This window comes from Salvia splendens, chromosome 8 (genome assembly GCF_004379255.2).
Source record: "Salvia splendens isolate huo1 chromosome 8, SspV2, whole genome shotgun sequence".
Lineage (NCBI taxonomy): Eukaryota > Viridiplantae > Streptophyta > Magnoliopsida > Lamiales > Lamiaceae > Salvia > Salvia splendens.
The window spans coordinates 18,767,430-18,828,377 of NC_056039.1; the positions used below are offsets into that span (position 1 = coordinate 18,767,430).

General features: G+C 41.0%; 1 protein-coding gene and 1 pseudogene across 1 annotated transcript; one reads left to right on the top strand and one right to left on the bottom strand.

The window, feature by feature from the left end:
- Window positions 1–34,286: 34,286 nt before the first annotated feature.
- Window positions 34,287–54,829, top strand: LOC121745882 (annotated as a pseudogene).
- A 113-nt stretch (window positions 54,830–54,942) lies between these two features.
- LOC121743387 (30S ribosomal protein 3, chloroplastic-like) lies at window positions 54,943–55,597 on the bottom strand. Its single transcript, XM_042136677.1, has one exon. It carries the CDS (start codon window positions 55,528–55,530, stop codon window positions 55,084–55,086), a length of 447 nt encoding a protein of 148 aa, XP_041992611.1. The 5' UTR covers window positions 55,531–55,597; the 3' UTR covers window positions 54,943–55,083.
- Between the last annotated feature and the right edge of the window lie 5,351 nt (window positions 55,598–60,948).

Consider the following 60,948-nt stretch of genomic DNA (forward strand, 5'->3'; position numbering starts at 1 on the left):
ATTATTTAATAAAATGTAAATATATCTACAGTAATAATGATTGTGTAAAGTATGTTCTTTTGTTGCTCCGTGTCATCTTGGATTTGAAAGACCCCGAAATTGTTGCTTGCGAAGAAGAAGAAGCAGCGTTGGTTTCATCTTTGGCTGCAAATTTTATAGTTACAATATAGTAGTAATAATGAAATATTAAAATTTAGGGAAATTCAAATTGATGCAAAATTATTACCTTTATTGTCAACTATTTTACTAAGTCATCCTCAGTTTATGTGTTTACATTAGGAGTATACTCCTAGTAGCTTTAACTCAAGAGGAACACGAGATCATAAGCTAAGCAATCACATAGAGAGATGAAATTAATTAAAGATCAAGTACGCAGCAAAGACATAGTGACGCAAAAGATATTATCAGAAAAGAACCAAGCAGATTTTTCACAGAAAAATGCCTTTGTGGCAACATGTTTCAAACATGATGTGAAATGAATGGTAGTTCGATATATCTAGCTCCAATACCTGCTTTGTGTATAAGTGGGAGAGTTTTTGGCAGTGGGTATACTCGAAAGCATGTTTTGAGTATAAGTGGGAGATTGTTAGGGTTAGTATACTGAAAAGCATGTTTCGAGCGAGAGTTCGCACGAATAGAACGTTGCATGTATACGTAAAAACTCTACAATCCACTTTTGACCCGATTCAGTATTATTCGAGCATTTCGCACGAATAGAATCAGTATATTATTATATTGTGTTTGCTTGTGCGTTTATGAGATGTTTTATAAACATTTAAATGCATAAGAAGTAAACAAAGCCTAAGTCTTTTGCTTAGTAGACTGGTTGTGGACGTCGTCCACTTTAAGGTAACTACAGTCGGTTCTATGAAATGCTTTGCAAAAGAAAAAGAAGAATTTCACAACCTAGATAGGCTTTGGCTACCTATCGTGAAAGGTTGCAATATTAGTCCGATTATTTCTAAGCCTTATTGAAATAAGATGATGTTGGTGTGGTATAGCACTGAATGGATCTAACAGCAAGACGTGTCTTTATGCTATCTACTGAAAGACGAGGTCTTGATAAATATCTATTTCTTAATCAATGTACGTTAGCATTGAGCATACGATATTGAGTATCTACTACTTTGACTTACCAAAGGTGCGGGTTTTTCGTCACCCAACGATCCAGGTATATTGGGTAGTGGTGATCATTATCTAGCGGTGCTAGGATTGCTATTATGTTGAATCGCGCACGAGGTGAGTCTCGTTTGATAATGTCCTCAAGAGGAGCTTGAACAAGGTTTTATTATTCGGAAACTGGCCAGTTGGAGTTTTATTACTCTATGAATAATAAATAAGTGTTTCTTGCTAAGTCCACTCTTGGAATTAATAAGATGTTATATAATTAAGTCCATAGCAGACTTTAATTAATTAATGGACATTTCTATCTTAAGCGCGGGAAATAAATAATAAATAAAGTGGAAACCCGGATTACTTGTAATTTCGGATTTGGATGGGGAGTTCAATATTACGTCTGTAGTGGCTGCTCGTAATATTCCAATATAAGCTTGTATTAAATTGTGGGTTCAATTTAATTAGGAAAAAGCTAATTGTGTGAGCCCATATCCAAAACCTTCTATAGATCCCTGACTGGGCCCAATATGAACTATTATAAATAGGAGAATAAATGAGACAGAAATTGATGATGAATTTCATTTTGTAATTTTCGTCCACCCTCATATTTTGAGTGAGGAATGATTTTCTTGAAGAATTTTCCTCCGTGAGTTCTTCAGCTCCTCCTCCGTGAGAAAGTTATGTCTTCTTTATTCGAGTCCTAGTGTTTCGATAAGATCAGCCCACCCTGATGTCGGAATACAGTTCGGGACACCAGTCAGAAGATCCGTGGTCTAGTATTGAAGATCATCGTGGAGAAGGCGCAAGCAATCGACGATTCTTTGGAGAATCAACGAGGTAAATTGGCTAACTCCGTAGTATGCATGTTTTAGGATTTATTTGTTCTAAAGCATGTATGTAATTCAAGTTATGAGCATGATACATGTGATAATTACGCGAATAGATTTTGTCTAAACAATCTGCTAAATAGATCCGTATTATCTGATCCGTTTGCTTGCACGCTTCCGCTGCCGACCCCTTCAATTGGTATCAGAGCCAGTCTTTGGCTCTGATTATTTGGATTTAAATTTCGCAAAATTCATGTATGCATGCGATAATTGATTGCGAAGCATGTTCTTGGTGTTTTGTTTAATTTTTATGCATGATGAACTCAAGAACTATCGAATCAAGGAACTTGAATTTTTCGATCGTACGAGACGTGCGATCCGTCGGCGTTCGCACCGAGGCGGATCGCGCCACGCGCGATTGAAATAGGGATGTCGAGACAGTGGGAGCAGGGGAGCTACGATCACGGGACGACGCGCAGACGAGTGAGGGCTCGTGCGCGCCGCCGGCCGAGACCGCACGCCCCAGACGAACCCGCGTTGAGATCGACACGGAGGCTGGCACGGTGCGGCGGTTCGACCGAGAACTGGCCGAGACACCGAGGTGCCGAGAGCCCAAACCCTAGGCGGAAGGACCGAGACGAAGCTCCAAGCCACTGGTCGAGACGTGCGCGCCGACTGGCGCGACGTGTGCCGCATGAGTGGGAGCATCGTGGCTCGGGAGAGCCGAGACAGCGACAAGCTGATGGCCGAGAGGAGCTGCGCCACCGCGCAAGCTCCTGGCCCAGAGCACGCGTCGCCCGACGAGCCAGATAGGCCGAGACGGGTAGCGAGGCGCTGGCCGAGAGCCAGCGCCATCCGTCGAGACGCCTGGCTAGATATGTCGGCACCCGATGGTCGAGACGGCCGAGAGTATCTGCGCCTTGTGCGCGACGCTGGCCGCAGACGGAGGCGACGGGCTGGCCGAGGAACCGAGCCACCCGACGCGTCACCTGGCCGAGACGCTGGCGCGCCCCCTGCGCGTTGGTGCCGAGACGCTGGGTGCGTCGTGATCCGACGACGAACTCGTCGGACTTTCGTCGTTCATCGTTCGTGCGAACCTCGTACGATGAGATAACGATGGAGGATTATTTTAATGATTATTTAATTATTTTATTAAAAGATATCATTAAAATATTATTATTTAAGGGAAATAAAATCTTTTTGAAAGATTTGCCTAGATTTTAGGAATATTTATATTATTATCTATATCTATGGAAATAAATAATATTATTTTATTCCTAGATGATATGGATGAGAATAATTTAATAGTTTCCTAATATTCATCTAGATTCAAGATAAATATGGTGATATGATTTGAATATATCTTTTGTGAATTATATATATTATATGAGATTTGATTTAATATCAAATCATTGATTAATTAGATTCTTTCCTTATTTATTGGATTTATATGAATTTTATTCCTGGATAAAATCCTAGTTATATTTGGAAAATAATAATCTAATCATTTATCTATATCCTATGGATTAATATTGATTTATTCCAAGATATTTCCTAGATGGATTTAGATAATGATAATATTATTTTATTCTTATCCTGTGAATTTATATGAATTTACTCATAGATAAATTCTAGTTGGATTTGGATAGTGATAATATAATATTTTATTCTTATCTTATAGATTTGTATGGATTTGTTCCTAGATAAATCTAAGGTAGATATGAATAATTATAATATAATATTATCTAATTCTTTGGATTTATATGGATTAACTCCAAGAATAAATCCTAGATGAATTAGGATTAATATTTATATTAATTTATTTTATCCTATAGATTTGAATAGATTTAATTCTATTAAGACAAATCTTAGATGGATTAAAATAAATATTAATCCAAGTTATCCTTATCTTATGGATTATATCCTAGATAGATTGGGATAAAGATAATATATGAGAAAATCCTTATTTAATTGGATTTTAGATAAACTTATTTATCTAAGAAATCCTATGTAATGTTTGATATATTCTAGACATCTATTCTAAATAGAATTAAAGATTTGTATAAATCTAGGTTGATTAGATTTTATTCATCGTATGGATTATGATGGAATCGTTTCTATCTAGTAATATCCTAGAACGATTTAAATAAAGATAATCCTAGATCAACATTATCTTGAGTTGAAGGATTAGATTTTATCGAAATAAAATCTAGAATAATCCTAAATGGATTTAGATAGTCAACACTATCTTGATAAATCCTAATTGAATCTCCCTTGAATAGATTAAATAATGTCGTTAATTATCCAGTGTGTTTAAATGACATGCATTAAATGGAATTATCTGTTTATTTGGTGTTTATCTATTTTAAGTGGATTATCTGTCTTATCTGCTTATGTGATAATTATGCAAAAACCATATAAAATATCTAAGCGACAATTACAACAAGTGCGTTGTATATGGTCTCCATCAATTGGTCTGCAATTTATGAAGCTTTTTTCTAATATTATCGCCACCTGCTCTGTGGGGACAATAATCCTAAGAAGTAGTGAGTTCATGAGGGCGGACTTCTCAAAAATAAATAGTATGACCTAGAATGTGGTTTCCAATATTATCGCCACCTGCTCTGTGGGGACAATAATCCTAAGAAACTGCGAGATTCAGAAGTTCACACAGAATTTATGAGAGAGCTTGATCTTGTTAGCAGCACATGAGCATTGTTATGGGAGTGTGTTGTAGAAATGAGACTCTGTAATGCTAAATTTGGTGGTCTTGCTTAGGCAACATTAGGCGGCCATGCCACTCTGTGGTCTCTGGACTATTCGTCGGTGTTGTGACCAGTAAAATTGTAAGATTTTAATGCGTATTGACTTCCTCTGGAGGGTACAAAATTTTAATTTTACAGTTGCAAGATACATAATTGTTTTGTGGTTATTTGCGATTATGTATTGAGCATAAGTATGTGATAATAAGTTTATTTGCCAAATCTTCATTATGTCATTCATATTTTGTCTGCGATCTTAATGGAATAAACTCGAATGCCAAAATTATGTGGACTGGAAATGTAAATGGATAAGATTCTCATCGCTAAAACTGGGAGTTTATACTCAATAATTCATGACCTCCATTTCCTCGACATAATTCTACAAAGATTGTTCGAGAATGCTTTTTGCATGTACTTGACAAGTTCTTTGAGGAATAAGGTCAAGCTATTTTCTTTTAAGTAGCATGACAAGTCTTGGTTAGTGACGATGAAAGATGGATATCAATAGAATCTGTCAAGATGATTCGATTGGAATATCCTAAATGGACATAATATTTTGAGGAATCTTTTGATCACTCAAATAGTTTCTGACTCAAGTCATCGCCTTGAGTAATAAGAAATGACTAAAAGAAGGTTTAACCGAAAAGTAGAAAACCTTCAGAATATTAGTCATTATATTACTGTTAGAGGAAAGTAACATGATAGATGACGAATTCGTATAGGCTATATTTTTCCTATGTCCTAGTTCATTTGACCAAAAGACTAGATATGGAAATGGGAGAGCCTGAATTGTCATCAAAGTTTGTTTAAAGCGAGTGAAGATGCTTGGTAAGTTAGATTGACCTCTTTACAAGAAGGACAATGACTTACTTGAAAATGCACTTCTAAGTAAGAGATCTTGATCCATATAGGCTCTTTGTTGCAGTGGGAGCTGTTAATGCTCAATTATTATTTTATGGTTGATGTTTAAGGCTTCATAGTATTGAAACAATATAGATGCAACAAGATTGAGTATTAAATAACACATCAACTTCTTAAACAATGAATGATAAAGTATTTATGGCTCTTAGTCTTAAGGCCAAGAAAATACTTAGTTATTGTTCAAACTGATCTAAGACTATCAAGATTTTAACAATTTGTTAAATAGCTTGAAAGTAGAAAATGTCTGTCTGATGCACTATGAGTTAGGATCATTTGATTCAGGATACTTATAGAAGTGCGACATAGAAAGACAAGCAAGTCTCAATGGTTTACACCAATAAGAAGACGAGCAAAGCTTTATGATCAGTAGTGGGAGTCTAATCTCTATTAACGAATCCAAGCATTCTTTCAAAGAATTGGATAGTTATGTAAGAAGGAATCGAAGTCTTTCTAAGACAAGTTTGATTAAGTGATGAGTTGTACTCATGAAAATCTTATGATCTCGTGTTCCTCTTGTGATCTCGTGTTCCTCTTGAGTTAACCTTTGCTAGAGTAAAAATACTCATAGGTATACTCAAACTTACGATCAAAGCTACTAGGAGTATACTCCTGATGTAAACACATAAACTGAGGATGACTTACTCGATCACTGATTAGTCATAAGACTTAGTTAGTGTAACCCTAAGGACATTACATGAATGACTGGTAAACTAGAATATAGCGATTAGTCTTTCTCAAGTACTATGGTATATTCATTACCTCAATCAAAGTCCTTTGCCATGGTTAATATGATATATATTTGCTATGCAAAAGCACAACTAATATCAAACTTAGTACACATCATAGCATACATGAGACATCTATCTGCAGAACTAGTCTCATAATTCTTGTTCTCACTAAGCGTCAAACGACACTTGTCTAGAGACAAGACAATTCCATCTTGAAAGGTAACAACCTTTGCATGGAAATTCTAATGCTAAAATGTTCTAAGCTATGTGTAGATATAGGATTCGTAAGAGAATCTCAACATTTTTTTTAGCAATCTTAAAGACTTAGATGTTTAGAATGTAATTAGTTTCTCTATAATCCTTTATCTTAAACTGGGTAGACAACCAGTTTCCTACGCTAGATGTCAATCTTAGTTGTTTGCAACTTTTGTAGATTTCATCATCGTAGAGTACCAATAATACCATATTTAATGCACTTTCAACTTCCTTGTGCTTACTACACACTTAAAGAGCACATGTCAAATTCCAAACATTTGGCAATCTCGACAAAACACTTATCTCTGATTTAGATGCTTGCCTAAGACCACAAAGGTCTTCATAAGCTTCTAATCATGTGTTTCTTGCCCTCTATTACATACCTATTAGGATGTTCCATGTAGATGATTTCTTCAAGACTTCTATTAATAGAAAGTTGTCTTAACAATCATGATACATACATTCTAATTATGTAAGTGCTGATAGACAATAGGATCGAACAAATCTTGGCACAACGACAGCGAGAAGATGATATTTCTCTTTGGGCATAGCCCATTGTCATTGTCTAGCCATTTGAGATCCACATTTACACTTGCAAATGTACTAGCTCCCACTGACTGACACAGCCTGTAGGTAGTATTGCAAGTCTTGTAAAACATGTTGTCTATCTAAGATTGTAGTTTGGAATCTATCACCTTTCCAAGGATGAATATCCAAATGAACCAATTATTCATTGTAGTTAAAGGGATTATGTTCAAGTTAATCTAAGACCGAGTCTTTCGACACTCTTAGACCCATGAACTTGTCATGTTCGTGGGAACGCTCCCACTACGACATGGTTCTAACAATCTTAGGTGTTGAAGTTGATTTTATTAGTGCAAAAGTTTCTAATGATATGACTCTTTGGTAATATGGAAAATCCGATATCTCTCTATGTCCTGAGAGTTATCACGATGTTAGGCTTTTAGTTCTATTCATGATCTTCATACAAGAATTATATCTTTGAAGATTACAGAACTTATAATCTTATATCATTTGGGACAACCTTAAAACATACCTCAGTACTCAACTCCAATTACTTGGATACCTTTCCAACATGCGTTGGAACAACATTACACCTTGAGATGTGCTAGACTAGAGTCACTCTAGTCCACAACTCGTGTTTTGTAGAAGGTACTGATGATGGTAGTTTCTTTAAGGTGTATCTCGTTGTATCTAACGTTTATCCATCAATGATAAGATTTTCATGAGTACAACTCATCACTTAATCAAACTTGTCTTAGAAAGACTTCGATTCCTTCTTACATAACTATCCAATTCTTTGAAAGAATGCTTGGATTCGTTAATAGAGATTAGACTCCCACTACTGATCATAAAGCTTTGCTCGTCTTCTTATTGGTGTAAACCATTGAGACTTGCTTGTCTTTCTATGTCGCACTTCTATAAGTATCCTGAATCAAATGATCCTAACTCATAGTGCATCAGACAGACATTTTCTACTTTCAAGCTATTTAACAAATTGTTAAAATCTTGATAGTCTTAGATCAGTTTGAACAATAACTAAGTATTTTCTTGGCCTTAAGACTAAGAGCCATAAATACTTTATCATTCATTGTTTAAGAAGTTGATGTGTTGTTTAATACTCAATCTTGTTGCATCTATATTGTTTCAATACTATGATGCCTTAAACATCAACCATAAAATAATAATTGAGCATTAACAGCTCCCACTGCAACAAAGAGCCTATATGGATCAAGATCTCTTACTTAGAAGTGCATTTTCAAGTAAGTCATTGTCCTTCTTGTAAAGAGGTCAATCTAACTTACCAAGCATCTTCACTCGCTTTAAACAAACTTTGATGACAATAAATGCAGTTTATTTAAGTGCAGTTTATTTAAGTGCACAGAAGCCTCAGTCTCCTCTCACTATCAAAATTCTTTTTCACCACTACCATAATTCCAAAGAAACAGAGAGTGCAAAGAATAGTTAATCAAATGCAGTTCTATATATCACAGATTAGAGAGACTACAAACTTCCGAGTCGAGATGGCAAAGTCTCACTATCCGAGCAGCAGTGACGAATCGGAGCTGGTGCAGAGGAGTAGCGAGAGAGAGAATAGGCGACGGATGAGAGAAAGGGAAAAGAGAGAGGATGTGAGGCGGCGAAAAGGAGAAATTCAAATTCAGAAATCAAACGAACAAGATTTTGGAATTAGCGACCACGGACATGCGGCAACGGCGGAGCGAAGCTGACCGGGATGGCCACGACAATACTCGGCGAATCTCGAACAACATCAACATTGACCAGCAGTGACGACGTCAACAGACCGTGGCAGCAGCAAGGCTGCGATCTGACTGAGGAAAAAAAAAGTAAGGAACGCAGGCTGCCGGCGATGAAGACCGAGCAGCGACGAAGCTGTCGGCATACAGTGACAACAGCGGTGTGAGGAAGGCAGCGAAGGAGATGGAAGCGGCGACGGCGCTGCTATTTGGAGCGTGGGGCAGCGGCAACGGAGAGACCAGGATGGACGGAGGCGGGAGGCGGCACTGTGCAGAAAAGAGGTAAATAGAGCAGCGACGGAGAGGCAGAGGTGCCGCGAATTGAGGGAAGAAGGAGAGTAGAGATTACAATTTTGTGATTCTCCTGATTTTGATACGAGAGAGAGAAAGAGATTGTTGTTCCAGATTTTTGAGAAGGAGAATGATTTGAAGAAGAAGAAGACAATAAAGGGGCTCGTTGTTTCTTTTTCCAAAAGTAGGTAGACTCATTTTGAATTAGGCTGCTCTATCTTTTCTTTGATTGGGCCACTGTACTAGTTTTTATTCGGACCATGAGTAATTATATTTGTGGGCTGCGGCTTAATTATTTGGTGTTGAGGGACGTAAATGGGAACGAAAGAAATGGACCGAAAGGATGGGAATAAAAGCGCGAATGGGAATGGCCGGCCGACGTAGTCGCGACGTCTAAGGGGGCCTCGAAAATAAATGAAATAGAAGAGCAGCGTTGACTCAAATGAGGGGTTTTCTCTGCAGATAAAATTGGAGTCGAAGTAAGGAATTCAAATTCAGAAAATTAAACGAACGAGGTGGGCTTTCTTTTTAAATAAGGACTATGTCCTAAGTATATTTATTTTTTGCAAAATATGTTTGTCATGCCATATTTTTGTGTTGCTATGGGACCTATCTGAAGTGGCTTTTGCCATGTATGGTTAATCGAATTCGGGTCTGACTAGGGAGTGAGTCCCTACTCAGGCTAGTGTACACCCCGTAGATCGTGCGCTATCTCTTTGAGTTGGCCGGTCTAGTGGCTTGGAATGTGGCCACATTCCTTGTCATGTATGTTCAGATATGGTATGGTGATGTTGAGGATGTTGAGGTTGATGGCGATGATGATGTTAGTGAAATGTTTTAGTGACTCGGGCTCTTTCAAAGTTAAAACCCCGAGGTCACTCGTTAATGGCATGATAAATATTTTTATTGAAAATGTTTTCGGCATGAGTCCACTGAGTGCATCAAGTACTCAGCCCTGCTTTTCTTTTTAAAAATGTGCAGGTTGAGCTGTGACGAGCGCGGTGGGTGTTGAACAGAGCTGGTGAAGATTTGTGTTTGCTTTTAAATGTTCCGAATATATTGTGTCTTCATACATAATATTATTCTTCTCTCGAATGCTTCCGCTGAATGTTGTTTCTTTTGAGTTTATGTATTGTTGAGATATAATCCCTTTGAGTTGTCAATTGTTGAGATGATACTCTGATTTTTATTCAAGCTATTCCCATTTGTTTCGAGCTATGGTCGAGTTGTGCTGTTTTCCCCTTTCTTTCCCGCTTCTTTAATCATCCCCTAGTCACGATCAACCGTGTTTTCTATCTTTAGAAAATGCGGGCGTGACATGTGGCTTGTTTCTTTACTATGTGTTTAGTTTGCTTCCCCTTTATGCAATCTATACACAAATCTAGATCACTAAAATCCAATTGAGGAAGAATATCATTCTTTACCAACCTCATCATCCTTTCCTTGGATATGTGACCTAGTCTTTGATGCCACAAGAAAGCCGAATTTTCACTTGACACACTACGTTTTATGCCTCTACTTTCAACATTAAACAATGATTCAGAAAACTTTGCATCAAGATTGAAACTGTAGAGTGAATCAAACAAAGTACCACTTCCATAGAAGTAATCATTTCTGTACAATGTAAATACACTATTTACAAACTTGATTTTAAATTCTAATCTATCCAACCTACTAACAGATACAAGATTTCTAGCACAATCTGGTACATAGAGACATTCCTTAAGATCTATATGACATCCCGTGTCCAAGATCAGTCTATAGGTCCCGACGCCTTTAATTTGTGCCTTCATCCTGTTCCCCATGAACAAGTATTGTTCACTTCCTTTTATAGGTTGGATCGTACTGAATCCCTGTTCAATGTGAGACACATGAGTAGTAGCACCAGAATCTAACCACCAAGTATTATTAGGCACTTCAATAAGATTTGACTCAAAGCAAACGAAACTATTATGTTTACCTTTCTTATCGAACCATGCCTTCCTTTTTGGACAATCCTTCTTGAAGTGTCCCGGTTCTCTACAGAAGAAACACATCCTTTCCTTTTGGATCTTCTTTTCGGGGCCTTTAGGAAAAGAAGACTCTTTACGTTTGTCCTTTTTACTTGCCTTTACCTTACTGGTGCTTGCTCCTCCATGACCCATTAGATTCACAACTTGATCACCCATCTTCTTTAGTCTCCCTTCCTCTTGAACTAACATGGCCTTTAGTTCTTTAAGGTCCCATTTATCTTTTATGGTGTTATAATTCACCTGGAACTGGCCAAATTCAATAGGAAGAGAGTTTATGATGAATTGAACCAAGAACTGTTCATGAACCTCCATTCCCAAGGTCGTGAGCCTTGCTGCCAAGTTTGACATGTGTGTTACATGATCGTGAATCGGCTTAGACCAGTCAAACTTTCTTGTAGTGAGCTCACTCATTAGGCTCCCCACAATTGACTTGTCGGCCAATTCCGATTGTGAACACTCCTTTATCTTTTCAATAAATTCCCTTGCACTCTCTGTCTTAGGCATAGATGGCTTGAAACTTTCTGCCGTCGTCATCCTCATAAGATTGAGACTTAGCCTGTTGGAGCGCTCCCAAGTCTCATAACGAGATTTGTCCGTTTCGGAGCTCTCTTCCGTAATGGCTGTAGGCTCATCTTCCGTAAGTATGGCATGGTCAAGTGACATAACACCCAGCGAAAACCGGATCTGTTCTGACCATTCACCATAGTTCTGCCCATTGAATTTTACGACAGAGTTTGCAGATGCATATATATTAGACGAAGCTGCAACAATTATACATGCTTACAATTAGAGCTTTGAACTTTAAACACCAATTCAGATAACTGTAATAACATGTATTCAAGCAACCTTTGGGCAATACTTAAACACATATACTTTCATGTGATGCTAGAATATACTTTAATGATCAATCACATCATACACATATCAAATAAGCAAGTTGCCTTTGGGTATACATACTACATGTGATACTGTAGACAAGATTAATCCTTTTCGTTTTATTAACATACATACAATGATCCACCTTTGGGTGATCTCCAAGTATATAGCTAATAAAGTTATTGATCAATCAACTTTCATGTCATTTAGCATCCTTTAATCATGATCAATAATATAAACATTTTATTATTATTTTTTTTAATAAATAAATGCAATGTAACAAGACTACTTTGGTGATAAACAAGTTATATATTATTTAAATATTGAAATCTTTAATGGGTAGAATAACCTAATATTGTTTTAATATAAAACAATTACCCAATACACAAGCGGAAGCATATTAACCAAAATCGAAAAATCCAAAACCATTCAATTTCGAATTTTGAAATCACATAAATAGTGAATTAACCAAATGTAGATTGGCTCTAATACCAACTGTTAGCCATATCTCAACTTTAATGATTTCGATAATGAAATCTAATTCTAGATTTGAATTAATTCAACCATAACATTTATACTATAAAGTGGGGATAGAATCACCAACCTCCATCCATGCTTATTAATTTGATGTAGGGTTGGATCCACTATTTGATGTTTCCCCTTAAGCTGCTATTGATGTTTATCCTCTCCTTGACCTCAAACCTTTTATGACTCTTTTAATGGACAAAGAATCAAAACTTTGTATATAATGTGTATATATATATATTGTGACTTTTTTGTGTGTATAACACGAATTTGATTGATTCTTAATGCTGAAACCATCGCACATATTTATACACGTTCAAACGACGTGAATGAAGAATCATATCGTTTCATTTAACCATAGATACGTTGATTGCTATACAGAGAATTGCATTTCCTCTTATATAAGAAATCAACTTCCTTATCATTACGGTTATAAATGCATTACACCCAAATTTATATATATGTACATTGAATATCACAACCGTTGCTAATTAGATAAAATAGAAGTGATAACTTCTTTATCATTAACAACTGACACCTTTTCCATTTCTTTTAATTCTCGGTGCCACATGTATACATATATAAACCATCATTTATGCATACAATCTCCAATATACATATATATATATATTAGGCTTTATATATATATATATATATATATATATATATATATATTCATTTTCCTATATATATATACACAAATATATATCAATAACAAGGTAAGAAAGGAGGGTTATCAATACACCCGATTCTAATTCTTTAATCGAAACCGATCCATCACGGTGTCGTCTTTAATATTAGAATCCCATTGACACATTTGAACTTGATCTTTAATATTAAACCAATCTTTATATAGTTCACATATAAGAATAAATATTCCTACATAAATAATAGTACTACTCTAAATTTGGAAGAAATATTGTGGAAGTATATCACTAAGAGAATTAAAAAAGGGACGAAAGGGAAGGGATTAATAAAATTGCATCATTAATATAATATCATACTAGTTTTTTAGTGTTGCAGAGAATGTTAATGTCATAATATGATACATGCAAAATACTTGCCTATTTTTAATACAATAGCAAAATGACAGTCTATTAAAGTACATTGTTTTGTTTCATAAAACATATATCAAAATAGCATACCTTGGGCAGTTAATTCTTCAAAATATTTCATGTTTTGTCTTATGTCATTGATAAGGCTCGTTTCATGCATAGATTTTATGGTGGACAATATATCGAATTGGGGAAATAACACAAAGAAAAGTGGAGTTTGGTATGCAGGATTGGAAATTGGCTAAGTATTGATGCGACTTGATCAAGTAGGAACAGAAGCAAAAATTGCCCAGATATGGAGCAAACTGATCAAGCTAGAGAAAACGGAGCGACTGAACCTGAACCTGGCAGCCGTGCGAGTTGATCAAGCGAAGCCGATATCAATGAGCTGCGAAGGATGAGTCAGAAGAAAGAGAAAGAAGAGTGTCTTCTTATGCAAGGGTATTAATATCAAATCATGAGGATTTAACCTAGGGATTGGTGCTAAAGCCGTCCTATAAATAGAAGGAAGGACTTGGGAGAATCGGAGAAATCACCACGGGAAATCACAAAGTCAGTTTCCCGAAGGAATACTCTATATCTCCTCGCTTGGAGGGATAGAGCTTAGTTAGAGGAATTACGCACTCTGTTTTTGTCTTTTCTAGCTCCGAGGAGCTGATACAATCTGTCTATTTTCACTTCTCGTTTGTTCTTGAAGATAGTTTGTTATGAATCTCGTTGATCTGAGTTTACTTTATTTTAATTTCTATTTCGCAAAGTCTTTGATCGGTGCAATTGTTAAATCTGAGTGCATTTTCTGTTTTGATTTGGAATTCTGTGAAATGTTTGAAGTAGTGAAGCTTTTAGTTAGATGCAAAGTTAAATCTGGAATTTGCAAGTTGGTTTCGATGTTTTGCATGGTTGATCGTGTTTGGATCTCGTTGATTGCCTAGATCTAGTTTTTTGTGGTTTGATTTATGTTGATCTGGATGTTAGTTCTGAGTTTTGCATGAAATAGGTTAGTTACTGTTATATTTGCTTCGTACGTGATTAAATTGCATGGATCCAGTTTGAATTCGGTGAATCATTCTTTTTACGTGCTCTGTTTTCGATCGGAAATGACGTTCAAGGCCGTGTTTAATTTGGTGTTTTTGGGGATGAAGACGAGTATAGCTAGTTAGGAAGCAGTCAGCATCACCTTTTGCTCTTTTACAGCTTTCTTGTTCGTACGTGGTGGTCTCGCTAGTTTTCTGTTTAACGTTCGCTTAGTTGATCAGTTCAGAATGTCTTTGTTTTACGCATGTTTAGTCTAGTTGATCCGTTAGAGTTTTGTGTCTTGATCAGTTCAGTTTAGTAGAGTAAAACTTAATCCACACAGTTGCATAGCAGCAGCCGTTCCAAAGTGTCCACAACACATGTTCAAACACCTTCATATCTGTGGGATTCGACCCTTACTTCCTTTTACTAATTCATAGTATTGTGGGTTAAGGTCTTGAAGGCACTCGTCTCAGTCTGTGCACCCAATGACAAGTTTAGTAGCTTGCTGGATCCGTCAGCCGACGTTTCTTGATCAATCTGTGTGAACCTTAATAGCTTTTACTTGTGCGTTTAGAATCGAGTATTGCGAGTCACCCTTTCAGTCATTCCCTGCATAGGATATATTACCAGAGTATTTTTTTATTTATCAATCAAAGAAATATTGTTGTATAGATTTGAAATATTAAATTATGAATTAAATTATGATTTACCTCGGCCACTGTAACCTTGAATCTGAGAGTAGCGGTGCTGCTTATTAACTCAAACTGCAATTGCATTCCAACTTTCAATGAATTTTCATGGTAGAAATTAGACCATCCCGCGGAGATTGTAACTCTTTGTTCATCCTTCCTCAACATTGTTTGCTTGGTTTTGTTTTGAAATTGCAAACTGCAACTTCAAGATCTTTGTCCATCACATGTGCCCTCCAAAATTAGATTAGTATATGCTATAATGTTGATTAAATTAATTTATTAATTTCTATTGTTCAATTTAAAAATAAATTAAAACAATCATTATCAAATATATATATATATATAGGAAAATGATCAATACAAAACTTGATCTCAATACAAAATCCAGACCAAATCCTGACCATGAGATTTGACAATCCAATGGTCAATAATTAAACAAAGACACGGAGGGTCATTGTAAAGCAGTTTTAGGTCATATTATAAACTTTGGGTTTGAGGTCATGTTAAGATCATTTCATGTCATCCTTACTATAATGACGTAAAAATAAGCTTACAATGACCTAAAAATGACTTTTGTATGCTTGGTTCTGCATTTTTGTATTAAGAATGGTTTTGCATGGATCAAAACTCTATATATATATATATATATATATATATGAAGTAATAATTTAAATTCTTATAAATCATCTTCGGTTTGATTTTGTCATAGTTGATTTAAAAGATGGTGAAGCAATGGATTGGGAGGATGATGCTCCTTCGGTTCCTTGTCCAACTGCAACAATTTTGTAACTAAAAGATGGAGTATTAAAAGTTTGATTGAGAAAGTTGAATTTATTGTAAGTACTTACTTGGTTGTTGTGGGAATTCTTTAGCACATCCTGTATCATCAAACATTTTCACTAAGAAATAACTGTGGTTAACCAGATGGAAAGTCATGAAGTCTCCTAAGTTTAAGTTGTGATCTTTGTGGAATTTCTCACATTTGTCGTCCAAGCAGAGTCTTCCATTTGAAAGTTCTTTGACTTTTGTTTCCCAAGTCTTGCCATATTTGTCTTCTATTGTGCATGTTTCTCTAATGGTGTCTCTATATAATATTTGAAAGCTTTTTGGAAACTTCTATTTTATCATTTAACATAAAAGTAATTTAAACGAAAAAAATTAAAAGTGCCAAACAAATTGCAATAAAAATGATAACCTATCTCAAAAAGATATTTTTTTATCATATACTCCCTTCGTCCCTGAAATTTTGTCACATTTCATTTTCTGCACTCGTTTTGGAAAAATGATAATAACTAGTTAAAGTGAAGAGATGATAAAGTAAGAAAGAAAATAATGTAGATAAGACTCTCATCTACGTTATTCTCTCTCTTACTTTATAATCTCTCCACTTTAGCTATTTATTATCATTTTTCTAAAACGGGTGCAGAAAATGAAATGTGATAAAATTTCAGGGATGGAACAAATGCATAGCATTTTTTATTGTTCTTCAAGGGGAAATACTGTGAAGAATTCTGGCATATCAGCATCGAAGTATACATCCTTTGTTGATTTAGCCATCTGTTGGCAAAGAGAATTTCGGAAGATTGAATTGGTGTGAGACTTGAGAGAAGATGCTAATTAATTTTGTGTAGTTGTAGTGATTATTGCTTTTATTGATTGGTAGGTGAAAAGGATTTGAATTCTTTGTAGTATTGTCAAGAAATCATTAGTGGTGAGTTTGTGATGGTAATTCAAGTAAAATCCATTTCGAATTGTGTTGTAGTAGAACGTAGTAGTTATTTTGTAATTTTTTGTAGAATTTTAAATAATAATTTTTGCATGTTTTGTATATATATCAATTTTTGTTAATTTTTCGGTTATTTAATTGTAGGTGTTTAGATTTGAATTTTAGTTGAACAGTTAGTTGGAGATTTGAACAATATTGTTGTTATTAATAAAAAGTTTTAGTGTATATTTTTTTTCCCAAATAATTTTATTTGGTTATCTCACGTATCAATCTTTATTCCTGTATTTTTGTATTCTATTGTAGGGGTTGAGAATTCAATTTTGAATAGGTGCAAACAAATGCATGTAATTCTAGATTTAAAAAATGATATTGGTGTTGTTTTTGGAGGCTATTTATTTTCTCATATTCCAAATTATGTTTCTTGCATTTTTGTTGGTTCTGAAGATAATGTTTGTATGTTCATGAGGTTTTTCTAAAAATAGATTTATTATTTTTATTTTCAGTTTCATTATAGATAATTTTTTTATTTATTTTAAAATGATTTTTGTTATCTTTGCTTTATTTACTTGAAGATATTTTTATGCACAGATGTGATCAATTTAATATTATGAATTCTATATCATATAAATGACACAGTAAAAATCATGGATTAAATATGCACGGTCAATGGATTTTGACCAAATAATAAAAGTGACGAGACATTTAATTTTGTGAAATTAAATGATATAGCGTCGATCTACATTTTACGTAGATAAATGTAATATATTCACATTCTCAAATCCGATTTCCGGTGAGTGAGAAATGGTGGATTAAAGTTGGGCATAATTAGCTTTTAATTAAAGCTAGGAGTTGGAGCTAAGGGAATAATTAACTAGTGTTAATTATCCCACATAGGAGAAGTAACACATATTTTAATGTGTTTAAATTAAGTAACTTTATGTTACTTAATAATTACAGTGGACCAAGATGGGTGAAAGAGCCCACACGCGCGCACGCGCGCGCCACCGCCGCCGCCCGCCCGCCCGCCCGAGCCCGTGCACGTGGTCGCGGACGCGGGCCTCGGGCCCTTGGACTTGGATCTTGGCAATTGGTCTTTGGGTGGTCTTTGGGCTTGGTACTTGGGCTTGTCCCTAGCCCAAACTTAATCTTTTTATACCACTGCAGAGTCAGCAATCCAAGTGGCTTGACACGTCGTCAAGCGTGGCACAGTCAGAGCTGCCACGTGAGAAAAGCACACGCTCCGCACGCGAAAGGCACACTCCTGCCACACGCTCGTAACCGTCGGCGGTTACGAATCTGCCATGATGAGCCTTCATGGCTTGGTTGACCCTGCATGGTGGCTTGGCCTATAAATAGGCTAGCCATTCCACTGCATTAGACACACATTACACAAGCATAAGCTCTCTCCCTCTCTCTGCATTGTCTTTCTGTCGAAGCTCTGCCCTCTCCTCCATCCAGTTCGCCGGAGCTCTGTTGATTGCGGTGCTGCATCGCCAGAGACGTAGCCGTTTTACCTTTGGGGACGACACGCCAAACCGAGAGCACTACCGGAGCGTATCTCGTCTTGCGGGAAGAGGCCTCCTCGACTCGGCTAAACTTATTCACGGTTACTGTTTCAATTTCAGTTGTAATTTTTTAGTTCAGTTTCTCCTTTTGTATTCCTTCTTTGGGTTTGTATTACGCCCAGCTTTTATCTCTTGTAATCCCAGAAACCAACAATCGCAAGACGAGATATAACTTGCTTTTAAAGGAATTTGGACACTAAACTGAACCTAAAAACTTTTGAAACATTTAACACCTTTGCTGGGGATGTAGACTGAATCCAACACCGCTGCTACCACCACCACCGCCGCCATTTCCTCCACCATGGCGACCACTGAACCGGTCAACACTTCATCGATCCCCTCGATGATGCCAACCCCTGGCTTCCCAGCCGCCTCTTCAACTGTCCCATGGGTTTGGGACTACCCTTTCGGGGCGTCCACTGGTTCCACCTTTGGTGGTTCGGTTGGCTTCACTTTTAGTGGTTCCTTCGGATCCTTTAATGGATCGAGTGCTGGGGCCTTCGGGTCTCACACGAATGCTGGAGCCTTCGGGTCTCATGCGGGTGCTAGTCCCTTCGGGGCTGGTACGACCATGGCGGGCTCTATGCCCAACATGAATGGTGGGGGCTCTATGCCTAACCATGTTGTTGGCTCCTTCTGGGGCAACGGAATTGGTTCATTCCATGGACCAAGTGCGGCACCTTTGGCACCAAGAATTATGCCACCTACCGAGAAACCACCAAAGTTTGGAGGATCTGACTTCAAGCGGTGGTACCAAAAGATGTTGTTCTACTTGACAACATTGGGCGTCGCCAACTTCCTCACGGAAAACGAGCCGCCTGCGCCAAGCGACCAAGAGACTAGGCTCGAAGTCATGGCGGACTATGAAGCTTGGAGAAAAGGGGATTATCTATGTAAAATTTTTATTTTAAGTGCATTAGATGATAGCCTCTACAATGTATACTCCAATGTAACCACATCCAAACAAATGTGGGAAAACCTAGAAAAGAAGTATAGCATAGATAATGCTGCAGGGACTGAACAAGTTGTAGCTTCCAAATTTATGGACTACAAGATGGTCGATTCTCGACCTGTCATAAAGCAAGTCCAAGAGCTCCAAATGATAATCCATGCACTAGTGGCTGAAGGGGTGACCTTGCCCGATAAATTCCTAAGGTGCACGATCATTGACAAGCTTCCTCCCAGCTGGAAGGACTTTAAGAGCTATCTCAAGCACAAGCGAAAGCAGATGACCCTTGAAGACTTGATCGTGAAGTTGCGCATTGAGGCTGATGTGCGCAAAAGCGACCAAAAGGCTAAGGGCTTCACCCCAAATGAAGCCAAAGCCAATCTGTTGGAGCAGGACGGTCCCTCCAACAATCGCCCTCGCCCAAACCGTCCAAATGACAAAGGGAAGGGAAAGCAGCCTTCAAAGAAGTTTGAAGGGGACTGCTACAAATGTGGCAAACCAGGCCACTTTGCAAAGGACTGCCGCAGCAAGAAAAAGAAGCCGGCTGCCCACGTCGTTGAGAAGGAGTTCAAGTACTGGGACGAGAACAACCTCATTGCTGTGATCACTGAAGAGGTTAACCTTGTTGATAACAAGGGTGGCTGGTACATCGACACCGGCGCTACTGCTCATGTCTGCTCAGATAGGAGCAAGTTTGCCTCCTACACCGCGGTTGAAGGAAGGAAGATCAACATGGGGAATCAAGCATCCTCCGAAGTCCTTGGCATCAGAAATGTGATCCTCATGATGAAGTATGGCGTCACAATAATGTTGAAGGATGTGCTGCATGTCCCGGACATCCGCAAGAACCTAGTGTCAGGATCAATACTAGTTAATAAGGGGTTTAAACTTGTATTTGACTCTGATAGGTTTGCTTTGTATAAGTTTGGAAAATCCCTCGGAAAAGGTTATGTAACCGATGGGCTTTTCAAGCTTAGTGTGGCAACTCGCAGTGTTGCAAAGCCATTGGCTAATAATAATAAAGCATCTACTTCTCTTATTTGACCGAGTCTTCAAATTTATGGCATTGTAGATTGGGACATGTAAATTCAAAAGCCATTAAAAGATTAGTGAATTTAGATTTACTAAAGGCTAATGAAGTGGATACCCAAGATAAATGTGAAATTTGTCTTGAAGCAAAAATGACTAAGTTGCCTTTTCACTCAGTTGAACGAAGCACAAAACCCCTTGAATTAATTCACACGGATGTATGTGATTTAAAGATGGTGCAAACTAGAGGTGGTAAAAAGTACTTTATCACTTTCATAGATGATTGCACAAGGTATTGCTACATTTATCTTTTAAGAAGTAAACATGAAGCAATAGAAGCGTTCAAAAATTATAAGAACGAAGTTGAGAATCATCTTGGTTGTAAAATCAAAACGATTCGAAGCGATAGAGGAGGCGAATATGTAGCCCCGTTTGAGGAGTTATGCAACGCAAGTGGTATAATTCATCAAACAACTGCTCCATATTCACCACAATCTAACGGTGTTGCAGAACACAAAAATCGAACTCTAAAAGAGATGATGAATGCACTGCTTCTGACTTCAGGATTACCACATAACATGTGGGGGGAAGCTGTTTTGACAGCCAACTATATCTTGAATAAAATCCCTCTCAAAGGAAAAGATGTTACTCCTTATGAATTGTGGAAGGGAAGGAAGCCATCCTACAAATACCTCAAAGTGTGGGGTGTTTGGCAAAGGTGATGGTTCCTCCGCCCAAAGAAGTTACAATCGAACCTAAAACGGTTGATTGCATCTTCATTGGATATGCACTTAACAGTAGTGCATATCGATTTGTTGTTCACAAGTATGAAATATCGACTATCATAGTAGGAACAATAATTGAGTCGAGGAATGTTGTATTTCTCGAAAATACATTTCCTTGCAAAGACAAGGAAAAAGTCTCAACCAATTCTGAGACCAGAATTGAATAAGCCACTAGTTCTAAACTAGTGGAAGAAGAAGCCACTAGTTCTAAATCAGCGGATGAGGAACCTGAATCGCGCAAGCATGCAAGGCCCGATCCAAAGGATACAGTACTAAGACGTGGTAATAGAGTCAGAACACCAAAAACATTTGGTCCTGACTACATTGCTTTTATGTTAGATGAAGAACCAACATCTATAAAAGTAGCCTTCGATGCAATTTTGCTAAACCAGACTTGGGTGTTGGTAGATCTACCTGAAGGTGCGAAACCTCTAGGTTGCAAATGGGTGCTTAAAAGTAAGTTTAAGGCCGATGGAACAGTGAATAAGTATAAAGCCCGATTAGTAGTAAAGGGTTTTAAACAAAAGGAAGGACATGACTTCTTCGATACCTATTCACCTGTAACAAGGATTACATCTATCTGAGTGCTTCTCGCTATTGCTGCATTGCACAATCTTGAGATTCATCAAATGGATGTAAAGACCGCGTTTCTAAATGGTGAACTAGAAGATGAAATATATATGGAACAACCCAAAGGGTTTGTAGTACCTGGACAAGAGAAAAAGGTATGCAAGCTCGTAAAGTCTATATATGGATTAAAACAAGCGCCAATGGCACTTGAAGTTTGATAATGTGATGTTATCAAATGGGTTTAAAATCAACGAGTGCGACAAATGTGTCTTCATCAAGAGCACTAATAACGGCCATGTTATAGTGTGTGTATACGTTGACGATATGTTAATCTTGGGGAGCAACACTCAAGTAATTAACGATACAAAGGCCATGTTAAAGAGAAACTTTGACATGAAAGACATGGGTCTAGCCGATGTAATTCTTGGAATGAAGATTCTAAAAACGTCTGATGTAATCATCTTAACACAATCACATTATGTTGAGAAGATATTGAATAAATTCAAAGCCTATGATGGCGCGCCGGTTAAGACTCCAATTGAACTCGACGTTCACTTGAGCAAAAAACAAAGGCGAGCCCGTTGCACAAGAAGAGTATGCACGGGTCATCGGGTGCATTATGTACTTGACTAATTGCACTCGACCTGACATTGCTTGTGTCGTGAACAAGTTGAGTCGTTACACGAGCAATCCAAGCAAAGAGCATTGGAGAGCTCTTGTGAGGGTTTTGAGATATTTAAAACATACTCAAAATCATGGGCTACACTTCTCGAGATACCCCCCGGTACTTGAAGGGTACTGTGATGCGAACTGGATATCCGATAATAGAGACTCACTTTCAACAAGTGGATACGTCTTTACTATTGAGGGAGGTGCTGTATCGTGGAAATCCACAAAACAGACATGTATAGCCCGATCAACAATGGAATCGGAGTTCATTGCCTTAGATAAGGCTGGTGAGGAAGTCGAGTGGCTTAAGAACTTCCTTGAAGATATTCCATGTTGGTCTAAGCCAGTGCCACCAGTGTTGATCCACTGCGATAGCCAAGCGGCTATTGGAAGGGCAAACAATGGTTTCTATAACGGTAAGTCTCGACATATACGTCGACGACATAACACCGTGAGACATTTGATCACAACAGGGGTGATTACAATTGACTATGTGAAGTCAATAGATAATCTAGCGGATCCACTAACCAAACCGTGATCAAATGAATAAGTTGCTAGAGGGAATGGGTTTGAAATCCACAAACTATAGAATTATCATAGTGGTAACCCAACCATGATGACTGGAGATCCCAAGAACTTGGTTCAAAGGGACAACTAAGCTATGAGAGTTCATGAGAAACACTCAACTATATTTATTCCCTAGAGAGCAATAGAGTGTTGGAGAACTTGCCTAGTGGTAAAGGCTAAGTCTATGACTTTTAATGGTTCTTAAGGATCTCAAAGAGATGGAGTTCTCAAAGAGACCAAGTATGGCAAGTTACTAGACTAAGAATCACCTATGTGAGTGCGAAGTGTGGTCGCTTCATAAAACGCACTTATGAATCCAAAGTGATGTCCAAGACCGCAATGGACACAAAACGTGAGAACGGATGAGGTTGAGGTCTTTAAGCGTTAACACCATTGTCTCGGTGCACGTTGTGGAGGATTAGTTCAAAGCATCGCGCTACTAAGCCGCCTGTGTATCCGATGGTGTCGACTATGGAGAGTTCAAAGCCAACAACTACTTATCCTTATGCTTATATACCTCTCGAGGGTTGAGCTTGTGTCTGCATGCATATGCATTCGGCTATTTCCACTCATGTGGGGGATTGTAAAAATCATGGATTAAATATGTCCGGTCAATGGATTTTGACCAAATAATAAAAGTGACGAGACATTTAATTTTGTGAAATTAAATGATATAGCGTCGATCTATATTTTACGTAGATAAATGTAGTATATTCACATTCTCAAATCCGATTTCCGGTGAGTGAGAAATGGTGGATTAAAGTTGGGCATAATTAGCTTTTAATTAAAGCTTGGAGTTGGAGCTTAGGGAATAATTAACTAGTGTTAATTATCCCACATAGGAGAAGTAACACATATTTTAATGTGTTTAAATTAAGTGACTTTATGTTACTTAATAATTACAGTGGACCAAGATTGGTGAAAGAGCCCACACGCGCGCGCCGCCGCTGCCGCCCGCCCGCCCGCCCGCCCGAGCCCGTGCCCGTGCCCGTGCACGTGGTCGTGGTCGTGGTCGCGGATGCGGGCCTCGGGCCCGATCTCGATCCTGATCTCGATCTCGGACTTGGACTTGGATCTTGGCAATTGGTCTTTGGGTGGTCTTTGGGCTTGTCCCTAGCCCAAACTTAATCTTTTTATACCACTGCAGAGTCAGCAATCCAAGTGGCTTGACACGTCGTCAAGCGTGGCACAGTCAGAGCTGCCACGTGAGAAAAACACACGGTCCGCACGCGAAAGGCACACTCCTGCCACACGCTCGTAACCGTCGGCGGTTACGAATCTGCCATGATGAGCCTTCATGGCTTGGTTGACCCTGCATGGTAGTTTGGCCTATAAATAGGCTAGCCATTCCACGGCATTAGACACACATTACACAAGCATAAGCTCTCTCCCTCTCTCTGCATTGTCTTTCTGTCGAAGTTCTGCCCTCTCCTCCATCCAGTTTGCCGGAGCTCTGTTGATTGCGGTGCTGCATCACCAGAGACGTAGCCGTTTTACCTTTGGGGACGACACGCCAAACCGAGAGCATGATAAGGCTAATTTCATGCATCGGTCTAGGGGTTTTATTTCGTGAAATTACTGGGTCTAACGCATGTTTTAAGCCAGGTGTGTGAAAGTTTTCGCTAGATCCAGGAAAAGAAGAGGACGCTTGCATAGTCCTAGGAAACTGGCGAAAAAGTGGACATTATGAAAGACATTGCTTGACGGAGGAAGCCTCGGAGTTGAAGGGTAGAATAGGGATTTCTACGAAGACTCTAGAAGGCTATGTCCGCATCTATAAAAGGAAGAAGCATGCAAGCTGGAGGGACCTTCTCGGTGGAGGCCTCACGAACAGCCTGTTGTTCAGTTCACTTTTCACATACTTGGTTCTAATTCGTGGAGGATCTCGGGTTCGCGATGGGGTTTACTTTTAGCTTTCCGATAGTGTTTGTGGGTTGTAACACCGTCCTTCTCTGGGGCGAAGAAACAATTTATTTCTGCTTTCTTTTCATTTCGGCCGAATTCGCCGAGCTTCGCTGTTCGAAGCTCGGTCCTCTTTTGTTTCTGGATATTTCTCTACTTTTATGCAAGTTTCGTTTTCGCTTACGTAGATCGTGATGACTTTTGATGATTGATTGTGTTTACTTGAATTCTGGAGTTGGATTGTTGGAGTTGCTTGTTTTCGTGGTTATTTTCTGGATTTTTGCAGGTTAATGGTGAGATCTGAAAGAATGGAGTTTGTTTGTGGATGAATCGGGGTTTTGTTTTGCTGATGTTGTGGAGTTGTTTGTGATTGTGGAATCTGGAGTTGATCGGAGCAGATCTGTGAGAATCGGAGTTATGGAGTTGATTTTGTTGGTTGTTGAGTTCGGATGGCTTGGATCCGGAGTGGATTAAGCGTCTGAAGTAATTCTGAGCAGGAGTGTTTAAATTTTATGCCTAGCTTACGTGTTTTCATTTCATTTCGCTTAGTTTACGTAGATCTGATGTATTTCCGATTCATAGCAAGTTTCCGGAGTCCAAATCTTTATATTCTGTTTGAATTTAGGAGTGTACTCTGTTTTCTTCGTCTGCGAGTTTAGTTTAGTTGCAAAGGTGCATGTCGTAGTTAGCTGGAGCATGGGTTGGTTATCTGCAGCTTTTTACCGTACTTGCTATTTTTGGAAATATGGTCCCCACTGTTAGTTGCTTACTGTTTAGCTAGATTAGGTAGTCGTTTACTTAGTCTAGGGGGTAATTGGGTCTGTCGGCATTGATGTTTGACTCCAGTAAGTTTTCTGTGTCTTAGGTCTAGCGTTTACATTTCTTGCCTAGATCTAGTGGTAGTTTAAATCTCAACCCCTTTGTGTGGCAGCAGCCGTTTGTTCCCATAGTCTCGTAGCACTACTTTGGGAATCCATCTCTGTGGGATCGACCCCACTTCCCTATACTAATTCATAGTATTCGGGTTGAGGGATTTATTTTTGAAGAGGAGTCGAGTGTGTCCAACGACAAAAACACTGTAGTTCTCTAGAGTTCCTGGACCCAGTGATCCAGCGGATTTAAGGAGCGTTGTGTCTGGACCAAGCTTTGCATTAATTCTCATATGTGCACACTCGCTTACTCCTGAGTCTAGTCATTCGACATTAGAGTCGAGCGATACGACCCAACACTTCAAATGGTGCCGTTGCCGGGGATGGATGGCGTGCTTAGTGTTAGTGTTCAGAGTCTGTGATGTAAATAGTTTTGATTTGTTTTCTTTTTCTTTTGTTTGCAGTTTATGAGCAGAGGCTCAAGATCTACCTACTGGAGCAACTCATCTGGGTGGAAACACGGCCAGTTTGATTGGCGGGGTAAGGATACAGTCTCTACTGTGACCACCAGATCAGGGTTCACCACGGGAGATCCGTTTCTGAGTGAATCCACTAGCGACGAATCTTGGACGTCATCAGGACGCGAAGATCCAGAATCACCACCCGAATAAAAAACAGAGTCAGAAACAGGGGAAGCGGAGGAAGTAGTCATGGCGCAGGTGGTTGACCCGGATCCAGAAATCGGCTCTCTAACTGCCCATTTAGATGGAGAACCAGCTCAAGCTATAGTGATGAATCCACGCCAGAGGGCTATCGAGATCAAGACAAACGTACTCGGCATCTTGCCGACGTTCTCTGGGCGTAGAAATGAGTGCCCGTATGAGTTCTTAAATGAATTCAGTTAATTATGTGGTATTCAGAAGAGGCCGAATGATGCAACAGAGGAGGATTATCGCCTACGAGCGATTCCGTTCACCTTGAAGGGGGAAGCTAATACGTGGCTATTGAGGTTGCCTCCGGATTCACGTGGAGGGACTTCAAGTTAGAATTCTTAGATTATTTCTTCCCATCCAACAAGACGAATGCACTTAAGAAAGAAATACTAGAGTGTAAGCAAGATTACGATGAATCGTTGAGTCAGTATTGGTCGAGATTTAAGGGGTTGTTGGATGCATGCCCGAATCACCGAATGATAGAGGCAGAGACCTACTCTCTGTTTTACGAAGGAGCCACTCCCGAGTCAAAGGACTTAATGAACTCCTCGAGTGGGGGAAATTTCACAAGAAAAAGGGGAAGTGAGGCAAGAGAGATCCTAGGGAAGTTGATTGACGCTAAGAAGGCGTACGATAACCATAGGAATGCAGTGAGAAGAGGATCGGTGCATGCTGTGAGAGAACAAGAAGATGACAAAGTCGAAGCAAGGATGGATAGGCTCGAGAAGGCTCTTTTGAACGCGATTGAAAAGGCGATTCCACTGGCTTCACAAGGGAAGGAGAAATCTCCTGGTCCAGGAGATAATCAAATTCAACAATATTACGGGACCCAGGAAGGAGATTATCAGGCCCAGGTCAATGCAATGGGAAGTTGGAATCCCGATGGGAGCTGGAATCCAGGGAGATAGAGAGACGCGCCCTGGAGAAACCATCCCAATTTCAGATGGACTAACAATGAACAGAATCAGCCGGCACCGCAACAAAGTCAGCAGTTTGCACCTCAGCCCGAAAGACAAGGTAATTGGTCAGGAAGGAATCAAGAGGGGCAGGGCAACTGGATTAATCGGAACCAAGGAGACCACTCGAGCTGGGGAAACAGGAATCAGAGCAGTCAAGGGAACTCTTATGTACCCCCACACCAAAGGAATTTTCAGAACAATTACCAGGGCCAAGGAAATCAATACAATAACTCTTCAGGCGGTCAAGGAAATGCTCGTCAGAATCAAGCAAGTGGAACGACTCTAAGTATCGGCCCAGGACCCAGTCAGCCACCGATACCACCAAAAAGTATCGATGATATGGTGCACGACCTCGTCAGTTCTCTGCAACATATGCAAAACAACCTGCAATCGAACAATGACGTAGTGCACAAACTTCAAGATGCTCAACAGGAGCAGAAAGCAGCCATGGATATGCTGGCTAAGCAGTTGTCCCAGATAGCTACTTCTTTGCGTGATATGAGGGGAAATGAAGGGAAGATTCCTGCCTCCGTAAGGCCACCGGACAGAGCTAATATAAGTCAGATTACCTTGAGATCCGGGAAGGGATATGATGGGCCAGTGGTAAGAACAAAGGAGGTGACAGATCCCAAGGAAGACAGGGAAGAAGAGGATACAATTCCTAGGCCAAGACACTTGGAGGGAGGAAGTCCCTTGGTCAAGGATGACCTTAGGACAGGAGATTTAGAGAAACCTTTGCCTAGATCAACTGAACCATTCTTCCTCGATCCAGAGCCGGAGTTGGAAGATGAGGCAGTGGGAAAAGAAACTGGAGAGTTATCAGCTGAAAGTTCTACCGGAGCAGGGAAGCGACTGAAACCCTTTCCGAGTCGGGGGGAAGCCAAGAAACAGAAGGAAGAACCGGTAGACTTCATGGATATTTTTGGGAAATTGGAAATCAATCTGCCATTCTTACAGGCCCTGAAAATGCCAGTTTTTAGCAAGTTCATCAAGGAATTTATAGCTGGGAAGGCTAGGCCCAGTGGGAAAATTCTGATAGGCGAGAACGTCTCCGCAGTGATTCAGAAGAGGAAGATGCCTTCAAAATGCAATGACCCAGGTATGTTCACCTTGCCCATCTCTATTGGTGATGTGAGAATCGAGCACGCAATGTGTGATTTGGGTGCGTCGATAAATGTGTTACCACTTTCCATATACAAGAAATTAGTGGGGGTAGGCATGGTAGACACGAGGGTTGTGATTCAACTGGCGGACAAGTCATGCATCTGTCCTGAAGGGGTGCTTGAGAATGTGATAGTCAAGGTACATGGCTTCTTGTACCCTGCTGATTTCCATGTGATTAAGATGAGTGATAATGAGTCTGCAGAGTCGGGCGGAGTACTTTTAGGGAGACCCTTCCTACGTACCGCTAAGACTATCATTGATGTTTTTGATGGAACAATTTGCCTTGATTATAATGGGGAGAAATACACATTCAGCATTGATGAGGCAATGAAGAAGCCTCTTGACGTTGAAAATTTGCACGCTACAGATGTTATTAACCCTATGGTCCAAGAATACCTTGAGACGGAATTAATGCAGGAACAGATTGAGAACTCCGGGATGAGTCATGCCATTGATAGAGAAGTGGCCAGTTGGTGTCAAGCAATGAACACAAGCGAGTTATCAGATGAGGAGCTAGCTGAAGCAATTCTAAAATTATGTGCAAATCCGGAGCTAGCTAGGTCAAGGAATACACCTTATGTGGCGAGTGTGGAAGGTTCTGCTGGGTCAAGGAAGGGAATGACAACGGAAGTAATAGAGAAAAATCCCTTGCCCCAGGAAAAAGATGTTCCCAAGAAAGAATTGAAAACACTTCCACCAGGCCTGAAGTATGCTTATCTAGAGGAGAACGAAACTTTCCCTGTGATTATCAACAGCAGCTTGACCGAGGGACAAGAAGAGGGACTGCTAAAGGTAATCCGAAGAAACAAGAAGGCTATTGGGTGGACACTCTCGGACCTGGTAGGAATTAGTCCAGATTTGTGCATGCATCACATCCGCTTGGAGGAAGGAGCGAAAGCCTGCAGAGATCCTCAACGCAAATTGAATCCTAACATGAGGGAGGAAGTGCTGAAAGAAGTATTGAAACTACTCTCCCTAGGAATCATTTATTCCATACCAGACAGTGAATGGGTGAGTCCAGTCCATATGGTACCCAAGAAGTCAGGAATACAGGTGGTCAAGAATGACAAGAATGAATTGGTGCCCACCAGACTAGTTACTGGGTGGAGGATGTGCATCGATTATAGGAAGTTAAATGAAGCGACCAAGAAAGACCATTTCCCTCTACCTTTCATTGACCAGATGCTTGAGAGGCTAGCAGGCAAGCAATACTTTTGTTTCCTAGATGGGTATAGTGGGTATTTTCAGATCTATGTGGATCCCGAGGACAAGGAGAAGACAACTTTCACGTGTCCTTTCGGCACGTACGCTTACAGGAGGATGCCGTTTGGCCTGTGCAATGCGCCAGGCACTTTTCAGCGGTGTATGATGAGTATCTTCTCGGATCTTTTGGAGGACTGCATCGAGATTTTTATGGACGACTTCACTGTGTACGGGAATTCATTTGACTCATGTTTGGCTAGTTTGGATATAGTATTGAGAAGGTGCCAGGAAAAACATTTGGTTTTGAACTTCGAGAAATGCCACTTTATGGTCCCTGAGGGAATTGTCCTTGGGCACGTAGTCTCAGAAAGAGGTATACAGGTAGACCAGGCAAAGATTGAGGTGATCTCGAAACTGCCTTACCCGACGAATCAGAAGGAGGTGAGAGGATTCCTAGGGCATGCAGGATTCTATAGGAGGTTCATAAAAGACTTCGCAAAAATTGCTCAGCCACTCACCCACTTGTTGCATAACGATGTTGATTTTATCTTTGATGAGGAATGCAAAAAGGCTTTTCAGTTGTTAAAAGACAGGCTAGTATCTGCGCCTATTATTAGAGCGCCCGACTGGAATCTACCCTTTGAGATTATGTGTGACGCAAGCGATTATGTCGTGGGAGCGGTGCTAGGTCAAAGAGTTGATGGGAAAAGCTATGTTATCTTTTATGCTTCAAAAACGCTAAATCAAGCTCAGAGAAATTATGACACTACTGAAAAAGAAATGCTGGCGGTAGTATACTCATTTGAGAAATTTCGCCCGTACTTGCTTGGGTCGAGGGTGATAGTCTTCACCGACCACGCGGCTATAAAGTACCTGTTGGCAAAGAAAGAATCCAAGCCGAGATTAATCCGATGGGTGTTGCTTTTGCAGGAATTCGATTGGGAAGTCAGAGACAAAAAGGGAACAGAAAATAAAGTAGCCGACCATCTGAGCAGGATATTTCAAGGGGAGACCGAGGAAGCAATACCGGATGCATTCCCAGAGGAACATTTGTACTACGTAAAAAAAATTCCTTGACCTATCAGCTGGGAAGAGATTATGGTGTTAACAGGTCCAGGGGATGCCGAAAAAGGGAAATGTCATCAAAACGCTGAGCCATGGTTCGCAGACCTGGCAAATTACTTAGTCACTGGAGAGGTGCCCAGTTCGCAAGTAATTTCCCGGGCCCAGAAGATGAAATTGAAAAGCGAGGCCAAGTACTATTTCTGGGATGACCCGTATTTGTGGCGAATGGGAGCCGACCAAGTAATCCGGAGGTGTATTCCGGAGTGGGAACAGAGGGATGTGCTGAATCATTGCCATGCCCTAGCTTGTGCAGGTTACTTTGGACCTAGGAAGACCGCAAGGAAGGTGTTAGATAGTGGTTTTTACTGGCCTACATTGCATAAGGATGCGTTCGAGTTTTGTCAGAATTGTGAGAGGTGTCAACAGACTGGGGGAATCTCCAGAAGAGATGAAATGCCGCAAGTCCCGGTGATCGTTTGTGAAATTTTCGATGTTTGGGGAATGGACTTCATGGGTCCATTCCCATCTTCATACGGGAATACATACATACTAGTGGCAGTGGATTATGTTTCGAAATGGATAGAAGCCAAGGCGACCACATCTTGCGAAGCTAAGGAGGTATTGAAGTTTCTTAGAGCTAATATCTTCAATCGGTACGGAGTGCCCAGAGCTATAATATCTGACAATGGGACGCATTTTCGCAACCGGACTATTGAAGCTTTGATGAGAAAGTATGGCGTCCACCACAGACTGTCTACACCTTATCATCCTCAATCTAACGGCCAGGCGAAAATATCCAACAGAGAGATAAAGGCGATACTGGAAAAGACGGTTAATCCGTCTAGAAAAGACTGGAGTAAGAGGCTTTGAGACGCACTATGGGCTTACCGGACGGCGTACAAGACGCCTATTGGGATGTCACCATATAGGCTTGTGTTCGGCAAAATGTGTCACTTGCCCGTGGGAGTAGAACACCGAGCATATTGGGCGGTCAAGGAGATAAACATGAGATCCGAATCTTGCGAGGAAGAGAGGAAATTGCAGCTGCAGGAGTTGGAGGAGCTAAGGCTGGAGTCATATGAATCGGCAATGTGGTACAAAGAAAAAACAAGACTTTGGCATGACAAGAACCTCCGAGTCAAGGAATTGCAAGTTGGGCAGAAAGTTCTCCTATTCCAATCCCGGCTCAAGTTGATGCCTGGTAAGCTGAAGTCCAAATGGGTCGGACCATACACTGTTGTGAGTCTTCGTGCAAATGGAGCAGTAGAGATCCAGGGAAGTGCTCCAAACTCTACTCCATTTCTTGTCAATGGCCATAGGGTGAAGGTATTTAGGGATAATTCGGAGATGTGTGTAGTGGATGAAATGCCACTACGCGCACTCCCTGATATCGCCTAATCGATCTGGGAAGTGAGTGTTCTTAGAGAATTTCCTAGGTCCAGCATCCAAGAAGTTTTAACATGTCCTGACCTAGGGAATCTTGAGAACACTTGAACATAAAATGTAAATTTTTAATCGCTTTCTTTAAAATCAAGAAAAACCCAAACAAATCAGAAAAAAATAATCTTCCAAAAATATTTTCGAAATACTAGACTCCTTAAGGAATATTTTTGATACTGTCATACCCTAGACCCGGGGAGTCTGGCGTTTCAATTTTTTAAGTTTAATGTCTTTCTCTAAGTGTGATTTTGCAGAAGGAAGTTACTTGGGCAGGGAATTGAGAAGTAAAATTTTGGAGGGAGTTGGCACTGGTTCGGATTTCAAAAGACACCTTTATGGGAGGCGTACAGTCGCTGGCGTCATGCCTGCAACCCACCTGCAGAAACAGTCCTCGCCCATACTTATCGGATAATACCGTGTTCTTTTATTTTTACTTACTTACTCCCCCCTTTCACTTACTTACTCTCTCTCTCTACATCCCAAATTCTCTCTAAGTTTTCTTTTCTAACCCTAATCGAAGAAGTTTCCGCCCAAGTCTTTGTCAAAAAATTTTGCAGAATTCTCCATGGATAACAAGCAAAGTGCAGGGAACACCCAGGATCCGCCGATTCAAGTGCGGCGGCGTTTATGGCAGACATGCTACAAAAATTTGGGGGACCAGAAAAGGCAATGGAGGCGTTTGCCATGTTCGTGGCTGTAATGGGGAAATCCGTACCAACCACTTCAACATCCTCCGCACCACCACCAGAGACCGTTCAAGAAACCACCGCTGAGCCGGAGGCCGTCGCAGAACCCACTGCCGCCGTTTTAGAACCAACCGCTGCAGAAACTCGTGAAGACGAAGCAGATCTGGCCGCGGGGTTGGAGTTGTTGGCCGTAAGTGCACCTAGGTTAGGATCTCCCACTGAGGGGGAAACCCCTGTTTTAGAGGATAGAGTGGTTGGTGTTTCTGAGGGGGAAACCCCTATTACTGATAGCCGTGTTGAGGGGGAAACCCCTGTTTTAGAGGAGTTTGTTGAGGGGGAAACCCCTGTTGATGGAGATGAAATTCCAGAGGGCAACGAAGCCCTAGATGCTGAAAGAACTGTGGAGGGGAAAACCCCAGAAGTGGTTGGGGGCGACGAAGCCCTAATTACTGAGGAAGATGTCAGAGAGGGGAAAACCCCTGAGAAGTCTGCGGGTACAGAAACCCACGTTGGAGAAGGTTCGGAGGGGATAGAGACTCCTGTTTATTTTGCAAGGGCAACCCCATTGTTGAACGAGGAAGGAGAAGCCCTCGGTGCTGAGAATGTCCAAGAATCCGTCGATGTCGGGTTGGAGTTGATAGTGGATCTGACTGATGTCCCCGAAGGGACCGATTCACCGGTTAACGCAAGGGAAGCGCGGAGACAGGCTCGTCGGAGCCTGCTTGATGAGATAGATGAAACTGTCCAGCAGACGGAGGGAGAAATGCTGGGTCCAGAAGCCACAGCACCTGAACAGGCAGAATCTCCCAGAATGAGCAGAGAGAAGAGTGATGCAGAGGAACGCCGCCACGCGGCCGAGAAGAAAAGGAAGGGGAAACAAATTGCTCCTTCCAAGACCAAGAAGGCGAAAGGGAAATCCACTGAATCCCCACTTCCTCTACCTGCCAAGGTACCATACGCTGCAGAGCCCGAGGATTCTGCTGGGTCTAGTGAGTCTGAAGAAGAACAAGAAGAGGAGCTCAACTTTGAGCCAACTGAGATCTGGATTACAAGCAAGCTCCTGGACGAGATGAGAAAGTTTGACGACCCGAAACGCGCAACCATCCACAAGGAGAAGAGTGCCCAGGGCAAGTACGCTAAGTCTGGAAAAATGTACAGCTCATCGGAGCTCAAGCAGATAGCTTGCAATGATGAATTCCGAACTTATATCGACGCAATCGGCTTTGATTGGTTGCTCAAGCACAGCACCGCCGAAGTTCCAATCGACCTGGCAAGGGAATTCTTCTCCACCTTCCGATTTAAGTCCACCACCGATCTTAATGCTGACTCCATCAAATTCCGGCTCTTCAATGAAGAGCATGTGATGAGCATCCGTGAATGGACTCTACGGATGGGACTGCTTACGCGCACAGAGGATGATGAGGGTTTGTGGAGCGAGAGAATGATTGGTCCGCCGAAGCTGACGCCGGGATTCAAGACGCAGAACGCATGGGAGTTTGTGGCTCACCCTAGGGTAGGTCAGTTCAAAACCAGCTGGTCGAAGGCCCACCATATTGAGAACAGGGTTCTGCGATTCGCCCAGACCTTCATTAGCTACAACCTGATGGGCACAGCTAACAACGCTCTGACGACCCCCGACTTGTACTTTACTTGGTGCATGGCCAAGGGAGTACGTGTTCACTTGGGCTATTGGTTAGCCCAAGCCTGCCATCAAGTGACAGCCAACCCTTCCCGACATCTTTACACATGCCACCTTCTAGGGGCTTACCTGCAACGAAACATTATTATGAAAATCCACAAGTCCTGCAGAGAAGTGAAGATGTGTCTACCCCCGGAGGTGTTCAACGTGGACTATTTTTTCAATAAGGAGCTGCTCATTACACAGGGAAGGGACGTCTGCTTTTATGAGGTTGGTCAGTCGGAGGCGCAGACGAAGCAGGAGCCTGAGATGGTGGAGGCGAAGGATACCGCTGACATGGAAGCCGGAGCCAGGATAGAAGTAGAAGAAGTAAGGAAAGAGGTTGGATGGTTGAGGTCAGAGATGAAAATGGTTTTGGAGGGGATTGTGGCCCTAAGGGGTAAAGGAAGGGACCGTGCTGAGGATGCAGAAGTCAGAAAGTTAGTTGAGGAAGTGAGAAGCGACGTAGAGAATGTGAGGAAGGAGGTAATCGGTGTACGAAAAGAAGTGACGGAGATACGGAGGGAAATGAGGAGAAGTAGAGAGGAGGTCGTAGCCCTGAAGGGGCGTATCACCGACCTAGTGGTAGAATCGTCAAGGCATTCCGATAGGATGGCGGAGGCCGTCGCACTGATGATGAAGATGACGAAGTGGCTTCAAGCGAACTTCCCCGAGACACCGATGGGACTTCCTGAACCTAGCGGCGGTTCCAAGACGCCAGGTCAAGGGAGTCTAGCTGTGCAGAAGCCGCCACAAGCCCAAAGGCCTCAGACCACCCCGTCTTCCTCCAGGCCTGTACTTTTGAGGAAAACCGTACCCCGACCCACAGAAGATCAGAAGGAGACGCCGGAGTCACCGGCAAGAAAGAAAGTTAAAATGACCAACAGACAGTGCCACCCAAGTCTGGCTCCCGCGGGGGCCAGAACCCGAATTGAATTTCCCCCAGAACCAAGTAACTTTTACTTTTCTGTCTTTTACTTTTCGTTTTTCTTTTGCTTGTGTTTTTTATGTGCCAGCATGCATCGTTCTGTATATATGTGTTATAACTTCCTACACTTAGCCCAATTTTTGGTCTAAGTGTGAGAAGGGGTTGCTTTGTTTTGATTTTGTATGTTGCGCTTTCTCCCACTTAGCCCGATGTTCGGTGTAAGTTTGAGAAGTTTTGTTTTGTTTTTGTGCTTTGTTTGCGTTTGTGTCTGTTGTCTGCTGTTCTTACTTCCTTTTCCCCCCTTCACTAGGATAGCTTGGGGACAAGCTTGAGTGAAGTGGGAGGGGGGGAGTAAGTATGGTGTTCGTATTCTTTCTGTTTTAAGAGTCTTTAGGATGTGTGTTTCGCATGTGCTAGTGAGATAATAAGGCAGGTTTCCCTTAGTAAGAACGATTGAAGAGAGAATGCATGTCAACTTTGACACCTTCTTCCTTAATAAACCAAAGGTGATCTGAATGAAGTTGGGACGATGGAAAAAGCCCTAGATATCCCAGCTGTGCAGCCCTACTATAAGAGCGAGTTATAAGCCTAAACACTTTTTTTTGTGCTAACATGTAAATTGGGCTGCCACTTGATGCTTAGGGAGTAGAGTATGAAAAAAAGGAAATGGAGGTATAAGCTGGACGAAGTCCAGGAAATGGAGGTATAAGCTGGACGAAGTCCAGGGGAGAAATAAACTAAAAATTCGGAGGTATAAGCTGGACGAAGTCCAGGAGGAAAAATATATATATAAAAGGGGGAATAGAAGAAAAAAAAAGAAATCTAAGGGCAGGAAGCAATAGTAACCTGACCCAGGATTTAAAAGGAAAAGGGGACTGTAGAAAGGAGAAACTCTCATAACCCGAAGCATCAGTGATGTGTCATTGACTTAAGAGTGAATCGATCCTAACATCCCTGGTGAGGAATGAGTGATCGAGCGAACCTAACAGCTGGGGTGTCAATAGGCTATCTTGACGAACTGACGGACCGTTTAGGTAGAAGAGGGAAGGGGGAAGATTTGAAGACTGTAGACGATCGGATTGAACTTGAGCTGTGGGGACGGTTGCCTAAAAGTCGAACCTAGTTCATGCTTGTTTGTGTTTTGATTCTTTGTGTTGTTTTTTTTATAAGACTTTTTTTTATTTTGCCAGTTGTCTAGGTCCAGGAGTCTGTTTTGTTTTTGTTTGTAGAGTCGTTCTTGGGGACCGTGCATTGAAATTCACCTTATTTCTTTCTCTTGTCTTTCATACTTGAGTACAAGCATGGTTTAAGTGTGAGCAGTTTGATAAGGCTAATTTCATGCATCGGTCTAGGGGTTTTATTTCGTGAAATTACTGGGTCTAACGCATGTTTTAAGCCAGGTATGTGAAGGTTTTCGCTAGATCCAGGAAAAGAAGAGGACGCTTGCATAGTCCTAGGAAACTGGCAAAAAAGTGGACATTATGAAAGACATTGCTTGATGGAGGAAGCCTCGGAGTTGAAGGGTAGAATAGGGATTTCTACGAAGACTCTAGAAGGCTATGTCCGCATCTATAAAAGGAAGAAGCATGCAAGCTGGAGGGACCTTCTCGGTGGAGGCCTCACGAACAGCCTGTTGCTCAGTTCACTTTTCACATACTTGGTTCTAATTCGTGGAGGATCTCGGGTTCGCGCTGGGGTTCACTTTTAGCTTTCCGATAGTGTTTGTGGGTTGTAGCACCGTCCTTCTCTTGGAGTTGCTTGTTTTCGTGGTTATTTTCTAGATTATTGCAGGTTAATGGTGAGATCTGGAAGAATGGAGTTTGTTTGTGGATTAATCGGGGTTTTGTTTTGCTGATGTTGTGGAGTTGTTTGTGATTGTGGAATCTGGAGTTGATCGGAGCAGATCTGTGAGAATCGGAGTTATGGAGTTGATTTTGTTGGTTGTTGAGTTCGGATGGCTTGGATCCGGAGTGGATTAAGCGTCTGAAGTAATTCTGAGCAGGAGTGTTTAAATTTTATGCCTAGCTTACGTGTTTTCATTTCATTTCGCTTAGTTTACGTAGATCTGATGTATTTCCGATTCATAGCAAGTTTCCGGAGTCCAAATCTTTATATTCTGTTTAAATTTAGGAGTGTACTCTGTTTTCTTCATCTGCGAGTTTAGTTTAGTTGCAAAGGTGCATGTCGTAGTTAGCTGGAGCATGGGTTGGTTATCTGCAGCTTTTTACCGTACTTGCTATTTTTGGAAATATGGTCCCCACTGTTAGTTGCTTACTGTTTAGCTAGATTAGGTAGTCGTTTACTTAGTCTAGGGGGTAATTGGGTCTGTCGGCATTGATGTTTGACTCCAGTAATTTTTCTGTGTCTTAGGTCTAGCGTTTACATTTCTTGCCTAGATCTAGTGGTAGTTTAAATCTCAACCCCTTTGTGTGGCAGCAGCCGTTTGTTCCCATAGTCTCGTAGCACTACTTTGCGAATCCATCTCTGTGGGATCGACCCCACTTCCCTATACTAATTCATAGTATTCGGGTTGAGGGATTTATTTTTGAAGAGGAGTCGAGTGTGTCCAACGACAAAAACACTGTAGTTCTCTAGAGTTCCTGGACCCAGTGATTCAGCGGATTTAAGGAGCGTTGTGTCTGGACCAAGCTTTGCATTAATTCTCATATGTGCACACTCGCTTACTCCTGAGTCTAGTCATTCGACATTAGAGTCGAGCGATACGACCCAACACTTCAGAGCACTACCGGGGCGTATCTCGTCTTGAGGGAAGAGGCCTCCTCGACTCGGATAAACTTATTCACGGTTACTGTTTCAATTTCAGTTGTAATTTTTTAGTTCAGTTTCTCCTTTTGTATTCCTTCTTTGGGTTTGTATTACGCCCAGCTTTTATCTCTTGTAATCCCAGAAACCAACAGACACTTGATAGATAAATTTATTTTTCATCAATAAATATGTATTCTTAAATATTGTACTCCTTTTGTCCCAACTAATTTGGTACAAAAATTTTGAGCACGGAGCATCTAAAATAATTTCTTTTGTTAACATTTTGCACGAAGTATGGGATTTACTACGAATGTCATCAGCTGCGCAACGCGCAGGGGATGTACTAGTTATATTAAATGTTAGGATTCTGTGGCGCAGTTTTTTGTTAGGGGTCTGTAGTGTTACAACCCAAAAGGTTATGGACTAATGAAGTAGTTCACTTTTTCGACTTTGGTTTTGCTAATCATCTGCTATAGAACACTGCAGCTATTGTAACTATTGCGCCATCTCATAGTCTGCATCAAAGTATTATTTTTTTTCTTTTCAATTCAAGCTCTGATTTGCTGGGAATGATTAGTAAGTGTGCAACGGAGTTGTCTTTGGCAAATAAGTGAATTACATTTGAGTGGAATCTTCAAAAAAAGTAGATTCTGGCTCGAGATGTTTGGTTATTTCACTTTTTTTTATAAAAATTCGGCTTGCTGACAATCTTATAATTTGATCATTCTTCTGAAAGATGAGAAATTTGACGATCTTCCTTTTTTTCAACTGACTGCAAGTAGATCTGAAATATGAATTGGAACATCTCATTTTACCGACTGCAAGTAGATGTTGGAATCAAATTAATGATTCACATAATTCATCACATGAATCATACATGTTGAATAAGATTGATAAACATAAAGCGGAAACATACATGGATTTGGATTCATGATGTTGTTGATGATTCTGAAGTATGAAAATTAGTCTTCCAAGTGACAACGCTCTCTCATAGATTCTCTATAACCTGTGAAGTCTTGATATATCGTATGACCAATAGGAATGAAAATCTATTGACCTATTTATAGGTTGCACTTGGGGACCATAACAATGTATTTAGAGAATAAGTCCCTAACTTTATTATAACTTTAATTTCACCCATAACAAAATTAAAGTTATCCAAAGTAGTACATGCACAATAGCCCTCATACTTTTATAGTTAATCGTTTGACCCTATAAGTTATATAACCTTAGTAGATCACGTAATCGGGTCAATCAATAAATAGTCATAAATATTATACAATCGTTAGACTATTATGTTGGACCATATTAAAATGCTCCAACAATCTCCCACTTGGGCCAACATAAAAGTCACCAAATGATTGTTCATTACTGAAGTTGCGCGCTTACTTTTTATATTAATCATCTATACCGATCTGGTCTACTAAACATATTAATATAGAACTAAAGATGTTTAAGTCACAATAAGTATACATGACTAAACTCATCAGTGATCACAAATATCAACGCATCTAGCAACACAAATCAAAATATGAGTGTGCAGCATGAAAAATTACATACTATGTGATCTTTTGCATGTCTATTTTCAACTGGTCCTCTGAAACTATAGTGAGATCAGAAAAGGCCAAAGCATAATTCAAAGTAACTAAAACCAAAGTAACTAAAGTGTGCACTTAATATAATTGAAATTCAATATTATTACATAGATGAACATAAACTCCCACTAAACCAAAGTATCACAAGGTCGAACACCATGTGATATACATGCTCATGAAAGACCGAAGGCGGTAAACCTTTAGTAAAAGGATCCGCAAGCATGGAAGTCGAACCTAAGTGTTCAATTTGCAATTGTCTACTCTGAATTCTATCCTTAACAACAAGGAACTTTATGTCAATGTGTTTAGACTTCAACGAGCTCCTGTTGTTGTTGGAGTACATGACTGCGGACTTATTGTCAAAATATAACTTGAGTGGTCTTTCAATACTATCCACAATTTGCAGTCCTTGAATAAAGTTTCGCAGCCATACTCCATGTTGTGATGCCTCAAAACAAGCTATGAATTCTGCTTCCATTGTAGAGGTGGCTATCAAGGTTTTTAACACTTTTCCAAGTTATAGCCCCTCCGGCTAGCATGAAAACATAACCTGACGTGGATCTACGACTGTCTTGGCATCCCGCGAAATCCGAATCAGAATACCCAATGATCTCAAGCTGATCCAATTTCCTATAAGTGAGCATATAATCCTTTGTTCTTTGCAGATACCACAAAACACATTTGACTGCTTTCTAATGATCCATGCTGGGGTTACTAAAATATCTGCCTAGCATGCCTACTATGAACGCAATATCCGGACGCGTGCATACTTGTGCATACATAAGACTTCCCACAGCCGATGCATAGGGAAGTAATTCCATTTCCTTTCATGCAAGCTCATTTTCGGGGCATTGATTTAAACTGAATTTATCACCTTTAGCCACAAGGGTATCTCCTGGTCTACAATCCTTCATACCAAATCTTGCCAATACTTTATCGATGTAGCTCTTTTGTGATAATCCAAGTACACCTAAGGAACGATCTCGATGTTTGGATTCCTAATACAAAAGAAGCATCTCCAAGGTCTTTCATTTCGAATTTTCTTGATAGAAATTTCTTGGTGTCACGTAATAAATCTACATCATTGCAAGCAAGTAGAATATCGTCGACATATAGAACCAGGAAAATGAATTTGCTCCCGCTGAACTTATAGTATATGCATTCATCAACTGGATTTGTGTCAAAACCAAATGAGACGACAAATTGATGAAATTTAACATACCACTGATGAGACGCTTGTTTAAGACCATAGATGGATTTCTTAAGTTTGCATACCATCTTCTTTGGGTCACCAGACACAGTTTTTAGGTTGCACCATATAAATGGTTTCTATAATGTCTCCATTAAGAAACGTTGTCTTTACATCCATCTGATGTAGCTCCAAATTAAAATGAGCCACTAGTGCCATGATTATTCTGAATGAGTCTTTCGTTGAAACTGGAGAGAAAGTCTCGGTAAAATCGATGTCTTCTTTTTGAGTAAAGCATTTTGCTACAAGACGAGCCTTATATCTTTCCACATTGCCTTGCGAATCCCGTTTGGTCTTAAAAATCCACTTGCAACCAATGGGTTTTGCACCTTCAGGCAATGGGACAAGATCCCAAACGTCATTGCTTTGCATAGACTTAATCTCTTCAATCATACCATCGATCCACTTTTTAGCATTAGAGCTTTCAATGGCTTGACGGAAAGTGACTGGGTCATCTTCCATCACTCCAATGTCTACCTCATGCTCTTGGAGATATACAATATATTCATCTGTAGATATTGCAGGTCTCCTCACTCTAGTGGATCTTCTTAGTGGCACTGCTTCGTCATGTTCTTGAGGAGCTTGAGGTTGTTCTTCATGTTGTTGTTCGGGAGGCGGAATAGGAATTACAAGAGTGTCGTCTTGTTCTGGAATGAAGAGAAGTGAAATTACTTCCTCTTCAAAGACAACATTCTTGTAACATCCCAAAAATTTTTGCGACTTTTTTTTAATATGGATGTCGAGTGGAAAATTTTCTTTTATGAAATTTAATTGTTGCTACGTGATTGAGTTGGCCATGTGGAATAAATTTTCATGGGTGATTTGGAATGAAGTGTTATTTATTTTTTTTCAATGTGGGAAATTAATCTAAATAAGAGCATGCATTTTGTTCTAGCCAAATAAAGTGGCTATTTTCGGCCCCTCCAATTATTGGAAACTATATTCTTTTCTTGGATTTAATTAATTGTTTTGGGATATTTATCCAAATTAAATCCAAAACAAACTATTCCAAACTTGTACTACATGAATTTAGAACCCAAGCCTATCCTTGAGGGATTTCGAAAAAATCCCCTAATTTAATTAGGAGGATGAATTATTTCTTTGATTTAATTGGTATCTTGTTGATTCCCTTCATTATTTTAAATCTAATTAAATCTTGTCACATTTTGTTTCCTCACCATAATTTGATTAATATTCGAATTATTCCCTTGTGGGAATAATACCCAAATTTTCGGCCCCTTTGATTAAGAAGGAATTAATAATTGTTTCCCTGCTTTGTGGAATTCCTTCTATTCAAATAAATTCCAAATTAATACCTAAGTCAAATTAATTGGGGATGTGAATATTTTCCTTGTATTGTGCTCTCCATATCACACGCCTCTTATGCTTCAAATTTCCTTGTGGAAATTTATTTAATTGTTACCTATTTTATGGGAGTCTTTTCCTATAAAGAAATTTCCAAATTTAAATCATATTCTTATTTAATTTAGGATTTAAATAATTTTCCTTGTGCACCCATTAAATTTTCGCTCTCCCCCTTTTATTTCCTACTTGGAGATTTAATTTATTTTGTTCCCTTGTTTATGAAATATTCATTGTTTTAATTCCTAAGTTGTGAATATATTTCTCTACAAGTAAATACCAAATAAATTCCTTGTTAATTTAATAGCCAATTTTCGAAAATTCCCTTCTTTTAATTGTGAGATTTTATTTATTGGTCTCTATTTTATTCCTCCACAATTAATTAATAAATTAATTTAGTTGGGGATTAAACCTACTATAAAATCACCTAAACCTAACCCTAGCCCCCATATTTTTCCCCTCCCAACCGTCCACCTCTCTCTCCCTCTCTCTCCCTCACTCTCACACGCCTCCTCCTCCCTCTTTACATTCTCTCCAAAAACTCTCATTCAATTCTTGTTCTTGCATCCATTGGAGTTGGAATTTCAAGAGTTTCCGAGGAATCGCATCAATCCTTGTTTCTACCGTTTGATTTTGATTCAAGAAAGTATAATTTAAAATCTTTTCCTCATCCTTTCCATTGAATCGTTGTTTTTGAATCCCTCATGCATATAGTGAGTGTAGGAATCATAGATCGCAAAATTAATCGGTGGGAATTTATGTTTGTGTGAGAAAATTTGTGGATGTGCGATTTTGAATGAATATGTGTGAAGTTTGGATGATTCATTGGTGAATGATATGTGAATATATGAGAACACGATTGTGAGAACTCTTTGAAGCATGATTGTGTGTTGGAAGCATGAATAATTGTGTTTGGATGAATGAGGAATAAACCCTAATTTCGAAATTGTGAAGCCTGAAAATTGTGGCGTTCGGAGAGTGGATTCCGACATGATTTTGACCACTCAAACAATCTTATTTTGACACGAATTTTTAACTGAGTAAATTTTGAGTTGTCTTATGTATTTTACACGAATTTCAGCCCCTTTTGAAGAAAGATGAATTTTTAATGAAATTGTGAAGTTGACGGCGCAATTCTGCCAGAAACATGTATTCTCGCCCAGAGAGTTTCGTTTTTTATTTGACCGACCAAATGGCCTTATTTTGATGTGAATTTTTGACTGGATGCAATTTTATGTGTCTTCTATGTTGCGTGAAAAGTTCAGCCTCATTGGACATCGGATGAAGTTTTTGACAAATTTTTCAATTGGACTGCGCAGTATTGCCAGAATTTTTGTGTTCCAACCAGAGAGTTGCACTTTTGTTTTGACTGACCAAATGACATGATTTTGGTATGAAATTTTAACTAGATGAACTTGAATGTGTATACTATGTGGTGACCAAAGTTTAGCTTCATATGAGGTCGGATGAAGTTTTGGTGATTTTTACAAAACGATTGCACAGTTTTGCCAGTTTTCTGTCATGTTAAAAATAGTAGTTGTCAAGTTTAGATGAATTACATGATGCATGTGTGATTAAGGAACATATCTTATGGCGTGGTTATGTGCTATACGTTGAGATATATTATGGTATATTTCCTTATGTGATGAACGTTTGGGATGGATAAATTAAGAAAACGATGAAAGGAACGATAGGACATGCATGATAATTTGTATTGATGGAAGGCTGATTGTGTTGTGGTGTTGGCAAGGGTTGTTGTGTGTACGTGAGCACAAGGAACGAGGGTTGCTTTGAGTTGGGTGGTTTAACTTGTTATGCCATGCCATATTGTTTTTGTTTATGAGATTGTTGTCTGATGCCTAGTTCGTCTGAGCTTGCTCCGTTAGGCTATATGGTTGTGTTGTGAAACGAATTCGGGTCTGAGTAGGGCCGCAAACCCTATCAGGCTGTGTACACTGGTGGGATCGTGAGCCGTCCTTGCTAGTCGGCCGGTCTCGTGGGCGAATAGTGTGGCCACACTTTCGTCGCACTGTGGAATGATGATTGTGATTGATGGATTATTGAGAAAATGGGGAGATTGTTTGACTGGCCAGTCTATGAAACGTTTTTGTGTTCTCGATGATATTTCTTAACTACATGTAAAACTCGAGATCACTGGTATGGATGACATAACTGCTATAAAATGTTTTCGGCATGAGCCCATTGAGTACAACAAGTACTCAGCCCTGCATATGTTTTCCCTATGTGCAGTTGAGCGGGATGTTGCGATGGATGTTGAGTCGGCCTAGGAATTTTGGATGCGTTGTGTCCTCATGCATAGACGTCATCCTATGACTCTCTTGATAACCTATTTCCGCTGCTATTATTGAAACTGTGTCGCAAGAATTTATTTTATTTCTTACGATTTTTGTCTTGTCAAATACTTTGAGACTGCAACCCGCTGCTTACTTCGTTACTCTAAAATAGTTTTCGTAAACTAAAACAAATGTTCTTTTAGGAGTTAATTGGATTTTTGATATTTATTTTTCCGCTGTTTTCTTTGAAAAATTGTTTGCTAGAAATCTCCGCACTATTTGATATTGAAATTATGACATTAAGTATTTTGAACTAAAATCCGTTGCTTAACTTTTCAATGAACTAAAATATTCCCCTTCTTAAGTTAATTGGGTCTTTCATATGAATTGTCGTCCTTTAAATGTTGTCCTTTATTGCTTTCCCGTGGTCACGACCTCCTCGTTTTATTATCCCTAGTATGTGCGGTAGTGACAATTCTTCATACCAGCTTCCACCCCAAACTCAACTTCCTCAAAGAACATTGCATTATTCGTCTCGAAAAATGATCTAGTTGTGGGATCATAGAACTTGAATATAAGGCCGAGCTTCTGCTGGACAACCCCAAACATGTAAATGACCTAAGCTGGGCTTTTTGCCCGTCCATAATTCATAAGGAGTTACGCCAGTTGCTTTAGTAGGTACACGGTTTAGAATGTATGTTGCGGTCTTAAGTGCCTCTCCCCAAAGGGATTCTGGCAAAGTAGAATGACTAATCATGCTTCTAACCATATCCTTGAGGGTTCTATTTCGTCTTTCAGCAACACCATTCATGGTAGGACTACCGGGCATTGTGTACTGGGGAACGATTCCATATTCCTCAAGAAATCTGGCAAAGGGTCCTGGACGTTGTTCACCTGAGCCATCATATCTACCATAGTATTCTCCACCACGATCAGATCTGACGTTCTTAATTCTTTTGCCAAGTTGATTTTCAACCTCGGCCTTATAACTCTTGAACGTATCCAGTGCTTGAGATTTTTCACTTATTAGATATAAATAACCATATATGGAATAATCGTCTATGAACGTAATAAAGTATCATTGACCATTCCAAGAAGCAGTAGGGAACGGTCCACAGATATCTGTATGGATAAGTTCTATGACGTCTGTAGTCCGATTGGCTTCAAATCTCCTAATGTTTGTTTGTTTCCCCTTAATGCACTCAACACAGACTTGAAAGTCTGCCATATTGGGAATGGTAAGAATTCCATTTGATACATGTCTTTCTTTTCTCCATTTGGAGATATGACCCTAACGTTTGTGCCAAATTGTAGCAGAATTCTCACTCATTAATTTACGCTTTGTACCTTGTGAATTCACATGCAGGGCTTCATTAAATGAAGTAATAGTATTAAGCAAATAAATATTATCACCATAAGAAAGAGAATCGGTGCCAATCAAGGTTGAATTTAGATAAAGACTAAATTTACCATTTCTAAATGAAGGTTGAAAACCAATAGCAGATTCTTTAGCTAGCAAAGAACAAATATAACAAGTAGGATAACAATTAGCTCACGTAAATAATAAATAAATAAATTAAATAATGACAATTCCCATTTCAAGATGTCGGCACAACATTAAAATTTCATCTTTGGACAAAATAATAACTTGCAAGTGACATCTTAACACGTAGTAAGCAAATATAGATAATCATTTCTTGTCAAACAATAAGTCTTCCTTTGGGCCGACTTAGTGTCCACAATGACTTAAGGATAATCTCATATTATTACCACAAAGTACACAAGAAACACGGCCAAAGAACAATCTTCCTTTGGGCTGAATAACTATTCGCATGTATTTCAAGTATACAAATAATACACATTCCAAATAAAATTAATCTACACATCAGAGCCCACTTTGACGAGTTAATGCTTTAATTAATTCATTTAGAATGATAGATAACAAAAGCTTTAGGTCATTATTTAATTATTTACTTAATAACCAAAACAATTAAATATAAAAAATCTTGCGAGCTATTTAGCAAAGATTTTGTAAATAAAATAGAATAACTAAAGAAATGAAGTTCTAGCCGAAAATTTTGATGGTCTAAAAAATAGGCAACTTAACAAAATAAGTTGACAGCCCACAGCAAAATAAGGCCCAGAACCTATCACCCTCATCAATTCTGAGGAATGAATAGCAGCAGTTATAGTGAAGGAGGGGATACGACGGTTCGATACGCCGTTTCATTCCATCGCCGGTAACCGCTGCTAACTGTGACGTCACTGCCAACGCCCGATGTCGCCGGTTATCACCCAAGACAGACGGCAACCAGAGAATTTTCAAAAATAATTTTGAAAGAAATTGATGGATTCAAAAATATTAGATTGCGTGATCATGAATTTTGAACCCAGAAATTCAAGAATTAAATCTGAAATTTCCCAACTAATTCGTCAGAAGAACATGAATGGTGTTGAAAAACCAAATATTCAAAAAAAATTCAAATCGTAAAAAAAAATTACGCTTATAAACTCTCGATTCATAAACCAATCAAATATTGGTTTGCGTGCATTAAAAAATCAACCACTATTGAAAAGCTTTAGAATGAATTGAACAAACAATTTCGGATGAATTGAATGAAGTGAACAAACAGTTTCGAATTTTCATCCGAAATTTCTTCAACAATTTGAACACATAATTACCGAATCCAACACAGAACTATAAATTAACCAATAAATTAACCAATTATCAATTCATTCCAACTTGTATTGGCTCTGATACCAATTGTTGGAATCAAATTAATGATTCACATAATTCATCACATGAATCATACATGTTAAATAAGATTGATAAACATAAAGCAGAAGCATACATGAATTTGGATTTATGATGTTGTTGATGATCTGAAGTGTGAAAATTAGTCTTCCAAGTGACAACTCTCTCACAGATTCTCTGTAATCTGTGAAATCTTGATATATCGTATGATCAAAAGGACTGAGAATCTATTAACCTATTTATAGGTTGCACTTGGGGACCATAACCATGTATTTAGAGAATAAGTCCCTAACTTTATTATAACTTTAATTTCACCCATAACAAAATTAAAGTTATCCAAAGTAGTATCTGGACAATAGTCCTCATACTTTTATAGATAATCGTTTGACCCTATAAGTTATATAACCTTAGTAGATCACGTAATCGGGTCAATCAATAAATAGTCATAAATATTATACAATCTTTAGACTATTATGTTGGACCATATTAAAATGTTCCAACAGTAGATGCTTGTTAGGTGAAGAATGATAGGAGTGAAAGGCGAGAGGAGAGAAAAGAGCACGAGAGATGCTCCCTGATTTGAGTCACTGGTTTGTAATTGCAATAATGTAAGAAACGATCACTTTGACCAAGTCGTCCAATACAAAATGATCTCTCCAAGATGAATTGAACTCCCTAGTTACATTTATTTATACTAAAACAAATAACTGAAATGCATAAACTTAGGATCCGCTCATGCCTTCACCACCGCCAGCTTTTCCTATTTTCTTACTTCCCCCACCTGCTTCCTCTAATCTCTCGCCGCCTCCAACCTCTTTCCCCTTTTTGCGGCGGGTGTACACCTTCCATCCTCCGCTGCTGTTGACCGTATCAATTGCCCCGCCCGTCGGAACAGCCTTGTCCGCAAGGCTGAAGAAAGGAAACTGTCCGCGTACGTCTGCCTCGTCCATCCAAGTTGCCTCGTCATCCCCCAGGCCGACCCAGCTAACGAGGACCTGGTCGACGGTGTCGTCATCTCGGGGCTCGGCCCGTCGTGCCAGCACCTTATCCGGAAGGAAAAGTGGCGCGGCGTCGACCAGGCCGTTGGGTAGCGTTGACTCCACTGGTGCGTCCCCCACGGCCCGTTTGAGGAGTGAGACGTGGAACACCGGGTGTATGCGGGCCGAGTCGGGAAGATGCAGCCGATAGGCCGTCTCACCGATACGCGCCTCGATTCTAAAGGGCCCAAAAAATTGAGGGGCGAGCTTCCTGTTGCTGGCCGTGAACAGCGAGGACTGGCGATGGGGCCGGAATCGTAAGTAGACCATATCTCCTACGCTGAATTCGACTTCCCGACGCCGCTTGTTCGCAGAGGCCGCCATACGGTCCTGGGCGTGTCGCAAATGGTGCCTCAGTAGCTCCAACATCTCATCGCGGGAGCGCAGAGTGTCCAACACGAATTGCGCCCGTACCTCCCCCGGGAGGAAGGTGTGTAACGTGGGGGGGCGACCGTAAACCGTCTCGAATTGTGTCATGCCCGAGGCAGAATGGGCGCTCGTGTTATAGCAGTACTCCGCCCACGACAGCCACTTGTTCCACTGTTTCAGGCGGTCGGAGGAGAAACAACGCAAGTACGTTTGTAGGCACCGATTTAGTACCTCTGTCTGGCCGTCGGTTTCGGGGTGGTAGGCGGAACTCATCTTGAGGGTGGTACCCGTGGCTCGAAACAACTCTTTACAAAAAGAGCTGAGGAAGATGGGATCGCGATCCGACACGATGGACCGGGGAATACCATGGAGGCGAACCACCCCGTCTGTGAAGACTTCCGCGACCTGCCGGGCCGTGAAGGGGTGTCGTAGGCCGATGAAGTGGGCGTATTTGGACAGGCGGTCGACGATTACAAAAACGCAGTCCAGTCCCCCGGCTCTCGGCAGCCCCGAGATAAAATCCATGCTGATATCTTCCCAGATTCGGCTCGGGATCGGCAGGGGCTGGAGGAGGCCGGTTGGAGACTTGGTGTCGGCCTTGTGCCTCTAGCACGTTGTGCAAGCCGCGACAAAGTTAGTGACGTGCTTCATCATACCGGGCCAGTAAACGTTAGAAGCGATCCGTCGATATGTGCGGTAGGCTCCTGAGTGTCCCCCGGTGGGGGTGACATGGAACTCGGCCAGGAGTTTCGGGATCCATGGAGATCGGTGTGGCACGACTATCCTCCTTTTATAGAATAGGGTCCCATGAACAAGCTCGTAATGTGGGGAAGTACATTGGCCGGTTTCCAACGCGGCTTTGATTTTTGCCAAGGGTGGGTCGGCCGAAAGAGTCTCCTGGACCGATGACCAATCTGGCCAAGACGGAATAGAGATTGCCGCGAGTTCCGGTGCAACCTCTTGACGGGATAGCGCATCTGCTGCACGATTCAACTTGCCCTCCTTGTACACGATGGCGAAGTCGTAGCCTACCAGTTTCGCCGCCCAATTTTGCTGTGCCGGAGTGGCTAGGGGGTGGGCTAGAAGCTGGCGCAGACTCCTCTGATCTGTGTGCACGACGAATCGCCGACCCAGCAAGTAGGGGCGCCAATGATGGATCGCGAGAACGAGGGCCATGAGCTCCTTCTCGTATGCCGACTTGGCCAACCAACGAGAGGATAATGTCTTGCTGAAATATGCCACCGGCTGACGATCCTGTGTTAAGACAGCGCCGAGGCCCCGGCCCGAAGCGTCGCACTCTATCACGAACTCGTTTGTAAAATCCGGCATCCGGAGTAATGGTGCTGACGTCAGTGCTGATTTGAGGGTGTCGAAAGCGGCGGATACAGCGGCCGGCCAATCCCATGCGGTCTTAGATCGGGGAGCGAGGGGCTTTTTCAGGAGCTCTGTCAATGGGGCGGCAATCTTGCCGTAGTCCTTGATGAAACGGCGGTAGTACCCTGTCAACCCTAGGAAACCACGGACACCCTTTAGGGACGTCGGCGCCGGCCAACGGAGGACAGCCGAGACTTTGGCCGGATCCATTTTCACTTCGTCGAAAGACACAATGTGGCCGAGATACTCGACGCTCGTGCGACCCAGAAGACATTTCTTCGCGTTGACCACGAGTGAATGGGCGTTAAGAACCTCGAAAACCCGGCGGAGGTGGCGCACATGGTCCTCCCAAGAAGCGCTGTAGATGAGAATGTCGTCAAAAAATACCAAAACAAACTTCCGAAGGGCCGGGAGGAAGATGTCGTTCATCAGGCTTTGGAACGTGGCGGGCGCGTTGGTGAGGCCGAACGGCATGACCAGGAACTCGTAGTGGCCGGAGTGGGTCCGGAATGCTGTCTTCGGAATGTCCTCAGTGGCCCCCCGAATCTGGTGGTACCCTGCTTTCAGGTCGATTTTGCTGAACCACTTGGCTCCGTGCAATTCGTCCAGCAGCTCCTGGATCACCGGAATAGGATATTTGTCCGGGACCGTTCGTTGGTTGAGCGCCCTGTAATCTACGCAGAATCTCCACGAGCCGTCTTTCTTGCACACCAGGAGGACCGGGCTCGAGAAGGGGCTGGTGCTGGGTTGAATCACCCCGGAGCTTAACATCTCGGCGACGAGCTTCTCCATCTCATCTTTCTGCAAGTGATTATATCGATAGAGTCGTACGGAAACGGGGTCGGTGCCGGGGAGAAGTGGGATCCTGTGGTCCGTCCGGCGGTGGGGGGCAAGCCGACTGCTTCCCTCGTGATTGCCGGGAACTCCCCAATCAACTTGAGGAGGTGCGACCTGGCTGTGGATGGCACGGCTGGGTCGATCCCGAAGGGCTCTACCGGGGTCTCCTTCTCCAGGGCGCGGAGGACCCAGCAGCAGTCCCCTTCCTCGAGGCAGCGGAGGTCGCTGGTGGAGCATTCCCGGCGCATGAGGGACGGATCTCCCTTGAGTGAGACGGGCCGTCCGTTTGCTCGAAAGTCCATGGAGGATCGTTGCCAATTGGCCATGACGTAGCCGAGGGATGCAAGCCACGCGACTCCCAAAATGACATCGATATTTCGGAGGGGAATAATGTAGCACGACACCATGAACTCCTCGTCCCCCAACACAAGCGGAACGGTCCTGCACATTCCTGCCGCACGCCGTGTGGATCCGTCGCCCAGCACCACCGAGTAAGGCGAGGTAGGGGTAATTGGTAGCTCGAGGCGCTGTGCACACTCCTCGGATATAAAACAATAGTTAGCGCCGCTATCGATCATGACCTTGACCTGTTGTGAGGTGATTTTTCCGAAGAGTTTCATTGTATTGGCCATGTCCAAGCCATTAAGTGATAGCACCGAAAGCTGTGGTTCTGGCCCTGTCCCCAAGATCTCCGAGTCCTCGGTGTCAGAATCCGCGGCTGCATCCTCATCCTCCTCGCAGATCATGACGTTGAGAGTCTTGGGGGCATCTATGAGCCGGTCCATACTTAAGTCTGCATTTAACGCATGTTCCTGCTGCTATGTGTCGCCTGTATTCCTCCGGAGACACGTTACGGAAACGTTTGGACACTGGTTTCGATGAGGCAGTTCAGTACGAGTGGGTCGGAGAGTACCCTTTGGTGGCTAATCGATTCGAGTGAGCTGGGTAGGAGTGCGTCTGAACCGTGGTCTGGGAGGGGACAGGCCGCTGGGGCTGAGCAGAGGCCATGATGTCGAGATCCAGGGCCATTTCGACCGCGTCTTCATAGGTTGTGATTTTGGCGGCCTTCATTTGGAGACGCACCTCCGGGCGGAGCGCAGCCATGAAGAAGCCCAGGTACTGTTGGCAAGAGATGTCCGGCACTTGCGCGAGGCGCGCCTCAAACGCCGTGACAAATTCCGCCAGAGATCTGGTGTGTCTGACCGCTGCGAAGGCTTCGTATTCGTTCAATGCTCCGGTGCCCCCGAAGCGTTTCATCACTTCCCTCGCGAACCGAGCCCATGTCAGATCCGGGACTCGGTGTCGCAGCAACTGGTACCAAGGGAGGGCCTCGCCCGCCAGTGCTACCATCGCGAGACCCACCCGATCCTCGGGAGTGGTCCCCGCGATCAAGAAGTATTACTCCGCCCGCGCCAGCCAAGCGAGGGCATCCGAGCCATCGAACGTGGGCATGGGCGACGCCGAAACACCCCCGGCGGACGTCGGTTTGGGACCGTGGTTCGCTGAAGTGGATCCATCCCCTGGGTTGGTCGTATCTTTGAGGTTCAGTGACGCGAAGCCCGCGCGCATCTCGTGGAGCATAGCGGTGAGTTCGGTTCGGACCTCCGCCACCTGGTCCTCCGTGTGGCGGAACTGAGAGTTGAGTTCCTTGACAGCCGCGTCCAACGAGAGGTTGCTCTGACGCAAGTCCCCCGTCGCCCTCTCCAATTCCTCCAGTCTCGAGTCCGCTCTTGAGTGCACCATTGTTCACCGCACCAATTGATAGGAGTGAAAGGCGAGAGGAGAGAAAAGAGCACGAGAGATGCTCCCTGATTTGAGTCACTGGTTTGTAATTGCAATAATGTAAGAAACGATCACTTTGATTGAATAGCAAGTAAGGAAAATAACACTCCTCCGCAGAGGCCTACGACCAAGTCGTCCAATACGAAATGATCTCTCCAAGATGAATTGAACTCCCTAGTTACATTTATTTATACTAAAACAAATAACTGAAATGCATAAACTTAGGATCCGCTCCTGCGTTCACCACCGCCAGCTTTCCCCTTTTCTCCAATCTCTCGTCGCCTGTTTCCTCCAATCTCTCGTCGCCTCCAACCTCTTTCCCCTTTTTGCGGCGGGTGTACACCTTCCATCCTCCGCGACTGTTGACCGTATCAAAGAGGTTAGCAATAAGCTGTTTGATGATGTTTCTGCTCTGTTCCATCATCTTGACAATGGGATGCTCCCTATCAATGTTCCAATCCCAGTTCACCAAGCACGCAAGAAGCTTGCTGATATCTTTGCAAGCATTATTGCTTCAGGCAAGAAAGCTAATGATCTGTTGCAGTGCTTCATCGACTCCAAGTACAAAGACGGGCGACCGACATCTGAGTCGGAGGTCACTGGCTATTAGATTGCATGAAAATATCTCACGAGAAGCAGATCATCTACATGGAAGCTTCGAGAGAGGAAACTGAGGTGAAGGCTTGAAGATGCTCGAGTTCCCAGCTGTCAAGTAGTTAAGAGTTGGTTATTTTTCTATTATGTAGTTAGTAGTTTAGATTAGAGCTTTTATATTCTGCTCTTGTTGCATGTACACCGAAGCATCGTAGTATATAAGGTGCTTGTGCTTGTATTGAGATTCATTCAATCAAATCATACAAAATCAAGTTTCTCTACAGTTCTATTCTTCTTCATCCTTGGGCATAATCATGCCATCTTTACAAGTTTATCACTGGCTTGCTCCTTTACGGCCAGCACACGAGTTCCATTACTTCCACATGGACTGGAGCTTACTTCTATGCAACCCCAAATACATGTCAGCCGTGCTGGAGGAGCAGAAGGGGATTGTGCAAATACATGAAAACGAGGTTCATTACGACGTTGGAAGTTCTCTACAAATGCATAAAAAAAGCTCTGAGGCTCCACCCTCCGTCAATAATGCTTCTCCCGCGTGAAGACAAAGGAAAGGAAGGGAATGAATATGACACACCAAAGGGACATATAGTAGCTACATCCCCTGCATTTGCAAACCGTCTCCCGCGTATTTACAAAGATCCTGAAAGGTTTGCTCCAAGAAGAGACGAGGACAAATCTTCGGGAGCTGGAGCCATTTGCCTATCTTCAGATCAAGGTGATATGGAGCCATCTGCTCAGAAACTTTGAGATGGAGCTGGTTTCTCCGTCCCCGGAGATTGACTGGAACGCGATGGCTGGTGTGAAGGGGAAAGTAAGGTAATCTGATAAGGATTCCTGCAGGCAAGCCAATGACATGCTCATCTTAACCTTAATTCATTTTGTAGGTTTGATTTATTAAATTTTTTATTATTATATATGTTTGTTGTTTGGTACTCTCCTCCGGACTTTTGCACTTCAATTATGAGCTTGTGTAGTTTTCCTTTTATCATAACACCAACAAAATTATCTAAGTATTGGAAGTTGGGTATTAGAAATGGGCTACTGGAAAGTACATCGGTCTTCCACTCGTGAGATAGATAAGGGATGAAGAGAAAACCATCGTCCAGAATTTAACATTGGGATAACCGAAACCAGCAATTTCCAAATTTTTATCTAAATTCCAATTCAGCAAACAACTTCTCATTATTAAATTTATCCCCAGCAACATAGAAATTAAGAAATAGGGTCAAGAATGGGCAGTTTGCTGCCACAGATTGATGATATCAGTGGTTTGATTGAGCAAAATGACCTTCTGCTTTTGGGAAATCCAGGGTTTGGCCTCCATCATGAGCTTTAGCTCCTCCCACGCATCCTTCCTTGGCCAAAAATAGTAGGGGCTCACCGGAATCGTGCCGTGGCCGCCGGGAATCAGCTGGTCCACGGCGATTCCGATGTTCTTCTCCATCCAGATGAACTTGAGCACTAGCCGCGGCCTCTCCATCGCCTTCACCACCACCTTCATCTTCATCTTCTCCCTCTCCTCATTCCCGATTGCACTGGAACATGATGAAATCCTTAAGGGTTTCTTTCGGTATGAACAAATTGACGGGTTTTTGGATTTGGGGATAATTCGAATTTGAGATGTTTTTCCTGGAACAAGTGAGCATCTTTGGACTCCTGCTGTTGATAACATCTTTTTTCTGTAGGCGAGTTCGACTGCTTAGAATCAGAATTCAGAAGCTCTCTCCTTCTCACTCTTTTTACAGACAAGGCCCGAAACCCAAAGCCCAGTTGTTTCTTCTTTGGGCTTGTGAAATGTTATTACAATGTGAATATGTCTTTAATGTTGGGTGTACTTTAACGGTAGGTTTTTTAACTCTATTCGTCCCATAAAAATTAATAGTATTAAGCTTATATTGTCATAACTTTCATATGTCACGTATTAAATTAATATCAAACTTATGTTGTCAAAACTTTTATATGTCTCATGCATTTATCATATACTCCTTCCGTCCCTTAAAGATAAAGACTTTTGAAACGGCGTGAGTTGTAATGCAAAATTGGTAAAGAAGAGAGAGATAGAAAGAAAAGTGTGTTAGTAGAAAATAAGTCTAACCTCATTAGAGGGAGAGACGAGGACGGACCAAAAATAACAGAGTTCAATTTTCTGGGACGGAGGGAGTTTTAGAGATCAAATTAAAAGACTCATCACGATCTTTAATATAAAATGCATATGAAATACTTTATAATGAATTGAATTACTCAAATATGAAATAATATTAAGTGTCATTTAAATGTAATCATTTTTAATAGTATCATTTTAGTTATTGTTGGGATATATACATTTTTGTAGTATATTTGGTGAGCGCCTTACTACACATACACTTTGATAGATAATTAAAAATTAAAAATTAAAAATAAAAATAAATTAGAGAAGACCTAGCGTCTTATCGATTGGTTGTAGAGTTTGGTCTTTGAAAGAATTTAGAATCAAAGTATAAAGTAATTAAATTCATGTGTTAAAGGTAAAATCCTTCAATGAACCAATTATCATTAACTTCTTCAATGTTAAAAATTAGAAATTTAGTGCAATTATGTGGACGTTAAAAGAAAAAAAAATGTACCCTCTCTATCTCACTATAAGTGATGCGTTTCTTTTCGGACGTTGTGTTTGCGAAAATGATAGTAAATAGTTACAATGGAGAGAAAGTAAAATAAATAAGAGAATATTGTAGATACAACTCTCTTCTATATTATTTCTCTTACATTATTTTCTCTTCACTTTAACTATTTATTATCATCTTCGTCAAACAACAGCTGAAGCCCGAAAAGAAACGTTTCACTTATAATAGGACAAAGAGAGTAGTAAATAACAGTAACATCTTATTAAACATATAAAATATAAAATTAAATAAGTTGGAAATTAAAATAGCAAAGACAAACGAATGTGTAAATTAACTATTTGTAATGGGAATATCAACAGATCCACCAATATCAACTACTCCAAAAAAAGTTTATTATTAGAGGAATAAAAGTAAATTAACTATAATAAAATTACAAAACAATGATTATTTACACATTTACAAAAGAATTATATAAAAGCACAATTTCATTACAAAAATCCAATTTAGAGAAGTCCAATTTACAAAAGCCAACATTTTTTAAATTAAGACATAAATTGATAAAGGGACCGATTCTTTTATTAAATTTAACTCACAATCCAATTCAATTATAAAGAAACATCCACAAAAAACAAAATGTCAAGCCCAATCTTAGATACATTACAATCAGCCCAAAATAAAAGGCCAAACAATTTTTAAAACAAAAGCTCAATTTAACATTACAATGGAGTAAGTTATTAAGCATAATTAATCAAACTTAGTTCTAAAAAATTATTAACTCAAAAATATATATTGCTTTTGTCACACCATTTGTGCTGCCAACACCCCACCCTAGTTCTAACCTTCTCCACGCCGCGATAACTCCAAATCGGAAAGGAGTCCACATCTCAACAAATCGTCGATGCCCAACCTCCACGCCAGTCGGTGACAGTGATGAAACCCTAATCGCTACCTCAACGACAAAACCCCTAATTCCTTTACCTTCTACCCGCCTCCACTGTTGAAAATGGAGAAATAGAGGAGTTTGACGGCGCATACAACTCCATTATCGAAATCAGTTGCTTCTAAACAGTGAGGCAGAGGCGTTGATTTCATCGAAACCCTACGAAATCGCTGGCTTCGAAACCCTACCAAATCAGCAAAAAAATTCCTCTATGAAGCCAAAATAAGGTAAAATATGTTCAATCTTGAATTATAAGTTTTGGTTTTTAATTCTAAGTTCAGATATTGAACTAAATTTGTTTTAAAAATGTTTGCTAGGAACAGATCTAAAACAATTCTATCACCTGCGTCAAATACAGAATCAGGTACACCTTCGACCCATTTTTTAACACATTAATTATTATTGTATTCATACTGTGAACTATCACTGCTGTAAATTTTAGATTGTGGGCAATGCTCTACCTACACTTAGAAAAAGTATGAACTAAGGTATACTTAGTCATGATTAAACTCAAATATATTCGGACTATTAATAGAAATTTTATAGTTTCAGTATGAGTATTTTTTGTGAGTAATATAACATGATTCATAATCTGACCACCCAAGTCTATTACATACATATGCTTGATCATACTAGATATTGCTCTAGCTTATCTAGGGTTGAGACTAACTTTTGATATGGAACGGATCTACATGAAGGGGTTGGCAGCGGAAGCGTACATAAATCAATACATAATAATTCTGATCTATTTAGCAGATTATTTAGACAAATTCTATTCGCGCAATTATCTCATGTATCATGCTCATAACTTGAATTAAATCATGCTTTAGCGTAATTGAAACCTAAAACATGCTTTCTACGGATTAACCATTTTACCTTGAAGATTATCCAAAGAATCGCAGATAGCTAGCGCCTTCTCCACGTGAAGATCTTCAGTACTAAACCACGGATCTTCTGACTGGTTCCCGGACTGTAGACTGATATCAGTGTTCGCTGATCTCACCAGGATACTAGGACTTAAATAAAGAAGACAGAAATTCTATCTCACGGAGGAGAGCAGAGAAGAAAAATCATCCTCTTCTATCTGCGAGAAGGGGACGAAAATTTCAGATAAAATTAAGTGTGTATTTTCTGTCTATTTTATTCTCCTATTTATATTAAGTCACATATTGGGCCCAATCAACGATCTATGGAAGGTTTTGGATATGGCATCCCCCAATTAGCTTTTTACTAATTAAATTGAACCCCCAATTTAATACAAGCTTGTATTGGAATATTACGAGCTACCACTACAGAAGTAATATTGCACTGCCCATCCAAATCCGAAATTATAAGTAATTCGGGTTTCCATTTGTTTGTCGTTCATTTCCCGCGCTTAAGATAGAAACGTCCATTAATTAATTAGTGTCTGCAATGAACTTAAATAACATTTTATTAATTCCAAGAGTGGACTTAGCAAGAAACACTTATTTATTATTCTTAGAGTAATCAAACTCCAACTAGCTAGGTTCCGAATAATAAAGCCTTGTTTCGAGCTCCTCTTGAGGACGTTATCAAACGAGACTCACCTCGCTCACGATTCAATATAATAGCAATCCTAGCACCGCTAGATATTAATCACCACTACCCAATATACCAGGATTATTGGGTTGCGAAAAACCTGCACCATTTGGTAAGTCAAAGTACAGCATAATCAATACTATATGCTCAATGCTAACGTACATTGATTAAGAAATAAATAATTTATCAAGACCTCAACTTTCAGTAGATAGCATAAAGACTTGCCTCGCTGTTAGATCCAATTCAGTGCTCTACCACACCAATGTCATCTTATTTCAGTAAGGCTTAGAAATATGCGGACTGAAATTGCAACCTTTCACGATAGGTAGTCTAGGCCTATCTGGGTTGTGAAATTCTTATTTTTCTTTGTTCAGAACTGACCGTGTTACCTTAAAGTAGACGACGCCCACAACCGGTCTACTAAAACAAAGACTTAGACTTTGTTAAGTTACTTACACATTTAAACATGCAATAAATGTCCATTAAATGTAAAACATAACAACATTATGACAAAAATAATTTTTTTCATCCATTGGAAAATAAAATGAAGAGTTTTACAGTATTCAATCACTCATAGTTGGCAACGGAAAAAGTGGAAAACCGCATAGATTTGGGGCAAATTCTTTCTATTTGTCACTTCATTTGCTAAACAGTTTCTACATCGTGACGAAGCTAATTTGCATGCATTACCCATCCACTTATTTGAAGAATCTATGTTATTTTCCATTGGTAAATTGTTTGGTGAGCCTATTCAGATTGATCAAAACACTGCCACACGAGCACAATTGTCATATGCACGCATCTTCATTGAGATAGATATATCGAAGCCTGCTCTAGAGAAGTACATGCTTTGAATTGGGGGAAAGGATGTGGTTTTGCAGGTGAAGTGGGGCAAGATCCCGCGGTATTGTTCAGCCTGCAAGCATGTGGGTCACTCAGAGGAACAATGTTAGGCCTTTGGGAAAAAGCCGGCCCCACCGAAGAAAGACTTCTCGAGACTGGCTCCACAGAGACAGACTGAGAGGAAGGGAGAGCAAGGGGGTCAGCCCCAGGGGCAGCAGGAGGTCATTCAGAGGGAGGCGGATTCAGGGTGGAACCGAGTGGGGATGAAAAGGGTCTTATACGAGGGAAGCTGAGCAAGGTCAGGATAAAGGGAAGCAGGCCACGAGGTTTGAGGACACGGGCAAGGAGCTACAGAGGATTAGGTCACAGATTGCGGTAGGGCGTGTGGACTACATCGCTAGTGGCAGCCTACAGATCAGAGAGCCTGTGTTGGTTCCAAACTTGGGCATGATCGATCAACGCCCATCTGAAATGGGCAAGAGAAAGAAGAGAAGGAGCCCAGCGAGCATAGCTAGATATAGAGAAAACAAGAGATTGAGGAGGCTGAAGGAGGTTGGGGGTCGTGCCCTGTCAGACACCGGAGGTTCTGAGTTCGAGACTGATGATGGGGAGGAGACACAGAGTAGGCCGAGATCTCTCTCACCCACTTTTAGAGGAAGACGAATGAGTGGCTTGGATGACTGTGTGGGCATTGCTGTTCACAACAATAGGTTTGATATCTTGGAGGATGAACCCGATGAGGAAGAGTTGTCTTTGGCCTTGGTTCTGCATGATGGGACTGCGGATGCACAGATTATCCACGAGGCTAAGATGACAAAGGGTGTACGGAATATAGCTGCCACCAGTGAGAGCTCGCCTATGGAGATCGCCGGCGCCGGTAGTGGGGAGAAACTTTCTGGGGCCGTGTTTTTTTGGAGCCAATGTGAGTGGACATATATGGATATTAGCTCATGAGGATTGGACGGTGGAGGTTGTTGATGACTCGAGACAGACCATACATGTTAAGGTCACTGCGGTAGTTTTTCCATTCCCGATCTACATCACTATAGTATATGGGCAGCATACGAGGGAGACGGGACAGGCTCTTTGGGAGAAGTTAGGTGTAGCACCCCAAAATTTTGTGACTTTTGTTTTTATTAATGTG

What these genes read in the sequence shown, in the direction of transcription:
- LOC121743387 (XM_042136677.1), bottom strand. Translation starts at nt 55,530, where the DNA reads ATGTTATCAACAGCAGGAGTCCAAAGATGCTCACTTGTTCCAGGAAAA.